Raw genomic sequence first — 72,089 nt, 5'->3', positions numbered from 1 at the left:
CAGCTACTGTTTCTGTATTTTCCAGCTTCCTTTTAATTTCTGAGGGACATACCTGGCTTTGCTCTCTCTCTCCAATTTAACAGGCTAATGGTCACTGGGAAACGTCTGCGCCGGTTGTAACTCGTAGGGAGGGAACTTTGTCATGAAAAATGTGATTTAATTCTCACAATGAACCAGTGGAGGCTTCTGAGGGACAGCACAACCTGCTTTTCCCTTCAGAGTGGTCTCCAAGGGGTGTATTTATTTAACCCTGTTCCGTGGGACAATTCTTGAGAGCACCACCTGAAAAAAGGGGAGGGGGGGGGAAGACAATATTTTAATGCCAGGTCCCCTGTGGTGGAATCTGAGGGGTCTGATAACATCTTGCTGTCCTTAATGTGCTTCTGCAAGTTGCCAGCAGCCCCTGAGGTGATGGATGAACAGAGCACATCAAAGCAGGCAGGTGGAGATGTTTTATTTCCACGGGTTTTTCCTCCCCGAGAAGTACAACCCCACGAGTGACAGATGGGTGGAAGATGTCAGTAAATCATGCAAAGGCCCTGCATTAGCACATTTGTAAAGCTCTGCTTTGTATTTGGACGTTTCCATGAGCGTTTTCTTCCCGTTAATTGTCAGGCTGTGCCCATCTGGAACTAATTGGAAAATCGGAGGGTTAACGGTCACAAAAGATGACTTGGGCCAATTAACTGGGATATTTATATAAGTTCTGTCTCTGTGTGAGTTTCTGTTATGAATATTATTTTCACTTATCTGGCACTGGCAATAATAATAATGTTTTAGCCATTAAATTATGAACATAATTTCCATAACAGATACACACACAATCCAAATTTTTGAAGATTGCTGTTTGTCAAAGGATGCCTTATTCTCTAAAGCACATTCTTTTAAATTTGTGAGGAGAAATACAGATGATTTGAGGAACATCAAAGCTGTTGTAATCTCTGTGTATGGGGATTTACTCTCCTTTAAAGTTCCTGCAGTGGAACTCCCTGACTTTGTGAGAGACTCTTGACTATTTGGATGTTTGTAACAACAAACCCCCGAATCGTTCTCCTTTCATTTGCACTTGAATTTTCAAGTTTCATTTGCAAGATCTAAGATAGCAAATTAATTGGATGTAGGGATTGATTTAAAAGTCAATGTCATGGTGACAGTTGGCTATTTGCAAAACTTTCCCCCTGTGCTCTGTTGCTGAAAGTTTTGAATAAATGAGTTATTATGACAGTTTGGAGGGAACTTTTAAGCCCAGGAAAAAATCCTTCAAGTGGGTGTTGATATTTTCACATCATCTTGTTGGTAAAATGATGCAGAAATCTTTTATCTATTTCTACTGAAAACATAACATTATGTTGAAGGAGAAAAATATCCTGTATATGTGTTGCTTTTCATTCTCTTAAAGTATAAACAAGATGCATTGAACTGGAAGGTTGTTTATCTTCGTGTTTAAACCAAATCTTTGGGATCTGAGGACGTTGTGAAATGTTTTGGGAACTGCAAGAGGAGTATTTTAGTCCAGAGGAGTCAAATTATCCTGGTTTGAGGTAACTCTGATGTGTTTTCTTTGCATTGTTGCCTGCCAAAGTGCATTAACATAATTATTAGAGATTCAGAGGTTCATTTAGGTTGGAAAAGACCCTTAAGATCGAGTCCAACCACAAAGCAAATCCACCACTAAACCACATCCCCAAGTGCCACATCTATTCTAAGTGTGGCCATTAGTAATGTGAATATTTTCATAACTTCTGATACAGAATTGCAACATTTTTGCATTTATAATCAAGTTAGGAATATCCCAGCTTTTTTATTCGTTTGTTGTAATATCAGCTTTTATAAAGGATTTTTAGGCACGATTTTAATGTTACAATGACTTATCAAAATTGACCTCGGTGGGTTGGAAACGTCCATGCACTTAAAATGCACAAAGCAGCCAACAGAGCAAGTCTGACCACCAACAAGGACAAGCTTAAAATACTGTGTAAGACAAAAGGACCATTAATATGATGGATTTTTACTCTCATTCTCATGCAAATATCTGTGTAAAGCACAACCTGGGTCGCTCCTGAAGAACTTCCCTTGACCTTCATGGGAGACAAGATTATGGATGAAGGATTTCAAACCTCCTCCTTTAATTTCTAAATAAATATTCTAAATATTCTAAATATTCTAAATATCTGTATGTGCTTTCTTTTTTTTTGTTGTTGCTTTCCCAGGCTCATTGCAACTTGTAGGAATTGCTTGGTGTAATTCCTTGGTTTTGGTTCTTGATCCTCTAAAGATGAGTCCTGTTGTTCAAAGTCATGAGCATTTGAAAGGCCTGATTGCACATTCTTTTTGACAAGAATTTAGTGCAGCAGCATCATGTCTTTGTGCAGGTGGAGCATAATAGATGCTCCTTGAAGGTATTGTGATGGTGCAAGTAGAAAATCATAAATTACAGGAAGGGAGCTGAGGTGTTTTTGAAAGTTCAAAGCACATCATTTGTCCGTCAGTGTCTCCTCCCGTCTCCAACTTTGTCACCCTGGTGACAAAAACAAGGAAAGCTTGGGATGACTCTTTTGTTGCAGTAATTGTGACTCGTGGCATTTGACACCATGGGTTAGGTAGTGACTTCTACTTCTGTCAGTTAGAAAATAAAAACAGAGCAGAATTTCTTGATTTTCAGTGTGCTGTCGTTTCTCCTCAGGGGAGCGATTCTTCTTTTAATTGCTAAAATATTCAGCTTTAAAGATGTGGGGTTTATTCTTGATCCTTCATTTCACCTGTGCACACTTGTTAGTTGTGCCCATGAATAGCATTTTCAAATTCCTTGGGAAAATCAATGTGGAACTTTTGCTGTTCCTCATATTTACACGCTGTTCTACACAAATGCAGTGGAACTGGTTTTCAAGTGCAAGTGTTGAGCTTGATTGGAAGCATTAAATCAAGTTTTCCTTTAACTTCTCCCTAATCAAACACAGGATTTGGAGAGGAATCAGCATCTATATCCCTATTTCTGTTCCCCTCACTGAGAGAAGAGCAAATATGCAACCTGGAAAGCACCAGGATACTGTAAATTAGGATATAAACAGTGAGTTCAATGTTAACAACCAGCAGGGGTTCTGCCCTTCAGTTTTGCTGTACAGATTATTAAGTACAAAGCAGATTAGATTAGTAAATATTTTAATTTTAATTGTAATCCAGATTTTTGTACCAGTTGCTTCATATTGCAAAGAAAACCACAGGATGGTAAATTTTGAGCCTGCAGAAGAAACAGTCCAGATGAATATCAGAAAGGAAATATATTAGTGTGCATTTCTTTTGTTGTTTTTCGTGGTGTCTGATGCACTTCAGTCAATACCAAGTAGTGTTTTGAATACCATCCAGGATGATGAGTCTTGGTTTTTGACCTCAGCTCTTATTTCCAAAGCTGATCTCATGAGCACAGAATAAATTGTGCAGTGGTCTGGCATTAACAGCCTCATCCTGGGAGTTAAATAAACCAAAAACATTTTATTGGTTATTCAGTTTAGACCTTTTCCATCTGAGTTCCAGCAAGCTGCAAATATGTGCCTTTGCCTGCCCAGCTGTATATTTTAGGATGTTCTCTGGTTGATACAATCCTTGGATCTGTATTTTAATTTAGTGTAATTGAATGGGGCTAATGCAAATTTAAAAATGAATGTAAAAAATCTATTAAAAGGGAGAGAATTTTCCTTGCTGCAGCATTTCAGGGAAAGTTTGGCAGCGATGGGGACACGATCATAGGACCTGAAAGTGTCTCATAGAATCATGGAATGGTCTGGGTTGGAGAGGACATTAAGGATTATCCAGTGCCATGGGCAGGGACACCTTCCACTGTCCCAGGTTGCTCCAAGCCCCATCCAGCCTGGCCTTGGACACTTCCAGGGATCCAGAGGAAGCCACAGCTTCTCTGGGCAATCTGTGCCAGGGTCTCCCCCTGCTCTGAGGGAAGGGAACTACAGAAACCATGGAGGCACATCCCTGATTTTAAGAGTGGTCCAAGTGGAGCTGGTAAATCCACTCTGGCTTAGCAAATCCTGCAGTTAGAAAAAAAACAAACCCAAACAACAAACCCAGAACCCCAGAGATGCAACTTCTGCAACAAGAAGGAGGGAAAAAAGCATTAAATAGCAGGGAATCACTGAATCACAGAATTGTCAAGGTTGGAAAAGACCTTTAAGATCAGGCCCAACCATCATGATCGCCACTAACCCATGTCCCCAAGTGCCACATCCACAGGATTTTGGAACAGTATTTTGGTACCCTGCTGGTTACTAGAGGAACTTTGCATTTCGTTAAGAAACAGTTGATGTAGATAATTCTTATTTTATTTTCAAGACCTTTTTTTTTTTGTTTCTTTGATCTAAAAGAAAGAAGATGCTGAGCCAGGGAGTAGAGTTCTGACATGGCATTTGCTTTGCTCTCCTCCTCTTCCTGCCCCCCTGATGAAGCAGCAGTTGGGAAGAGCAGCAGGGAAGAAGAGGGTGGGTGGTGCAGGAGCAGAAGGAAAGGGGCCCCACACAGAGCTTTTAGCTGTGTGTGCTGCACTGGAGCATTGAAGCTATTTTTAACTCAAAAGTATCACAGTGAAATACATTTAATTCATCCAAAAAAAAAAAAAAAAAGAAAAGGCAACAAACCCTTTTCTCAAGCTCCACATCCCAGGTAGGATTCAGACAAGCTCTGGGGATGGAGGTATTTTGCTGTTGGAAGTGGCAGCTGGGATGCAATGACCTAAAGAAACCTTCTCTCTTCCTGTAAAAACCATTTGCAGCAAAGAAAAAGAGCCAGCTCAGCAGTTTTCCTTTATCTGAATGGTTATATCATCTCCACTAGGAGTAATTTTTTTTTTTTTAATTCCATGCAGCTGCTGTGATATTACAGGGAAATATCCATGGAACAAGCCATTAGCATTTGTGTAAGAGTGGCCATTGACTCAGAAAGAGTTATAAACTGAGCTCTAGGTGGTTTATGTAGGTAATCATGAGGCTGTTTGAGGACAGAAACATGTGCAGAAATGCAAAGAATATTTGGGTTTATGGTTGTGGGAGCAGATAAGTATTGAACAATTATTTTCTTCAGAAGTGGCAAAATCGAAGAGGTCTCACAGGATGGCATTGTTCTGGGTATTTTGAGAGAAATGGGGGGTTTAAAATGGAAAATTGATTTGTCTTTAAAAAGATTTTTGGCTGAGTGGTCAGTTTGTACAGGGAGTGGTACCCTGTGGATATGGTTTATTTTCCTGGTGGAACTCGCAGCTATATTTTGGGAGCCTGTTCTTGCTTTATAGCTGAATTCCACAAACTGCTTGTGGCCTGTGAGGCTGAGGATTTTGATACTTTCTGGGGTTTGTCAGACCTGGTGTTACCATTAATCTCCCTGCTCAAGATCAGCTGTCACCACCACCCTGTGGTGGGCACAGCCCTGCAGGGGAGCAAACCTCAGCCTGATGAGGCAGTGGGATGGATTCCTTCTGTGTGCAGAGCAATCCTCCAACAGATGGCACAGATGAATGGGATTAGTCACTTTAAACAAAAAGCACTAATGAGTAAAGTGGGTTTTTTCCACCACCAGTTGTGGAATTCAGAGTGTTGTCAGCTCAGGAGGAACAAACTGAGGCTGTGACTGTGCTGGAGAGACCAGTGACAGGAAACACGGATTGGAATGATGTTGTGTGTTCTCGCTGCAGGTCAGAGACAGACAGAGGCTCCTGAGCCAACATCATGGAATCACAGAGGGGTTTGGGTTGGGAGGGATCTTAAAGATCATCTCATTCCACTCCCTGCCATGGGCAGGGACACCTTCCACCAGCCCAGGTTGCTCCAAGCCCCGTCCAACCTGGCCTTGGACACTTCCAGGGATGGGGCAGCCACAGCTTCTCTGGGTAACCTGTGCCAGGGCCTCCCCACACTCACAGGGAGAATTTCTTCCCAATATCTAATCTAAGCCTTCCTTCTCTCTGTTTGAAGCCATTCCCCCATGTCCTTGTCATGATGTCACATCATCCCTTGACAAAGATGTTAAGCAGTGCCAGGCTGAAGCAGAGCTGTGCAACAACATCCCCATCCTGTTCCTCTTTCCAGCTGACAGACATTCCAGTCCTTTGGAACATGACCATCCAACAGCCAAGCCCTGTTTGCCCTCCCTGAATCTCCCCAGCACCTTCCCTTTGTGCACTGGGACTCTTTTCCACTCTAATGGTGTTCCAAGAGCATTGCAGAGTTGTTTTAAGGAGAGGATTTGCTTCCCTTGTATTGATTTTTGTTGCTGCTTTTAAGCTTTGGGAGCTAGTTTGGTCCTAGATGGTTTGTATTTTTGGTTCCATGGATGATGTTGGTGTTTTCTCAGTGATGGAGGGTGTTTTCCCAAGCCTAGAGAAATCCAGTTAAAAATAGGAAAAAAAGTATCCAGAATAGGACTTAATCCACCAGTGTCTCATGTCTCAAAGCTCTAAAAGCAGTTGTGCCTTTGCCTCTTGTAGTTTTTCTGTTACAGTGGATAAAAAGTGATTCTTAGTACAAGGCCCAGAGAAGCTGTGGCTGCCCCTGGATCCCTGGAAGTGTCCAAGGCCAGGTTGGGCAGGGCTTGAAGAAACCTGGGCTAGTGGAAGGTGTCTCTGCCCATGGCAGGGGGTGGAATGAGATGATTTTTAAGGTCCTTTCCAACTCAAACCATTCTATGAGATCAAACTTCCAGAACAACGTCCTCCTGCAGGAGTAACATTTCAAACAAAATATTAATTTAGTGAGATTCCCACCAGAAAAAAAACATAAAATGTCATACTCTCTGTGAGTGTCTGGACTTGTGCCCCAAGTTCTGCAGAGTGCCCAGGAGAATTCTGAAGCAAAATGTCCAACTAAGTGTGGTTTTACAATCTTGACCTCCTTGTGAAGTAGAAAAGCCCCAAACTGGACAAGTCTGAGCTCAGCTGTCATTAAAACTGTTAAATTTAGGGTTAAAAAGTGTCAGTTGGGGAGTGACAGAGTATTGGTGTTTATCTGCATTTCCCAAATATCACATCAAGAATTGTACTTCCCACAGCCAGCAGGTACAGGGAGAAACTGCATCCACCTGTTGGATCCTGTCTAATCAACAATAATAATAATAATAATAATAATAATAATAATAATAAACAATAATAATAATAATAATGTCTAATCAATAATAAAAATAACAATAATAATAATAACAACAACAACAACAACAATACTTTGGAATAGGGACTCTGCTGTGTGCAGTCTATGCAGGGCTTTCTGCAGCAGGCCCTAATCAATTGGGAAGATTTATAAACACTGTTAGAATTCAGGTCCATGAATAAGGAACTTCAAGGCCAGCTTGGACAGGGCCTGGAGCAACCTGGTCTAGTGGGAGGTGTCCTTGCCCATGGAGTTGGAATTAAATAATCTTCAAGGTCCTTTCCAACTCAAATTATTCTCTGATTTTTTTATTCTTTTGAATAAAATACCTCAGTGGGAAGTCTAGGCTAAATTCCTGACAGATAATTTCAAAATCATCATGTCCTGATCTTTTTCCTCTTTTTTTTTTTCTATTTTTTTTTTTTTTTAATTCTCAGAATGAAAATCTATAATATCAATGAACCCTCCTCCCCCTTGTCTTTGTGTAACCTGCACACCTCTGCGTGCTCTCAGCTGCCTCTAATTAGGCAGCTACACTAATGAAGATAGTGAGCACGACAGAGGGTTTGGTGCAACTTTTGAAGTGCCAATCAATGAATATACCGACAAATTATGGCATTTTTTCAAGGCTGGAGACAGATGAACTGAGAAGGCGGTTGCACAATGATTTTTCCCTCCTCCTACCCTGGAAAACTAAAGTCCAGACTTTTTTTAATTAGGCTGCAGCTGCCTCTCTCTCATGGGAAGTGACAGGGAGTTTTCTTCCATGTTACCCCACGTGCTTTTTGAGGTGTTTATATATCCATTGTTTTCATAGAATCATAGAATATCCTCAGGGATAAAGCAGTCCAGCTCCTGGCCCAGCACAGACACCCCAGAAATCCCACCATGTCCCTGAAAGTGTCCAAACCCTTCTGGAACTCTGGCAGCCTTGGGGTCATGACCACTGTCCTGGAAAGCCTGTTCCCTTCCCTGGGGAGTGTGTTTTAGAAGATATATTATAATCTTCAAGTTTAATGTCTTCTGGTTACCCCTCATGAGATGGCTTTGCTTTCACAGTCAGGGGTGAGGGCATTTTGCATCAGTAGTAAAGCATTAATCCACTGTGTCCCTCATGCTTTGGTAAACCAGTGTGTTTATACTTGACAAAAATCATGATTTATATATGTCACAGAGGAAACAGGCTTTTGTGTCATGTTGCTTCTCTGTTTAGATCATGAATTACACCAAGCTGACACAGGTTTTGGACAGGATGCTTAGGAAATAAAGCAGAAGATCATTATTGAGGAAATAAGAAATATTATTTCTTGTTTTCTTCAGTGCAGGAGATCCTTTAATTTAAAGCTTTGAGGACAGGCCACAGAGCTGTAAGTGTGGAAGAGTGATTCAGACACAGCAGAAATCATCAAAACACTGGAGGAAAGGTCCCTGTCCATCACTAAAACCTAAGGAGTGACTGTGCTCCACTGGGAATTTACTCCCTTTTCCTTCAAAACTGTTCCTTTGGCCCTGGAAAGGCACTTAGGATTAATCTGCTGGTAATGCTTTCTAAACAAGGGGATTAATTCAACAACTGAAAGAATTAGAATGAAAGGCTTCTTTCTATTGCAGACCCAAATGAAACGAAAGGAAAAGAAAATCCTTGAATATTAGTGATATGTTCTATTTGACTGTGTTTTAAACTCCTTTTAGTCACTTAAGGACTCATTCAGAATATTTGTATAAATAACAACAGTTTTGAAATACAAGCACAGTATTTCCTCACGTAATATTGTATGTAAATATGTTGTTTGGCTCACTCAGCTGGAATATTTACTTAGTTCATATGATCTCTAAATGTGATTTACAATATTGATGCCAATAACCTTTTTGATTTAAGAAGTTTTTTCATTTGTTTCTATTAAGAGGCTTAACCACTGGCAAGGTTAAAGCACAAAATTCTGGCATCAAAGAACATAAAAAACCCCTCTCTTGCTAAAGTGTATTTTAAAGGCCAGAAGGGATTAAAAAAGTTGGTTTTCTTCAGAATTGTGGTAGCCCATTGTCTGAAATAATTTCCCATGAACGTGCTTAGAAAAAAAAATTAACTCAATCTGCATTATACCAAATGATAAATCTGCATTATACCAAATGATAAATATATATATTTATATATGTAATCTTTTCTGACATCAGTGTGGAATTGTAGAGCAGGGAATGGTGGAGTGCTGTGAGCTGGGTTTGACCCTGCAGGTGGAAAGCAGGTGTTGAAGCTCTTCCACCTCTCATTACTTGCTCTTTTAAAGCTTTTCTCACAGCCAAGAGCAGTGGGGTTTGGTTGCAAGCAGGAAGAATGATACCATGCTCTAAATCTGAGCAAGAGAGGCTTCTTAAATCCCTGGCTGAGCTGCAGATCCCTCAGATTTCCTTTGCTCCATGTGCAGTTCTTGTCTGACACTGCACCAAATCCTCTGCTCTCATCCCAGGCAGGGAAGGGAGAGGAACCTGGAGGGCTTTGGAGAGGGAAGGAGTTATTTGCACCATCTGATCTTTGCATTTGGCTGTACCTGGACACGAGGAGTTGCTGGATCCCCCCCAGAGCTGGATTTGTCAGCCCAAACTTGGGTGTTGTTCTGAGCATGGGGGTGACCCTCGTGCCTGGAGCCTTTAAGCACAGATGAAGTTCGAGGTGGGGATTCATTTCAGAGGAAATACTAAGGCTTCCCTTTTTCAATTCCAGTCCCTCACTTGAATTATTACACACGTGGAACCCTCACAAATGTTCAGGCTGCTGTTATTCCTGCTGCAGGATAAAGGTGTTTTCCATATGTACTTTGTCTTCCATGATGTTTTCTAAAAGGCTCTCAGCTGAGATGAATGAATGCTAAAGCTTGTGGTTCTCCTGAAAGTCAGGGAGGCCTTTTGCTCCAGGCCATAGATCAGAGAAAGCCAACAGTGAACCAAAGTTGACAGGTGAGAAGAAATAATTTTAAATTCTCCACGTATGGAAGAATTCTCTGTAGAAGGGAATTCACTGAATTCCATCAGTCAGACTTTGTCTCTTCAAAAGAGTTTGCACAATACTGTTCAAAATCTGCTTCTTCCTGCTTGCCCATCAGCTATGTTAATTTATTATTATTTACCATAATGTAATTCTAACTCCAATTAACTTATAATTAATAAGCACTTGACATTTTCAGAGTACTCTGAAATTAATCCTCTCAACGCGCCTCTAAGTAGTTGTTGCTAAAGATGAGAGAACCAATTTTCCGATTATTCCTATTTATTGAAATGAAATCTATCACAAGAGGAAATAAAAAGGGAATGCAGAGAGTGAAATCCCAGTGTTACTGATCTCAAAACTGCAGAGAAGTCGGACAAGGATCAATTAAAGTGATTTGAGTGTGTTAATAAACCTGCAAGAAGCAGCGCTGCCCTTTGCTGCCCCAGCAGGGAGAGCAGAGCCAGGGTGAGTGTGGGATGGGAGAGGGCAGTAGGACACTCTGGCCAGTGACAGGACTCAAGGAATGGCAGAGAAGTGAGGCAGGGGAGGTTTAGGTTGGATCTCAGGAAAAAGTTCTTTCCCCAGAGGGTGGTCGGGCACTGGAACAGGGGATCGGTCACGGCCCCAAGCCTGTCTGAGTTCAAGGAGTGTCTGGACAATGCCCTCAGGGACGGGGGGGGATTGTTGGGGTGTCTGTGCAGGGCCAGGAGCTGGACTGGATGCTCCTGATGGGCCCCTTCCAACTCAGCCTGTTCTGTGATTCCCAATGGGCTGCTTGTGGGGTGCAGGATGTGAGTGGCTGCAGGACCATCGGTTTGGTGTCTCCAAACCCTTGTTGACCCTCTCTGCCTGGTAGAGGGGATTATTAACTCATCCACAGGCCTGTTGGACCTGGTGAGAGAGATTCCATGTGGCCCTTCCCTCGTGGGGATGGAGCAGAGGCTGTGAAAGTCCAAGCCAAGAGGGCTCTGGTTTTGCTGCAAACCAGAGCAGTGAAAAGGTGGGTCTGAGCCCTCAGTAAGAGCAGCCTCCTGTGAATCCCTGGGCACTCCACAGAATCACAGAATATCCTGAGCTGGAAGGGACCCACAAGGATATTCCATCGTTCTGGAATGCCAAGGATGCATGGCACAAGTACTTTATGAGTGGGATCATCTCTGTCCTGTGCTGACAGACCTGGACCACCCTGATCTCCAGTGTTGGCATCCCAGCCGTGTCACTCTGTGTTGATTTTGGCTAAACATTCTGGTAGATTTTGCGGCCAATATTCTAAGATTTTTTTTTTAATTATTACTGTTTTGGGGGGTCTGAAATCAGAGTAGTCATTACATAATGTGCTTTTGCCTTCACACAGGCACAATTCTTGCTGTTAGCTGAAATAAAGGGGTTTTGTGAGTTAAAATAAAGGGTTAATCCGTTCAGTTCTGGCTCTGTGAAGCTGGCTGTTCTATTTTCTGTTCTCTTTGGCCTGTTCTTGCACTCCTGTGATGAGACTCACACAGGAGATGTGTGCCCTGATGTCTGTTCCCTGCACTGTGACATCCAGCAGGTCAGTCCTGTCACTTGCCATTCAGGGCTGCTGAGAAGAATGTCTTCATCCATAAAAAACAGTGGATAAATTATAGATATCTGTGTTCATTTTTCTTCCCTAGACTCCTCAGTGATGTTTTTTCTGTTCCAGCTACTCATCTTGATGTTTTGCTTTGTCTCCTGAGTGTCTGTGTGTGAGAGCCTGATGTACCAGCACCCACTGGAGTGCAAGTCATTCCCTTCCACAGCCCAAGGACAGATTTTCTTGGTGTCTGAAGCATTCCCAGCTCCTGCAGGACAGGCTGCAGCTCAGTTCCTTTCCTGTAGTGCTGCTACATCTTGGTAAAATCCTACTCCCCTCCCTCCCTCCCATCCTTTGTTATTTATTGCTTCCTGGACTTCATGTGATAAGGTACAAACATGATCTTATGGAGGCACAAGAGTTTTGGGAAGGTGCTGCTGCTGGAACAACTTGAGTTTCATTATTTTTATCTATATTTTGAGTTACATGCATCAGTTTTAGCTTTTACTGCCTCTTCTTATGTAGCTGAGTTCTGGTTTTGGCTTCAAATTGCTGCCCTGCCTCTGTTGAGCTGCATTGTGTGTGAACACTCACCAAACCACTGTGATACGAGTTCCCAACTGCTTTCCCACACATTTAATGGATGTTTTAGTGGATTAGGAATAGTGGATGGGGTCTATACTGGTTCCAGCAGGGTTGATTCATTGCTGGTGTCTTTTGTGTCCCTCTGAGGCAGAAGGTGAGATGGTGTCCAGCTCCTCTTTGGGTGTGTGTCATGCCCAGAGTCCTCTGCTCCTCCTTCCCTTTGTAAATGGTGCCTCCTTCAATCTTTATATTCTCTTGTTTCCCACTATTAAACATCCCAGGAATGCATGTTTATTTTTTTTCATGTCTCTGAGCAAAGAACAAACCACAAAAACCATTGCACATTTTAATTGAAGTGGGGTAATTTTCCCATTTTATTTTTTTTTGGGGCCAGACTACAATCGACAAATCAGTTTTTCACACAGCCTGAACTTGAAAGACCAATTTATCACTGGGACATAATAGGAGGGAAAAAATATTCCCCCTTATAAATCAATTTTAACAGGTCAAAACTGTAATCCTTTCACTTTTTCATCCCCTGTAGATACCCAGTGCAGCTGCTATTTAAAAAACAAACAAGCAACTCACTATTGACTTGAGTCAGGACTAGATAAGACACTATCTATGCATGAGCAAGAAAATTCTTGCAGGAGATGTGGACTAGAAGACAAGTAGATTATCTCCCATGCAGAGTTATTTCTCCCTTGAAATAATAACAGATTAACATGCCAGCTCCTAAATCAATAACACAAGTTTAACTTTCTCCCCAAGTTCACTCCCAAAACCTTTCAAAGGTTCTTTTTTTTTGCTGTTGTGCTGAAATGTTAAAGTTCCACCATTTGGTTTTGGTGGAAATAGGGGTTTTATCCTTATTTTGTAGGACCTGCTTAAATTATTTGTGTCCTTCAGAATAACAGATGCTTAATTTATTAATTTACCTGAATAAACAGCAAAGCCATGGATTTCATGGGGCTTTTGGTGTAATTCTTTCACGTGAAAGACTCCAAAATTATGGGTACATGTCTAAAAAGAAGGTATGTGAGATATTCAATAAAGCTCAAAAATCGCCCCCTTTCCCTTCTCAACTAATATTCAATTATTTTAAGCTTTAAAACAAAATCCCACTAAGAATGTATCTGTCTTCAATTAAAAAAAATAAATCCCAAAGTATGTTAACAAAGTTTAAAATATTCCTCTTATAGGAGTCCTAAAGTAGGAGTTCTTTTATTGTGAATGAGTCTCTCTTTTCTGATTTTTCTTCTGATTATTGAGACTTAAAAAACAACAGCAAGAACAACATCAACAAAAACCCCTAAACTCTCAAAAAAACACAAACAAACAAAAACTTAAAGAAAAATATTTATTTAAAATGTTTCACTTTATATAGGAGGGCTAAATCTGCACATTTTAAAGCTCTAGATGAATAACAAGCTCAAGGTATAAATGGAAGCTGCTAGAAAAGTAAATAAATTAAACAAGCCCAAGTTCTTTAATTGTTGAACCTTCTCTTTTTTCTTTCCTTGATTTGATAAATCACTTTTTATGGCTGGTAAAGATGCAGAAATTTACATCCTGTACCAAAAATAAGCAAGCAGGAGTAAAGGCAGGAATTAAATACCCTTCAGTGGTTTTTTTTCCCCTTTCCTCTTTCCCCTCTTTCCCCTCTTTCCCCTCTTTCCCCTCTTTCCCCTCTTTCCCCTCTTTCCCCTCTTTCCCCTCTTTCCCCTCTTTCCCATTTCCTTTCCCCTTGTCCCTTTTCTTTCCCTTCCCTCTCCTTTCCTTCCTTCCTTCCTCTTTAAAGTTACTTTATCTGATGAAATAATTTACTGCCACATTTGAAATAGAAAAAGAGTTCTCAGCAAAAGGTGTATTAGGAAAAACAAATTCGTGGTTGGACAGCAAGAAATAAAATAATGGGATGGCATCGATTTCCTGAGTAACGTAATCCTGGGATGTGTTGCTCTATTTTGGTCACACTAAAATGTTTCAAAAGAGCAGAGTCTGCAAAAAAAACCCCCATCCCCAGAACCCACAGAGCCCTGGAAGTTTCACCCACACAACATTTCGTGGAAGGGACTCGATCCCTTGGCTCCCTGAGGGAATGGGAGAAGAATTAGCTCAGATTTCTTAGGGCTGTTGCTGCCTTTCCTGAGAAGGTCACATTGGAAACTTCCATAAAAATTTCGAGCTGATCTCTTAACTTTTCCATGTATAATTCATCTTTGGTCTCCTGCATTTCTCTTCTTTTATGCTGGGTCCTAAACCTTTCAACTGATATTATAAAATGGGGGCTGAAATGAGTGTTCTGAGATGTGAACCAACATGAATTTGTTGCTGAGATTTGTAAAGATCAGCATTTAATGGTCCTGCCTTTTACCAGCTTTGATGTGGTCACTTCAAAAGCGAAGCTGTCCTTCTCAGTGGACATTTAAGCTTAGCTTAATGCAATGCAGCAGCATCTTAAAATGACAATGTTTGTCACAGGGGATCAGGTAAAAACTTTAAAAAATAGAATTGTGAGCTCAAGGTATTCACAGCTGCCAGTTTGTGCTCACCTGGAGCCAATGATGTCTCCAATGTACTGGAATGAACCTGCATTTTCCAGATATTGTATGTATAAAACAAGCCAGTGACTCAGAGAAATATTGATATTGCTTACCCAGCTGTTCTTGCTTGATTTCCTACTTTCCAAATTATGTTTTCCCGAAAGTTATGTTTTCCCAAGCTGGAGACACATTAAAATATGCAAATATGTGTGTTAGTGCAAATTTGGATGTGACTGGAGGTGCTTAGTCACAACCAAGGATAAGACTAATTGTCTTTTCTAAAAATAAGGAAAATGCACTGGATGGGGAGACTCCAAGGGCTTGTTAAAACAGTTACAAGCTAAATAAAAAGTTTCATTAAAAGGAGCCCTATTCAGCACTTATTTGATGTGTGCCTGGGTAAATAGATCATTTGTGCTACCGAGATGTTCTGAATTCTGGTTATTTTTGCATTTTCTCATTTCAGACAGAGCTGCAGTGCTGTGTTTTACAGTTTATAGGCTGCACACACTCTATAGGCATATGTAGGTGCTAAATGACAGCTCTTTGAGGATGAGTTGACAGCAAAGCTGAGCAGCAGTTTTCTTGTCTATAGACTCAGGTGCTCCTCAGAGACACAGATATCAAACCATGTCAGTCCCACATTTAGCTGTTTGCTAATAATAAAGTTGTGGTACTCTCCAAAGCAACATTTCATAGTAAGCTCAGCGTTTCCATAAAAGCATCAAACAAAATTAGAGGCAACAAGCTCTTATGGAAGTGGGGAATTTATTCAGCTTAAATCTGAACAAACTAGGGAAGGTGTTTCTCAGAATGTAATAAAGGGGGGGTTTTTTGAGGTGTAGGGATCTCAGTGTTGTCCCTGCAGGAAGGAGCAGGGAGCAGCAATGTCACTTGGCAGGTGGGGCTGGTGGGTCCAGGGAGTGTAACCAAAAGCAAGAGGTCTCATTTTCAAAGGTGCTGCTTGAGCCTGAGAGAAAAATGCTCTGTCCAAAGGGATGGAGAAAGAATTGCCATTAAGTGTATGATTTAAACTGAAATAGTGTAGGTTTAGATGGGATATTGGGAAGGAATCCTTCCCTGTGAGGGTCAGGAGGCCCTGGCACAGGTTTTACCCAGAGAAGCTGTGGCTGCCCCATCCCTGGAAGTGTCCAAGGCCAGGTTGGACAGGGCTTGGAGCAACCTGGGCTAGTGGAAGGTGTCCCTGCCCATGGCAGGGGGGTAGAATTAGATGATCTTTAAGGTCCCTCCCAACCCAAACAATTCTGTGATTCTGTGAGTAAAGAATTTCCTGAGAACTTCCCAGATCAGTTCCTCACATTCCATGACCCGCCATCATTGTGGAAAGTTTCCTTTCTCTGGGAAGGAGCACCAGAACAGGGACCACAGAGCCAGGAAAAATGTCTTGTGTAACAACTTTTTGGTGCCTTATGTTTCAAGTGGTTTCCCGTTCCCACCCCCTGGTGGAGTTGAGCTCCTTTGGGCGTGGGATTGTTGAGGTTTCTCTGGAGCTTGGCTGGAGTTTGCAGCTGCAGAGGAGATGATGAGCTGATTACTCCTCGGAGCTAAATATGCTGAATGTGTTCCATTGCAAAGATTGAGGGAATCTCAGAGAATTCCCTTGCCCCTGCAGGAGCATATTGGTTCCTTAGATCATGGAGAAATAGTTGGCGATTAAAATTTATCCACAAAGGAAATAATTAAAAATATTATATTTAAGCGAATACATTTAACAGGAGTGTATGTGTGAGTTCTGCTCAGCTCACAATTAGTATGTGTTGTGCAAAAAAACCCCTCTGTTATTCTAAATAATAAGTGTGAGATGAGTTGATAGCGAGTGTTTTATGATATTTCAGTGTTACAGAGTGTTTGAGATTTGAATATTGATTTAATTAGTGTACTGTTAGGTGATATACACACATGGATGTAATGAAAACTAACAGTAAGTAGTGAAAACACAAGTGGCTAAAGTACAGTTTAACTAGTAGGTAAAGCTTGAAGTGTAAAATAATGTAATTTTTGTTACAGTGCTATTAAGCAGTTATTAGTGCCAGTAACACAGGCTTAAGTCCTCTAAACCCCTCCTCTCTAATCTTCACAGAAGCTGTAAAAGAGTTTTCCTAAAACAGAATGTTGGTCTGCAAAGTTGTTGTCAAGAGTTTTCCAGGGGCAGGCAGTAAATGTTGCTGTCAGCTAAAGGAGACAAATAATCTTTAGCTGGTGCAATTAAAGATCAGCTTTGTCATAATCATAAACCAGAGTTCCAAGGTCCTGCTGTTGGGCTACTTTGTCTTCATTAATAAATGATGATCCTGAACTGCAATGTTGAATTATTTGCAAGGGTCTTTTATTTCTTCCTGTCTCTGGATCGACGTTCCCACTGTAACAGTGGTGGGAGGGGGGAGTAAAACAATCCCAATTTCAGCTCGTCCATATATTTAAATGTATCAAACTGAGCCCTGATGAGTTTTGGATTTAAAATGTGATGTCACCCCGCTGTAGCATTTGGAGCAGTGACTGAGGAAGGTGCTGGTTTGGAGGTTGGGAGAGCAGCTGGAGCGAGGCAGGGTCAGGTTCTCTCTGCTCACGTCGTGTCTGACTGGCACGGAGAAGTCATTAAAGGAAAGCTTCGAGAACTCCCAAGTTAAAAGTTCATCCCCAAAGTTGTTCATCAGGAGGCAAGAAACGTCTCCTGAACTCTCACCAAATGAGAGTTATGGGGAAGAGAATCATAAACGTGTCACGGAGGGAAGTTATAGTGCCCAATGTTCCCTGTTTAACGTGAATTTTAAGGGATACAGCAGAGAAAAACTTTCCCAAATCGTAGCAGAGTTTCACAGAATGACTTGGGAAAATAAGTTGTTAATTTGACAAAGCTACTGCATAGTTTTGATACTATTACACTGAAAATATAGAAACACATATTTTTAATGGGATATGCATGGATGAAAAGTCAATCTGAGGTTCCTCCCTGAATTATTTAGGATATTGACAGGAGAAAGAAACTGTTTAGTAGTTTCCTCCATGTTCATAATGCAAGGTGAGCAGTAAATACAAGCTCTTAGCTCAACCCCCTGATTTATGACTTCATTAATAAAGTGGATGAAATTTCTTTTATTCATTGCTTATTCAAATGGTTTGGAGAAAATATGTGTTTTAAATCAAATGCAGTGCAATTTCTAATGAAGCCTCCAGAGAAACATGGAGTGAATATTCAAAGAAATATATATACAGAGAGAGAGAGAGAGAGAGAGAGAGAGATTCTGGAATTGTTCAATATCATGATAACAAGGAAAAAAATCATCCCAGCTCTGTCATACCATGCAGGATTTCTAATCTCTAATTTAGTGGATAGAATTGGTGTTCAATTCCTAAAATAAAAGCATAATTTAAAGTAAAATATCAAGTGTTAAATGTATACAGAGTTGTTTTCTGTGGGTGGTACCTGCTGTGTATTCAGCAAGAGAACCCACAGGGTTATAGGAAGTGTCTGTATTAACAAGTCCTGGATATGAGATATCCAGGAGGAATATATGGGATTTGTGAATTGATTTAGTTTGGTTTTTTATTATATATTTATTTATTTAGCTTTGGCACAAGAGGCGCAAGCGGCACCTCTGAGATCCATCTGTTAATTTTGGGTGTTCTCCCTCTAAAAGGTTTTGCGTCTCCTGCACCTGGAGTGGAATTGGATTGGAAAATATCATTCCTTAGCTGCAGAAGGAGGAATTTAAAGTCTGAGGTTGTGGTTATGCCTTCAGATCTGCCCAGAAGGAACTGTGTGTGGGGAGTTGGGATGCAGAATTACCTGGGCTACAATCACGGAATCCTAAAATGGATTAGGTTGGATGGGGCTTGGAGCAACCTTATACATTGGAAAGTGTCCCTGCCCATGGCAGGAGGTTGGAAACAGTCAATCTTTAAGGTCCTTTCCAACATAAACCAGTCTTTGATCCCATAAAACTCCTCTATCCAATATTTTTCATAATGCATCTGTCCTAGGAATAAGAGAGGGAGTCACAAGCAGGTGGAGAATTCCTCTTCCCATGCCCACCCCACTGCAATGGGGAAGGTTCCTCTGGCTCCTGAGCTTTGGAGAGTGGGGAGATTGTACCTGGAAAGCCAGATTCCCTGGAAAGGCAGATTCCTTCTTGTACAAGGGCACATACAAGGGCTGTGGGACATCCGGAAGAGACAGGATGGTGAAGTTGAGCTCTTTTTGGATGGAGTGAAGTCCAGTTCCTGTGCAGCTCCTGGAGAAGAGTGTCTTCCCAGTGACCTATTCCAGATGTTCCTTGTGCTGTCCTCTGCTTCCATGGGAAAATAGTGAAGGGATGTTTATATTTTTGGCATTTTCCTTGGTTTTCCTCTTTTCAGTGAAGCTGAGCACAGGCTGTCCATCCACATGAATGCAATCCCTGGTTTCTGCACATGGAAACCTTGCTGTGCTGAGCTTGGGCAGAAATATTCCCTTGGCTCGAAACGAGCTGGGATTTGGCTCTAATTGTTCACTGTTCTCCCTAAATTGTCATCTGTATCTGAGTTATGTTTGTGGATATAACAACCTGCTTCTATTAATTAACAGAAAGTTAGGATTGAAATTCATGAGGGAAATTAGTGTCCTTTTCAGTTCACAGGAATAACTTCACCTTCTGCTTGATCCCATTTCTGTCCTATTTTAAATATATACAGTTTAATTTTAAAAAATTCTGGCATTGGGTATCTTAACAGGAGCTGAAGTTCTGTTCTGAAACACTCACAATGAAAACAGTATTTTTCAGTGGAGCAGCTAAACTGACTTTTCACCTGGAGAGGGGACTTCAAGCAGGACGAAATTCTGGGTTTTAATTACGTTTTGACTGCTGAAGGTGTGTGTGTTTTTTTTGTTAGGCATTAAAGGCCAAACAAAGTAGCAGCTTCATGGCAGCATCGTCAGCCTGGCTGTGGGTGCCCCTTGTGCTGGAATATAAAATTCAGGAAGGAATAAAATAAAATTGAGGGAGGAATTCACAGTTGTATTGCACTACATCTTTTAATAAAGGAATGGAGAAATATATCTCCTTACTATCTCCGTTTGTGATGTTAATGAGAGAGTGTTTTGGTATTTTGGGATCCTACTGGAACTTTCCTTTATACATTTATGGCTGTTATATTTGGTTGTTTGTGCATTATCAACACTTTGGGTGTAAATCTCAGTGTAGCTTAACCAAGGCACGGAAAATATAGTGTCTCAGAAGTGCTGAAAGTCCATGGACATGGAATTTGGCAGTTTGTTGGAGATGCAACTGGGGTGAGAGACAGTGGAATGGCTGTGAGGATTGGAATTCCCTTCCTAAATCCCTTTTGGCACTACAGTCTGCATTTCTGCCTCAAGTACTATACATAATTTATAATATTATTATATATTGTATATAATATGTTATATATGATCATATATGTAATCATTTAACCTGTCCCACCTCTCCCTTTGGGCTGTGTGAAGGGTGGCTTCATTGATACTAAATATTGCAAGGAAATGACTATTAGTTTGGCTGTCTTAATAGAAAAATAAAAGCCTAAATTATAATCTGGATCGCAGAACCACTGAGGTTTAAAAAGCCCTCTAAGATCATCAAGCCCAACCCTTGACCCAGCACTGCCAAACCCACCACTAAACCATGTCCTCAAGTGCCACATCCACAGGTTTTTTTGTGGAGATCCCCATGGGTTTTTTGTAGAGATCCACGTGTTTTTTATTGAGATTCACATGTTTTTTGTTGAGATGAAGGTCCCAGACGTTATTTGAAATTTGGAATCTGACCCAGCTCTTATTCAGGGAGTCTGAACATTGGGAAGCAGCTCTGGAGACCAGAGATGGAAGTCCCCTTGCCCAGGAAGGAAGTGTGGGGAGGCAGAAGGATCTTTCCATGGCCTGTAATGAAGCCCAGGTTTTTCCTTCAGTGCAGATCACACTCATTTCTTCATTCTGTACAAATTCAGAGTCATATTCATTTTAGATTCCTCAGACTTTAATAACTGAACCAGTAAGAACCGCACTAAGAGAACAAGAGCTTCCAGAAAGACACACTATGATCCATTTAAAAAATCTTTGGTGATTTTTGAAGCATTTTAATTAGTAGACTAGGATAGTTTTATTTTTTTGTTGTTGTTGTAACTGCTAATTCATGCTCTTTAAATTATTTCCTTTTAGATGGCAAAGCTTTTTAAGGATGATTACCTCATTCATCTTAAATCTGTGAGGGCCAGGCACTGAGTGAGAAATTAGAATTGAAGGGTTTTGTGTACAGACTATCACCAAGCTGATCCCAGTCCTCCTGCACACGCCATCAGCAGCCAAATAAATACATTTCCAAACTTTGATTTGTTTGTAAAAATTATTTTGACAGATGGCATGTGCATGGGCAATTTAAAATCTGACTTTTATGGCGTGTTTATGACTCTTTGTAAATAATTGCATAGTTTCTTCTGGAGAAATAACATCTTAAAAGATGATTACATCTGAGGATGCTTTGCTTAGTTCAGTGTCCCACAAATCACAGTGTCTTTCTATTAAAGCAAGTCTGCTTATTGTATTTTATTGTGCAGCAGCATTGCATATAATGATTATTTCCTTTTGTGCTGTGCTGGAGGGGAGTGGTTACTGAAATCTGCTGTGTCCTTGCCACCTGCCAGACTTCATGCACCAGCATTTTTCTTTTCTTTTTTATTTCCCTGCTCGGCTCCCCGCTCTCCCTCTGAAAGGATTGCACAGTTTGGCTTCCCATCTACTCCATTCCTTGAATCAGGAGAAACTGGAGCTCTGTGCATTCAGGAAAGCAGCAAATATCTGTGGGCAAGGAGATGAAAAGAAAGCTCTAAATATCCCCCCAGAGGTGGCTCCTGGCACTGGGCATCAGTCGAAAGAGCACATTGTCCTGGGAACGGCCCTGCGTTGACAGCCCGGATTTATATTAAATATTACTTTCATCTGTTGCTTTTTATCTGCACCAAGATAGATCTGTTGGCTCTGTAGCTCAGATCTCCTTGTCTTTGCTGCCCATTTCTTCTCTCTTGGTCAGACCATAACCATTTGAGTGATGGCAGATATTTCCTGGGACAGTCTCACTTAGCAGTGGCCGTGACCCTGCCAGGGGTTCCCTCTGAAATCAGGGGAGGTTGTGACAAGTTTTTAGCTGTGTAAATATTTGTGCCTCAATTCCACCACTTCCCTCAACCTGTTGCAATTCCCGAGCACCCTTTCCATGAGGAAATTCTCCCTAATATCCAATCTAAACCTCGTCTGGTGACACTTGAGGCCGTTTCGTCTCATCCTGTCAGTTGTTACCTGAGAGAAGAGACAATATAGACACACCTTAAATGATTACTTATATATTTAATGGATTTCCTTAAACTTAATCACATCACATGCCCTAGTAGTGATGTGATAGTGGTCAAAATTGCTGGGAGTGGCTTTCTGGGAAGATGAGAGGAAACACCAGTAAAGTGAGTGAGGACAAATTAGAGAATAAAGCAGCTTCTAATTGCACATCCATATAGTCCAGTAATCCTGGGATTACTGTTTTATGATTTACATCTGATTAAATCCTCTCTTATCACAGAGGCACTCAAAGCATCACTTTAGGTGATGATCTGAGAAGTCCTAAAAGAGACTATTAGTTATTGCCAAGTGATTAATTTGCATCCACTGGTGAGTGACTTTGGAATTTGTCCCTGTGCCTTCTCCTACTGCAATGATGAAAACACACTCTTCTTAATTTTGTTTCTCACAGCAAAACTTTTCTCCCTAAATCTGATGCAAACCTTGACCAGTGATCTGTAGAATGCTCCAATAATCCCTTTGTGACAGTGATATCTCTTGAACTGACCATTCAAAAGCCTTGGGAACTGCAGAGTGCTCCTAATTAACTTGTCTGAGATACTGTTTATTCCATTTGTCTCTTTTCCTTCCTATTTTCCAGTGTCACCATGGCATCTGTTTGTTCTCATCCTTTTCTTCTCCCCCCACTAATTATAGATATGGGAAATGAAAATCTAACCTTGCTGGAAATTCATTAATATTAAAATATTCCCCAGATAAGCCTGTAAATCTCTGCACTGCACAGTTTGTAGGTACCTTGCTCAAGGATTCACCTTTGGAGTGAATGCAGGAGAAATTAGTAACCATTTCTTGCATATTCAAATTTACTTTTCAACTTCCAAACCAGAACAAAAATTTCTGTCCTCCTGCTGAGAATTGACAGGGATGAACTGTTCCAAACTTCAGGTAAAATGAACAAATAACTTTTAGAGAAATTATGCTGTGACCGTGTCCTTTTAACGAAAGCTCAAAGTTATTTGCTACTGTTATTATAGTCATTATTAAATATACATGTAACACTGTACAAATACAGTACAGAGGTCTGTGCTCTAAAAACTAAGAATTAGGCAGAAGGATCCTCACTGCTGGGACTTTTCAAGATGATTTCCTTGGGACTTTTTTGAGTACTACGAGGTGGATTTTCGACCCTCTGCTCCAGACCTGTCAGCTTTTCTTTTGATTAAAAAAAAAAATACAAATTTAATAAGAAAAGATACAAACAAAATAACCCAACTGAAATTACACTCTGAATTATTTAGGATGGCGCAGGAGATGAAAGCTGCTTAGAAGTTTCCAGGTTGGAGATAATGCATCGTGATCGATAAAATGAATCCTGTCCTTCCTAAACCCAAATATATTTGGCATAAATTATTAAAGAGGCATAAAATTGTCTGATTTCATTATTAATGCGAGGTTATGCTGTGGAGCTGAGGAGGTCACCCAGTACAAAGTTAGCACTTGGATTTCGGAGTTTTGAGTTTTTAATTATTTGAAAGGGTTGCAGAAGAGCAGGTTTTGGTCTTCACCTCCCCTTCATTCTTTCTGTCTCAGCAAAATCATCCTTGAAGTGTGAGATTGGAGGGGTCCAGTTCTTAAATTTGAGGGTGCTTGGAGGACTGTGCCTTCATACAGATGATCCCAAAAAACCCTCTTTCTGTTACAAAGCCAAAGGAGAAGAGGGAGATGAAAAATCAGTGTTGACACTGCACTTGCATTGTTGGTGTCTCAGTAGAGTTGTGTCAATACACTGCATTTCCTAAATATTCCAGCTTTTCCACAGCAGCTCTGTTTTAACTCCTTTAGGGTGTCTCAGTTGGCTGGGCCAGCACTTTCTGGATGACAGATTTTCCTCCCTGTACCACTCTGATCTTTCCCTTCCCTCATTTCTTCTTTCCAGAGATTACAAATGCCAGCAGGTCTTGCTGATTATTTGCTGTTCCTGTCATCAGCTAATTCAATTTAAAGCTATTTTTTACAGCAACAACAAATCAAATGCCTGTAGTTATTGATAAATTTTTGGGTATGTTTTCAACCATTTTGTGTTGCAGTAAGTCCATATACTCAGCTGTGATGGGAATCTCAGGATTCTTCACATAACTCTGCCCTCACATTGCCTTGTGAGCACAAACAAATCCTGGTGTGGTGGACTTAGGCAGAGAATGGTAGTTTATTATCCAAAAACATCCCAGGTCCTTTGTTTGTAGGTGCAGCTGGAACTCTGACCTGGGCTCTGTGCATCATTTAAGGGTTTCCATCTTTACATTTTACTCTTCCTTTAGGTTTTTCTCTTGATTTTTTACTTTCTCTGCCAAACTGTTCTAAGTCCATGTTTTGCTGCCTTTAAAAATCTGTTGTTTCACTGCTTGAACTGCCTGGAAGAATCCTCTGGAATGAGGATTCTTTATAACTGAAAATTACTCTTTCCGGGAGAAGAGGTAGAGTTATTTCTATACTTCCCATTTCAAGAATAGCAGGTAGGTTACTTAATTTTTTTAATTCATTTTTTCTAAGTTGCATTATAACCTTCAGTGATGTATTTCCTGCTGCCAGCTGGATTATGGAGGTGTCCCATGGAGCTCAAATCCATTCCCTTCTAAGGCAGAGAATAGAATTTATTCCCTTCTCATGTGCTTCAAAACAGTGAATTCACTTGATTCTCCTTTCTGTGGAAATACTGGTGCATGTCATTCCAAAAGAGACTCTCTCCACATTCCAGGACTTTATAATCAAGGAAGAACTATTAAGAACTGTTTTTCTCACACATAACACGATCCTTTTATAAACTTTTCTTCCTAACTTTCATGTTCTGAAGCTGTGCTTGTTGGGCAATTTGACTCCCCCATTCCCTTTTTTTCTTTGTTGATGTTCAGAGCGTAAATCTTGTGAACTTCCCTCAAAGATCCAATTTCCAGGTTGCTCTCAGTGATACTTTACAGACTAATAAATCTTATTCCAGGATCATTCACAAGTAAACTTCATCCTTTACCAGGAAATAAATAAATACAGTGGAGCCTTCTGCAGATTTAAAAGTGTTTTCCTTTTCTGTGTGCTGTGTGCATTATCCCAAATCATTAAAATAACTAAAAACTCAAAAGATTTCAAGACAACATGGACTGAGGTAGAAGCACATCTTGTAATGCTGTTATTTTTTATTGGCATGTGCAAACTGATGCTTACTGTGTTAAAATAGTATTAAAAGGAAACAAGAAGCATTTATATGTCTGTGTATATACACAGAGTATTTTAGGGGACAGAGAGAACTTATAAAAAGTGGCATCTCCTCTATTAACTTTCTTTATCACTCTCCAGCCCCAGCACTGCTCTCTGTGTCCCTGTTATTTAGGTGCCACTTTGAGTCTCTTCTCTTTTATAGGCTTCCTGTATCCTTGGATCTGCCTTGTTTACTAAGACAGGTGAGCTCAGAATCACCTTTTTACGCTGGTAAAATCCACTTTATTGAAAACCAGTCAAAATGCTGCCATTTATTAAAGTATAATAAGAAGACTCCGTTTTATTATTTTTATTATTTTTAGTTAATAACACAGATTTCAAAGCAATTATTTATCACACCACAGTGATGATTGTTCCAAATATCTGTGTGTTTTTCCAGGGATAATATTATTAATAGAAGTACAAACATTAGCAGAAATGAAGAAGAAAAGCTGCATCTTTCTTTCCAGCTCTCTCCTTTAAAGTAATTCCAGTAATTCAGGAGTCACTGCAGTCTCCAAAGTCAAACAGAAATATAAAAGAAAAAATTAAGCAGCACTTAGTTTTTTTTACCTAATTTATGTTGTGGTTCCTTTTTATAGTTGTGCATCCTCCTTTTTATTTTTGTATGTATTAGTAGAAGTGTGAAGTCATCTCTGAGCAGGGGGATGAAACCAAATTTCAGATGTGATGGGGAAAATTGATTAAATGTTCTCACCACAGAGAATCAGCTCCAAGGTCTCTGGCTGTTCCAAGGCCACAACCCTTGCTGGAAATAGAAAGCAGCAATAAATTGAAAAGAAACCAGTGATTCAACCTTAAAATTCCAGAAAACCTGGGAAGAAATGCACTTCAAGGTTTCAGCAGTACTTTGTGCATGTAAGTTCCTTTTTTTACATGAAAGTTTAAGAAGATTTGCAGTGGCTCTTGTATAAAATATAACCTGTTCAGAATGCAGACACTGTAATCCTGAGCTCTGTCAAAATTCATCCCAGCCCTATCATCTATTAAACCACTGTGTAAACTGTAGAATAAGATTTCCAGGGGCTGTTTTATTCCAGCTTTGCCTGGGAAAGAACATGAGGGAGAGGGACTCTGGCAAAACTTTTAAGTTGCTCACGCCAGGAGGAATGTGCAGGAGAGGAAAGTGCAGCTCTGAGTTCCTTATCCATCATGACCTGCTTTTAATAAATAAAATAGAATGAAATAAAAGAAAGTAGAATAAAATAGAATAGAATAAAATAGAATAGAATAGAATAAAATAGAATAGAATAGAATAGAATAGAATAGAATAGAATAGAATAGAATAGAATAGAATAGAATAGAATAGAATAGAATAGAATAGAATAGAATAAAAAAAATAGAATAGAATAAAATAAAATAAATAAAATAAGCTGGAGGTTCAGTCCCTGGAAAGCTATCTCTGGTAATCCCTCTCTCTACATGCTGACCTCTGTGCATAGTCCTGTACATTTTTGGAATGGGAATGGTGATGGAAATGCTTTCGAGGAGCCCAAATAAAATGGGACAAAGATCTCCATACAGGATAGGCCCAACCTTTGTGCCAGCACACCTTTTAATTTCCGTGGATGCTGCTCCTTTCTGCTCCTGTCTTTCACTTCTTGGGCTGCATAAGTTTAATTATTTGCTTTCAAAAATTCCTCCTGGCGTCAAAATCTCATAGAAGCTGGTGAAAAAAATCCCATTTAGGCTGCATTGGTCTAAGATTGAGAACCCAAGTCTGGCAAATCTGTCCACAAATCTAAACTCCCCTGAAATCTGTGGGATATAATAGCTCTGGCCTGCACCTGCTTCATTTCTGCAGTGACTTTCTGTGGTGACCAGAACTGCCCATCCTTTTCCAGATGAACTTCCAGCAGCATCTGTGGTATTTCCCTATTTCTGTGTTGCTGTTAAAAGTAGTAGTTTTCTTCTTTCTGTACCAGATAATTCCAACATGCTGATCCAGTATCTTTCCTGATATTTTTTTTCTCTCTAACATTTTGCTGTTTGCCAGTACCTCTGGCTTTGCCTAAATCCAAGAATATTTTAATGTATCCATGGAAATTCTTATTTTTCTGCTTCATACACCTTTCTTTCAAGTACAAATAGGACTCATCTGATAGCCCACCTCCTTTTTTCCTTTTGAATAATAAAATGCTTAGATGGACCAGAGGAAATATTCCCTTTTTTTCCCTCCACCAGTAAATCTATGCCTTTCATCAAGTGATGTGCTTTTTATATTTGTGTTCACACAAACATTTTCTCTTTTAGTACTGATTCCTCTCTTAACATTTGGGGCTCTTCTGTAACACAAAATCCAGTTAGAGCTCAGTGCTCACTCGAAGCAGATAATGTGATTTATTCTATTAGCGTGGATGGGCACCGTGTTCCAACACTGCCCCTGAGTCAAGTTACATTCTAGACATCAAAACAGGGCTGATTAGGTAACATGGTGAAAATGTGATTTAGTTATACCTCAGTTGCAATACATTTTTAGCCTGGGCAAAATACCCTCGTTTTGGTGCTCAGGTGGAGGGTTTATTTGTGCAGCAGTGCTGACCCAGAGACTGTGATTTATCTTTAAACACAGCTATCAACTGCTCTTTGCTTCTGGAAAAGCCCTGGAAATGTTCTATTAGCAACCTTTAGGAGTCCTCAGATCCTCAAAGCTCAGTTTAATCAAGATCTGATTAACACTGTTATCGCCTCCATCCCTTTTTTCTGCATGGAGTGGAAATGATTTAGGCTTGGGGAACAGGAATCCTCCACTTGTCTTTTGGAAGAAACGTCTGTAAACCAACCTCTTTCAATAGGAAGGCTGTGGGTTTTGTAGATAATCTAGAAATTACTGCTAATTGAGTAGGATTAGCTTCCAAGTGCACTATCACTAGAAAAGATCAAAGAAATGAAGCAGATCTCTGATTTTATTTCTCTACTTGATAGGTTTTTTATGCTTGCTAAGATCCTCCATTTCCTCATTCTGTCAGACTGCAAAGTCTTATTTAATATGACTTGAATAAATTGCTGCTCAGAGCACTCTCCCAAAACTATTGTTCTTTGTCAGCAGGAAAATACCATCTCACTAACTACCAATCCGTGTTTCTTGAGCTGGGATCATGAAGTGCTTGCAATCTCCTTGGAATATTTCATAAATACACTGTTCCAATTCATAACTCTGATATGTCTTTTTAAAAATGGAAAGAACTCTAATCCATGTAAACTGAAGTGCAGCTTGAGGCATGTCTTACCTAATATCAGGTTTTTTGCATGTGGTTTCCTGTTTTCCTGGATATTCTGTGAAGTATTTCTGGCCTGCACCATGTCTAGCTCCAGAATATGATTCCAGGTCTTTATTTTCAGCTGAGATGTCCAATTAGCTCGTGTTCCTCATTGGATGTGCCTGTCTTTTGATCCCATGTTTTTAGCTTTTTATCCAAGTACCATGATTAGATTGCCTTTTGAATGAAATCCAAGTCTTCTGTGCTGCACTTGACAGTTCCCAATAAACCTACATTTCTTATTCGTGGGTACCACAGCTATAAAATTTGGCTCAGGATAATTTTCCATAGGAGTAAACAACATGAAAATCCAGAAATCAAAAAGCCTCTTATAGGCAAAGGTTGTAGCCCCTTGTGCTCTATTTTTTTTTTATTTTTTCTATTTTAAAGGCACTTGCAGAACTCGGCTTCCCTCTTACATTGTTCTACATCCCAGTTTCATTTAAGTACAGAAAATACCTTTCCATTCATTTAGCCATGAAGCTCTTGGTGTTACAAATGGATTTTTCTATAAACATCCCCCCGTGGAGCCAGGTCTGGATCACATCAGAACAGTTCTCCAAAGGAGCCTCTGGAATGCTGCCCAACCTCTTGTTTCTCCTTTGCCATCAGAAGCTCTTCTGCCTATTAAGTGCCTCAGTAAGTCCTTCTAAATCCTCAAATCTTACATATCTTTATAGCCTTTGCAACTCCAGCTGCCTCTGGTGTGTGTTTTATTCTGATCCCCTCTTCAGACTCGAAGTGTGTCACTGTAACATCCACCCTCTGTCCAGATTGTCCATCATCCCACTCCTTTTGATGGCTGTTTCCATCTTCAGCTTTTTCCCTGAGTGTGCCATATTTCTCCTTGGAAAATTTCAGTAGCCTTTGCCAACTCCTCTTCTGCCTGAACCACAAAGCTCTTTTTGATTTATGAGCCTTTTTATTCCTTTGCTTCCTTCTCTGTTCTTTGTAACCTGTGTAACCAATTTACCTTTCCAGAGAGAAACTACAATCCAAGACTAAGTGTGTGGCTGTGGAAGTGTCTTTTTTTTCCCCATGGCAAAATGGGATAGAACATCCAGACAGAACTGCTTTGCTTTGAGATAGAGAGTTAATCCCAGTTATTTAAACTTTTCTTCAAAACTTAACGGGCAGAGTGATCAGGATGTGAAAATAAGGGAGAGTTTTCAGTTCATATTTTATTTCCTGACTTCCTGGTGTCAAATCAAATAGTGTCACTGTGGTAAATGTAGGCAGGGAACATGGAAACAGAAAGCCCAAGGCCAGTGGAAGGGATGAGGGCTGCAGGACAGACTTCACTTGGCTCCCACCAGATCACAGAATCATGGAATGGTTTGGGTTGGAAGAGACCTTAAAGCTCATCTCATTCCAACCCCCTGCCATGGGCAGCACCTTCCACTAGCCCAGGTTGCTCCAAGCCCCGTCCAACCTGGCCTTGGACACTTCCAGGGCTGGGGCAGCCACAGCTTCTCTGGGCAACCTGTGCCAGGGCCTCACCATTCTCCCAGGGAAGGATTTCTTCCCTATATCCAATCTTCTGTCTGTCAATGTGAAGCCATTCCCTGTGTCCTGTCACTCCATGTCTTTGTAAATAGTCTCTCTCCATCTTTCTTGTCAGCTCCTTCAGGTTAACTAGGTCACCCTGAAGCCTTCTCTTTTCCAGGCTGAACAATCCCAGTTCTCTCAGCTTTTCCTCATGGGAGAGGTTCTCCATCCCTCTGATCAAGTTGGTGACCCTCCTCTGGACTTGCTCTGACAGAATTTGGTGGGTTTATTTTCCCCAGACTGAGAAAAGCACTAAAGAGTTAATAAACCATCAAAAGACCTTTGGCCTGGCAAAGGAGGTAGAGGTGGATGGATGAGTAGTCCATGGAGAGAGAGAGGGAGGAGCTGCTTGAGGAATGTGCTGCTTCTCTCAACACAGCAAAATCTTTGAACAGAACTAATCAAGTCTGTCTTGAAAGGAAAAATTCATGTCTAAAAAAAACCCAAGAAGCCTTCTTTCTTGTGTTTTACCCTTTGTGTTATTCAGTGGGCAGCCAGGAGAACAGGACTGGGGGTGAACATGGTGCTGGTTGATGGCTGGACTTCATAATCCATAAGGTTTTTCCAACATTAAGAACTCTGTGATTCTGTGACAGTTGGTGGTGCCAGGATAAGGAGCTGCAGCCAAGGGCTGTGATTTAGGGTTAGTAAAGCCATGTTTTCACTGTATCACCAGCTGAGAACATGGGCCACCTGTGGAATGAGAGCTCCAAATAACAGTGACAGGAGTGGGCTTGCTTATCACTTACAGCTCTGTTTAAAGTGCTGAACTGAACAACTTCAAGTGTGATAGTAAACCAGAAAAAGAATGATGTGGAATTATGATACAGTGATTTATTTGTGATTTTTTTCCTTTTAGAAAGTCGAAAAGCAACATCTGCCTTTCCAAACTAAGGTGCCACAGTTGTCAACTCCTATTAAGACAATTAATACCTTCTCGTGTGTGAATTTGTCTATTAACATTTCTTCCTCCTTATTCTTAACTATGCAAATTAAACAAACAGAAGGAAATTGCATCATGTGATTCAGTGGAAGCTCTTGCCAGCTGCTCCCACTTTATTGAGCAATATTTCATCAGGCTGGTGGGGCATTTGTGGTGATGCACTGCATTGATGCATCGTTAGGGGAACCGTGGTCTTTGATATGTTAGTCGATAACAGTCCTGAGGAGGAAAAGATTTTTGAAAAGTCCAACTCCAGAAATCTAAGTTAGCCATAAATGCACTGTAAATGGGAGGTATTGACAGCTCATGTTCTCATGTTGCCTTTCTGTGTGTGAAAATCTGTGTCACTGGGGGCAACCTCAGGATCTGAGTTTCCTCCCTGCAGGCCTCAGTGTAAATAGATATATACACACACACACATATATATATAATATATATATATAAAATATACATATATATATGTATATATATATATATTATATATATATAAAGTGTATATATATATATATAAGGAAACAGCAGTAGAAGGAGAAGAAGGCATCAGTCTTTCCTGACCTAGGAAAAAGGGCAGAGAGGTCCCCCCAAACCAAGGAGGTTGTTTTGGCAGCAAAAACCGTGGTGGACTGAAAGATCCTTGCAGGCTTTAGAGCTGAAATCTGTCTCAGGCTGTGCAATGGTCCTTTTAGTTTTCTACCGAAGTGGTTTTTGAAGAGAAACACTCTTAACACACTGTCATCATCTGTCCCTTTCTCTCTAATTAGTGTTCTGTCCTGATTACAGTTTCAGGCTGTGGCACAGCATTGTTACTTATCAAGGCAATTGCTGTAGATGTATCTATTAGAAGCACGTTGATAAATGAGGTTTAATTTTAAGCAGCCCTTCCCTCACATCCAGTGGGTGGGAATGGGAACTGTGGGTGAACAATTGCAAGTGTTGAAAAGTCCACAAAACCTGTGGTTTTTTATCATTCCGGGCACCCTCCTTTGTGCTTTTTGCAATTCCCAAGGTTAGACAAAAATACTTTTTTACCATCTAAAGATAAGGATTTAACCTTCAGTATGTAAATTATCGAATAAGCATTGTGACCTTATTAAAACAAAGTGCTTTTCCTCCATTCTTGGCTCTTTAAAGAAACACCATTTAAAAAAAGACAATAAAATGATTGTTCCTCTATGGTTGAGCAGGGAAGTAAATAACTTAGGACATGACTAATCTCATCTTAGGCTAAAACCTCTTCTAGTGAGCTGTTTTTCAAATAAGTTTCTTAATTAGGAAAGATGTTTATATATTTTTTTTTCCTCTAAATTGGGTAATAGCTGGTGAGTAAATGGGGACACATGAAATAGCAAAGAGAAATATTTGTCAAGTGCCAAAAGGTTAAATTAACATTTATTTGGGACTTTTTAAGCCAGAGTTTTTACAGTGATTTGGTGACTATACAAGGAGGTTTATGAAGCCATTCTTGTTGTTAAGCAGCTTGTGGTGCAGAGCTCCTTTTGGGAACTGGTTCTTTTCCAGCACCAATGGCAAAGTTCATCTTTTGGGGATCATGATCTCAGTTTGAAGGGCATGAAAATGAGCCTCTGCTCTATATTTTGACCCTCATAATCTTTAATAACAGAAAAAAAATAGTTCTACCTATATCTGCGTATTTATCTTCCAGTGATAAGAGCTTGGGGTTGTAAAGAACAGAGTTTTAGGCTGTGATTTAATTCAAACCAGGTTTCATGTGCCAGTTCTTCACCAGATGGACCTGAACCTCTACCCAGGATCCATAACAACCTTCTCAGACACAGAAAAGGGGGATCTCCAGAGCTAAACTGCGTTGGCCCATCTGCCTTTAAAATCAAATTGAAGTGGGAAATGGTTCAAAATTATGCAGCTTTTCTGTTTCAGAGGATAATACTGTAACCAGAAAGGTGGTATCTAGAATAAATTGGGTCTGAAAACACAAAAGTTTTCAGTGTCAGACAGGTCTGTATTTTCAGTGAAATTATTTATTTGAGAAGAAACGGGAAGGGAAGAATAAATTGAAGGTTGAACCTTAGAAGCTGCCAGAAATTTTTATTTGTGGTTTGACCACAACAAATGTCAGGATGCTGTACCTTAAACCAGTTTTGTGTGTGCTTTGTGCAGCTGTCACGGTCGTTTCCATTGCATGGGAATGAAGAAAAACAGGGCTGAGCCCTCTGGAGCAACAAGGGCAAGAAAAATATGATTCTGCATAGTCTGAAACAGATCTGACATGATGAAAACATGCAGAAACACTTTGCAGATTTTCTGAGTGTTATAATACAGCTCACAGAAGAGATGTTTAGTCTGGAAATCCAAATATTTTAAGTCAGGTGGAGCTTCCCCTTTGCAGTTGGTCTCTGTGTTCTAGGAACCCACTCCAGCCCATGGCAATGGGAACTTATTCCAAATAAATCTCCCTTTCTCCTTGACTAGATATTAGATTTTCCTAGAATTCCCTGAAAGTTTTGCCCACTGGACACGAGACTCCATAACAAACCTCAAACAATTCCTCAAATTGGAAAAAAAGACTGAAATCTCAGAGAAAAAGCTGAGACAGAAAATGAAATAAACCTCATCAAGTCATCTGAGCGTCTTACTTAAGTTATCTGAGAATTTCTGACCCTCCTGATTGCCTTAATTATTGTAATTCCCAAATTGAAACTTTTATTTTACAGAAAAAGTCCAAGGAATTTGTCAGAGCTGTCAGTCTGGCAGAAAGTTTTGGCTTGATCACATCAGCATTTTCTGACTACAATGATTTGCAGAAACAAAAAAATTCCTGACTCTGGATTTATTAATGTTTTCCCTCAGTATCAAGCCACCAGGAAGAAAATTATGCTTCAGAGAGATGTGCTGGAGACAGGGTAGTTCTCCAGCTATCCTTGAGGACACTGGAGTTCTGCACTAGCTCAGGGCTTTCCAAAAAAAAACCCCTTGTACAGCTACAAACACAGTGGGTCACGTTGTTCTCTCACCTGAACCACTGCGGGGTTTTATCCAATAACAATTTAATTAATCTTGGTAAAACTTAATTTTTCATCTATTAATTCCTGACCCGATAGCTTCAATAATTCTCCAACTAAATTAAAACTCTTTTAATCTCCTTTTCTCTCTTTTTTTTTATTTACCGTTAAGCAGACGAGATGCAAAAAAAAAAATAAAATAATAATAAAAAAAAATTCATCAGGTTAAGGGAGAAAACTGTGTCCCTGCTCAATGCTTATCTTGCTGTTTAATTTTGAAATTCTCTTTAGTGTCTTGGCTCTCCAGAGCAGATGGGCTGTAGGCTTGCTGTAAATCAACCTCCAAGTAGCTGTCTCTGGTAATGCCTGGGGCTGTAAAATGTAGGTGCTGCCGGAGCTGGATGGAGCCCACAGGGCATCTTGCCCATTTTTGCTGTTGTTTCTTTATTTTTCCACATCGCCGTGGCTCCAACGTGACTTCACTTGCTTTTCCTGAGAGCTAAAAAGGCCATCCTGCAGGATTTGCTGGATATTTCCCTGGGTACATTCCTGTCCCCGTTTCTGTTGCACAGTTCTTACCTCCTGCCTTTACCTGAAGCTCTTGATCCCACCTCGTTCCCACCAAAGAGTTGCTCTCATTCCCACTCCAGGTAGCTAACAGATGCCATCCCAAATAAATCAGAATTTTCTGCTGTTTCCCAGTGCTAGAAGATGACAGCACAGGACACACAAATCTGAAGATCTGAAAATTAACTTAGTTAATTTTAATGTTACTAATTTCATTATTTTTATTATTTGTGTGTTTGTAATGTCCCTTTTTTGTAATCCCACTTTTGGTGCGGCAGTAAAAGACTTTTTATAACCTGAGGGCTAAAAAATAGGCTGGGAAAGGAAGATGTGAGCTGCAGATGGATGACTTGAATAACTGGGGACAGAACAGGCTGTGAGTCGTACAAAGTTATCCATCTCCTCGTTTTGCCAGGAGCTCATCATTCCATGAGCTGTTCCAATGAAAAAACCATCTATAAAAACTTTTGATCCAACTGGGTGAGAACTTGGTGTTTCCAGCAGCAGAACTCAATCCTGAGCTCGGGTTTTTAACTTCCTCACTTTGCTTTTGTTTCTCCCGTGCCTTTGGGTCAGCTTTGAACTCGATGGTAAAGATTTTAATTCGCTATTTTTGGGTTTCTGAAGTTGCACAATAACGTTCCTTCATCGTGTCAACAGAGTCACCAGTTCTGCAAGTAGGTCTCTGTTTGGTATTTTTAGGAAAGGCTCCATATGTGCAATAGAGCTGCTAGAACAGCTCAGGAATTAAAGAGGGAGCTCGAGTTCAGAACTGAAATTATCACCTTTGAAATTCAGCTGAATTAAGGAAAAAGTTTCCTTTATTTGTCATTTCTTCTGCTCACCTTGCAGGGGTTTCACCAGTAGACCAGGAGCATCCTAAAAGGCTGTAATTTTTTACCAAAACTGGCAAAAATACAAAGCAACAAATAAGATTTGGGTTTGTGACTAGATAACTGAGAACCAGAAATAAAATTGAATAATTTGGGTGAAAAAGTCCCAGCTTTGGGGTGGATGTAAGAGAGAAAGTTGTCTAGATTTCCAGCAAGCATGAATCAATCCTTTGCTGGCCATGTAGGAATTTGGGGAGAAAAGAAAAGAAAATGTGCTCAGCCACTATGAAAATGGATTTTAGCCTCTGTAGTTTAGCTATTTTTTCATTTTCCTTGTTCAGCCGTATTTAAGAAAAGAGTTTTTGGATTTTTAAACTTTTTTAACTTTCTTTGGGGGAAAAAAATGTGCTATTTCTTACTAACAAAAAGCCTCATTCTGCCATTCCCTTCTTTTTCCAGAGGTTTACCTGTTTTTACTTGCTCATGCATTGAGCCAATCTGCAGGGAGAATTAATATATTAGATATACCAAGCCAGCTCATTTTTCTTCTGTCACTTTTGCCATGATTAATGATAGCAAAAGTGTGTTTAACTCTCTTCCAAATGACACTTCTGCTATTGCTCAGTGCTTGGATATTTTTTGAGTCTGTTATCATTAACTAAAAATAAATTCAAGTTAAACCGCAAAGGCAGATAAAACTATTTCCTTTGTTATTTCCTTCTCTTTCTCGTTTATTCTTGCTTTGTCCTTTTGAAATTACTGTATCTATACATTCAAATATTTTGGACATTTCCAGCAGCTGTAAAGATTATGCAATTAAGCAGCATTTAAGCTTATTGTATTTTATAAATATAGGATGATATATTGATATCTTCTTGACATGGACAGTTTCAAGCTCATAATTGTCCGTGGACTAAAAGCTCTGGGCCCTGAGGTGGCAGGGAAAGAAAAAAAATCTGTCTCCCATCTGATAAACTAGCTTTAAAGGGAATCAATACCTAAATCTTATCACCTGCTTTTATAACAATAGGCTGCACTAGAACACAGCACAAAAAATAGCCAGGAAACCATTAGGGGCAGGAAATAGTTCTAAACTGGTTTCCCATCAACCAGCAAAAAGGGGGCAGAAGGGATGCAGGATAGAAAGGGATTGTTGGTAGAACTGAAAACAAAATATTTTGAGGTTAGGAGGCATTTTTAGGAATTTTAAGGCCTTCTTTGCAAAAGAGCCTCTCTGTGTGCACAGGACCTCTTGGGGTTGTTTATAAACTTTGGCTCCTCTTCAGCTGTTACTGTTGTATTATATATATTATATAATGATTCTTCATGTGAGGAGAGGCTGAGGGAGCTGGGAGGGCTCAGCCTGGAGAAAAGGAGGCTCAGGGGGGACCTTCTCATTCCCTAAAACCCCCTGACAGGAGGGGGGGGTCGGAGGGGGGGTCGGGCTCTGCTCCCAGGGAACAAGGGACAGGAGGAGAGGGAACGGCCTCAGGCTGTGCCAGGGGAGGGTCAGGTTGGACATCAGGAGGAATTTCCTCATGGAAAGGGTTGTTAAACATTGGAAGGGGCTGCCCAGGGAGGTTTGGAGTCCCCACCCCTGGAGGTGTCCAAGGAAGGCCTGGCCGTGGCACTCAGTGCTCTGGGCTGGGGGACAAGGTGGGGATGGGGCACAGGGTGGACTGGATGATCTCAGAGCTCTTTTCCAACCTCAGTGATCCTGTGGTTCTATGTCTGTCTTGATCTTCCACTCCTTTTCTCTCTCATGAAGGCAAAATGATTTTAAATTGTATTCCTACCTGTAGGTGGGGGTGGAAATTCCCAGCGCTGCTCACAAGGAGAGGGAGCTTTTCCACTGTTTATTTAAACAGCACTGCCAAGCCTTGAAGGAAGTGTTTGGTAGGTGAACACTTCCAGTGCTCCTCTTAGGAAAAGCATAGTAGATTGATGGATACTATCTTTAGCGAATATTTGCAACACATTGTAAGTCTCTCCAGCTTTTGAGTCACTGCAAAGCAAAACTAACGATTATCAAAGCTTATTATTTCATAAGCAACCTGCCCATCAGCCAGTTAGAAAGAGGGGAAAAAATATGCATTATTAATGCAGATTGGTAATGCTGTGTGAAAACTGTTCAGCCACTGTGAAAACTGCTCATCCACCAACAGGCAAAGAGAAAATCTGAATTATTAATGTGTATTATTAATTCTACCCCAAATCCCTTAAAGGGAAATGAAAGGTTTCAGCATTTCTTTTGAAGAGATTTTAGAGTGGTGAAACCAGGGTGTGCATGGCAGCTGTCTGCAGCATATTAAAAGGACATAAATAATGAATGAGTTATGGAGAATCGTCCCACAAGAAAAGCAAAATATGCATTGTTAATGTATATTATTTGTTATTAAATGAAATCCCGAGGAAGAGAATTTCAGGAACTGGAGAGCGACCGCCTTTCTCAGACTTGCTGAATAATCAATGGGCAAAATGAAATCACATCTCAGGAATGTGCTTTGTCTGCCTCACCAGCTGGGCTTGGAGAATTCCAAAGTCCTGGTTTTGGGAATTGGTTGGGCTCGGTGGAAGCTCCTGTTTGTGTGGCAGTTATGGAATGTCAGGAATGGAATATGGTGCCTTCAGTTGTCCCCACACCAGGTGATGACCACGGGCTCAGGGGTGGACGATGCTGAAAGGGGAAAGAACGGGGAGAAAAATTGTTAATTCACTTTAGATCACTTTTCAGATTGACACAAAACCCAGCTGTTTGTTCTGTTAAGGGTGGAAAGCTCTATATTTTTTTCCTTTTTATGACAAGATGTAGGAAAATAGGAAATATGGATGTAGATGAATGGTAAAGCCACGTACCAGTTGGATTTCATCCTTGTGCTTTTGCTCCAAAAAGCTTTCCTGTTCTCCCTGAAGTTTAGGGATGTGCCTTTGGCTTTAGTTGGAAAGCAGAAATGAGCATTTCCAAATGCCCTATTTGTGTCATCATAGAAGGTGTGGAGTCCACAGCCCAAGAGCTTCAGCAGAGCCATTTAAGCTCTAATCTGTGTCAAATAGGCTGGGTCAAGAAAATAAATGAGATGCATTTTATGTTACAGAATCTCTTAGTTTCAGGTTGCTGAGCCAATTTCTTAGGACATGATACATATTTAAGCCTCTTTTAAAGGATTTTTGAGCACATTATCAGATTTACTCTGTAGATCAAGTCTAACTCATTTTGATAGTCTAACAAGCTTTTATTGAATATTTAGGCTGCTGTGTCAACAGGAGTTTGGTGTGTGTAAAGCCCAGGTAACAACTGCATGGACTGATCCTTGTGGTTACTTGTGCTGAGATGAAACACATTCCCACACCTGGAGCATCTGCTCTGCTCCAGGCACACCCCTCTGAGCATCACTTCTGCCTGCAAAGTGGTTCTATTGATCTGGTAAAAGGATTATTTTGAGGGTGAACATGTTCTTAGCCAACCTTGTGAACTTTTTTACCCATCCCAGAGGAGATGATCTATCTTTGAGTCCGTGGTACTTCCGTGGTTGTCATCACTGGCTTTCCATACCTTTATCCTCTCAGCCTGGGGAGACACAGAAGACACAGAGGCTTTTGGAAAGTTGTGGAGGAAATTTATGTTGGGGAAGTGCAAAACCAGTCTCAAGGTGTAAGATAAGAGCTGCAGTCACTGCCCTGTCTTTCCCATCAGGAATACCTGTGGAGGGAGGGACAGCAGGTGAGGGAGGATCCAGTGGTGGATTAATGCAGAGGGATGTGAGAGGGCGATTAGGGCAGGGTCAGCAGCACCTTCTTTCTGTCACATACTCAGGAGCTGAAGAACCACCAGACTTCCTCTGAAGATGTATTCAGTCATCAGACCTTTTTGTTTTCATCTTAAATTTGTTTTGCACGTTTATTTTGGTTACATTCAAAAAAACCAAAAAATGGTAATGATGATTATTATTATTACATACAGAAAGAAACTCCTTTACCCAGCAGAATGTCAAAGCTTTAAAAGACACAGCGCGGTTTATACACCCTTATTTTTGCAGACCTGAACAACTGCAGAACAGATGGTTCAGCTGGTAATGGAGGTAAAAGGCTCTGCAGATTAAAAAAATTTTGGCTATTTTTATTCCGTTTCTGCCTTGGCATTTTGCCTCTGTTTTGCATCTTTGCATATCACAGAAAATGAGACATTTCTGAGCGTTCTCAACTTTTTAAAACTCCTGGTTTATTCAGTGTAGGAGATCAGACCACCTCAGAAGTGAGAGCTGACCCAAAGAAGCAAAGAGACAGAGTTAAAAGTGATGGACTGTCTTCAGAATTTCTGATGAAATGAATATTTTGGCTTAGGAATCTTTCTTCTTCCATTGAAGTCATTTGCCTTAAACAGGCTGTGAGTTTGCTTGAAAATACTTGTCTCAACACATATTAACCAGTGTAATATGGACATAGTTGCCTTTTAAACCAGTTAGTTGATTTTTGTCATCAAATTAGGATTTAGGGAGTTAAAAAAACCCCCATAGATTATTACTGTGCTGTCACAGCTCCTGGTTGATGTCAACTTAGAGAGCATTTGATTCCATTTGTTGTGCCCTTTGGAAAACTGTCTTGCTCCTTGCAGGCTTCTCAGGTGGTTTGTCATAAGGTACCTGTAAATAGTCAAAAATCAAGATATGTGGAATCTCACCAAAATCAGTGAGGCTGTTTGTGCATTTAAAGTGAAAGGCTCACTTGGATGTTTTGCTGAATCAGTGTCTTGCTCTGAAAAGTGAAGAGGATGATCCTGCAGACCCTGAGTGCAGAGTTGAAATATGAGTTAAAAATCACATCCACAAAGGAAGGGCCTCTCTGTGGCATCATCTGCTCAGAAGATTGAACTCATCTGTGACATCCATCAAATGTTTGCTCAGTGTGTTGCCTTGACTGTGAGATTTGCTCAGTGTAGCCATGCTATGAATGCCAGAGCCGGGGATGGGTTTGGCAGCAATAACTGATCCCACCAAAGCGGCCGCTCTGAACTTCTGTCGAGATTCAGTTTAAAAATAACTCCCAACTCCCTTCTCCTGGAGGGAAGTCTTGAGCTGCCAGTCTCCATCTCTGGCTGGAGAGCAAACAGGAAGGGTCTCCAGAGCTTAGAGCCAAGGAGCTGCTGGCTGGAGTTCAGAGGGATCCGTGGTTGGGGCAATATGGGCCAGAGCTTCTCAAAACCCCCCCGTTTCTCTTCTTGTGCCTGCAGAGAAGTTCTGGCTTGACCTCTGTGACCCTGCCCAAACCTTGCACTTTACTCACATCTTTTCCCCTTTTGCCACTTGTTTCTTTTCTGTGGGTACCATTTTTTAATAATCGATGTGATGTCCACGGGGACAGTATTTAAGAAATCGTAATACTTAACGACCTTCTTACCTTAATTGAGTGTTTATCTCAGCTATTAAAACATTCTTGAGAGGTCTTTTATAGAAAAACCTGGAGGTGCTCATTAAAATTAATGTGTGTGGTTTGTTTGTTTAGCTGCCAGAAAAAGAAAAAACAAGTGTTTCAAGTCTCCCTGTTAATGTGCAAAGGTGAGAACTGGGATGAAACTGTGAGGGGTGTGAAGAAATTGGGAGCAGACAGAGGCTGTTTTTCTAATGTTTCAAACCTGCTCTTATGGTGCAGCACAGGTTGATTTACTGGCTAAAATGAGGAGTCTTTTTATTAAAGATACTTTGTAAAATTAAGGGGGGAAAAAAAGATAATTAAGGTAAATCGTCAATATTGACCCTGAAAGGTTAGGAAGGTTTTTGAGTCATAAAAAGCAGGCAACAGGGAGCTGTTCAGTTGGTTCTGGAGCCTGAGGTCACCAAAGATTTGAAACAGCATTAAATTACAGTACTGCCATGGCAGGCACTGGAAAGCCAAGAAAAAATAGATTCCGTGGGTAGGGATGAAATATTTTAGACAAGCTGATTACCTCATGCAGAAAATGAGTTAGCACTTAATACTTGAGCAGCCCTATAAATTGTTTCTTCCTTTAAGAGTCATTTGCAGTTATTTTTTAATTCTGAATTAAGGTATTTTGCCTTATGGGGGCGGGGTAGTGCCAGTGTCAGAAATCAGACTTGTAGGAGCTGAAAGAACGTGGAATTGTTGAGTTCACAGAGCCCACACTTGTGTCTGGTGGTGAGCAAGGTGGAAATGCAGGCCTGCAATCCTAAAATACAAGATTTTGCCCAGGAGCCACAAAAGGGTAAAATATGAGAACTGTGGTCATGGTTTGCTTCTCTCCCTGCACCACTTCGTGTGCACTTGGGAAGTGGACTCAAGTGATAGATATGAGGAAAAATTCCCTCATGGAAAGGGTTGTAAAACTTTGGAAGACCTCCTCAGGTGGAGTCTCCATCCCTGGCAGTGTTCAAAAAACACATGGATGTGGCACTTGGGGACGTGGTTTAGTGGTGAACGTGGTGCTGGTGCTGCATGGACGGGTTGGACTTGATGATCTGAAAGGTTTTTTCAACCCTAGTGATTGTGAGATTCTGTCTGAGATTGCAGTTATTTGGTGAGGAAAAACTCAAACCCAGTCAATTAGACTCTGAAGTGAGGAAAGATTCCCACAGCACAAGGACTGGACTGTGACATTATGTTCCAGTGCTTTAGTTGTGCTGGTCATCAGCTCATGTGTGACATCTGCATTTTGGAAGATGACAGGGCTAAAAAACCCACTATATATATAAAATATATATATATAGCTGTGGCTACCCCATCCCTGGAAATGTCCAAGGCCAGGTTGGAGCAACCTGGGCTAGTGGAAGGTGTCTGCCCATGGCAGGGGGTGAGATTGGATGATCTTAAAGGTCCCTTTCAACCCAAACCATTCATAGATTCTATGAATCTATGAAAAGTCATGGTCAAGATCTCTAATAAAGCACAAAAAATGCATCTATTATTAGCCTGGATCAGTGCTGGGCAAAATTGTATCACTTTTTCCTGCTAAAATTTTGTCATGATATCGGAATATCCAGGTGATTGCAGTTTGTTAAAGCCCAAAACATGGATGAGAACAGTATCTTAGGGAACTGAACAGGAAAAAAAAGGGATATTAAAAGCTCTCTTACACTGATTTCAAATGTACTGGTTTGTCTGACTTTTCCTAGTTAGTCTGTTCCTTTCTGAAGGAGGAATGTAATTATTCCTGGCACTGATAGTGCTGACAGCAAAGCTGATTCCGGGATGATAGTGGAAGATAAAGGGACTTTGGTATTCATTTGAATAATTGGTTTGACAAATGCAAAATAGGCAACCAACAATTTAAAAAAAAAAATGCAAATTGTAAGTAGTGAGTTTGGGGATTCCCATTAGTCAGAATGCAGAAGAAAGAGTAAAAGGCTTAAAAGGTTAATTATTTTTTAACCAAAAAAATAGTAAATGGCCTGAATGAAAAATAGGATGAATAGAAAAATTACTGAAGTATTAATGTAGCAAAATGATCTTACAGTGAGTAGTTTGAGCTCTCTTTTAAACTGAGAGTACCATGGTTTGTTTTTTTTTTTTGATTCCTATAATAAAGGAAGCTTTGCTGTTTCAGGGTGAATATATTGAATTGTTTGCAAGAATTTGAGAATTCAAGTAGCCGGTAAAAGTGTATCAAAAGAAGTAAAATGGAGAAACTTCACAAGTTGCTGTGTCATTTGTACAGGACAGCTGTGAGATTTCAAGGCTTGGAGTCATCTGTGGGTCATAAATTTGTGGGATGAATCCCATGAATTTCCCATCAGGACCCAAAGAAAAGGTGCTAGGAGAGAATGACAAGTGTTCAGAAGGCATTTTCCAGCAAATTCACCTGTGTAATCTGTGCTCACGGTCAGTTTTACAGTCATTCACAATAAATAATAAATAAGCTTTATCCTCATTTTAAATAGTTCTGTTGGAGCTGCTGGAGTGGGAATGAGGATGGTGGGGGTTGTTGGTGTCAGTGCTTCCATTAGCCATTTAAAATAGTTCTGCTGGAGCTGCTGGAGTGGGATGAGGATGCTGAGGGTTGTTGGTGCCTGTGCTTCCATTAACCAGGCAGGTGCAGGCTCTCCTGGTTCATGGTGTGAGTGACAGGTCCAGAGCCTTTGGGCTTCATTTAGGGATGTTTTGTGGACTAAGACTTCACCTCCAGTTCACTGACATCATTCCACTGAGATCCCCAGAACCTGGAGCAGGGAGTGTAGTTAAACCAGGAAGAACAGACGAGTTCCTTCCTTTGACTTGAACTCTTGACTTCTGCAACTCGAGAGTCGTCGTTGACCTTCTCACTCTGTTTTTTGGTCCCCTGCTCCGAGATCTTAACTGTAAGGGAGTGTGAGGCAATTATTAGAACAATGATAAAAATGCTTCCTCTCCTGTAGGTCTGCAGTGTTGTTTGAGGTGGCTGCAAGTCCGTGCTCTGAATTGTAGAACAGCGGAGGGACCGAAGGGGTGGGTGAGCTGCATAGCAAACAGCAAGGTTTGCTTTGCTCAACTTCTGGCAGCAGAACTAACACATTAGTGGTTGTTCACTTGCTCTTAATAAACTGCACCTAGAAAAATAGGGATGAGGAGGGAGAATTGTCATTAGAAGCAGAGCTTTTTTTGTCTTCTGCTTCCCAGTCCCTCATTTCACTCTCTGTTCCTCCTTCCCTTCTGTGCTGCAGTAAATATTGATTTGTGGGCAGGAGCAACAGGGGCTTTGCCTGTGCACATGCTGATCTCATCAGAGGTGAATAGGAAAGGGCAACACTTAATGACATTTTCTTGAGACCAGAAATCACTCTGATATTTAAAAAAACCAGCATTATGCTGAAAAACGAAAATAGCTGTCAGTGGGAATCAGCATTAGGGTTGTGCTGCTGGAGACCTCCCAAAGGTGGAATTCTCAGAGAAGCTACTGGAGTATTGCATAAGATGTTTAGAACTACTAAGAACAGTTTTGTTTTAGTTTTAAAACATAAATGTAAGTAATAGAGTTGCATATTGGAGCAGAAGGGAAAGGGGTAGGAATGTAATTGGCTGTGTAAATTTATGGATTACAAGTATGATTCTGAGGTCCTGCCTGCTGGAGAGCTCCAAGGTAGTGTTCTTAGAGTCAGCTCAGTGGCCTGACACCCATCTTGGAGAGGGTAGAAATGACATTATTTTGAGTTTCTTGTAGGGCTATTGCATTGTTTTACACTCCACAGCCCCCCTGGGTTTTTATCTTATTAAAGTTCATGGCTTATGAATAAAATAGACCATTCCAAGCATGAGCTGCCCAGAGTGCCTGTGCAGAGTGTGCTGTGCAGGGAATTGCTCATCTGTCATCAGCTGGAGAATGATCCAGATCAGCCCCTGACACTTGAGAGTTATGACAGCACAAGCTGGATAAATGGAAGATTCTTGCTTACAGCAGAGACATATTTCATCTGTTTAAATGTCACAGCAGTGCTGTCTGTACTGCTGGGTGGGGGAGGTCGTGTTCTCAGCTACTTCTCGTCTGACCTCACAAAATGCAAGTGTGAAGTCAATCTCACAGCTCAAATGCTCAACATGATTCAAAGAGCCAAACACGAGGAACAGCAGTCACAAACCCTTCACGGTGAAGGACAGCACCTGCTCTTTGATTTATTTCCAAACCCAATTAAATCCTCCCCTGTGAGGGTGGGGAGGCCCTGGCACAGGTTGCCCAGAGAAGCTGTGGCTGCCTCTGGATCCCTGGAAGTGTCCAAGGCCAGGTTGGATGGGGTAGGAGCATCCTTGGCCTAGTGGAAGGTGTCCCTGCCCATGGCAGGGGGTGGAACAAGATGATCCTTAAGGTCCCTCCCCACCCAAACCATCCTCTGATTCCATGATTACGTGCCTTAGAAATTTCAGTTTGATATTTAATTCAGTTTCCTTTATCAGTAATGGCAGACTGAGGACACTTTGTCAAGAGGAGCAGGTCAGTGAGCTGCACATTTCGTTTTAGTGTCGACCCAAAATGCACAGTGCGACGAAGAAAGATGTGTTTGCTTTAACCAAGATTTCAGAGTTACATTCACAGCAGCAATTAGGCCAAGCACTTTATACTTGTACTCCTTTTATTAGAGAGAAAAAAAAAAAGGAGGAAACTTGCTTAAAAAATATAGATAAGTGTATTTCTAACCTTAGGTAGGCTGATGTTCAATTTGGGCAGATGTCCAAGCTCCTTTGCTTCTCCAGCTGCCATCAGGGTTGTTACATTTCATTGGTTTTAGTTGTCCAAAAAAGCAAATACCTGTCTTTGAGCAGATCTCTGCTCTTTGGTTGTGTTTGTAGTGTCTTTTCTTTCTTCAACCAGTCTGAAACTTGGGCTGGTGTCCATCTGTGTGTGTGAACCATCTCAAACATTTCATTAGCATCTGAAAAAACAATCAAAAACCAACTGGGAGAGGTTCCTTACTGCCTAGATGAGGAGATCCTGCACTCAAAGAGAATAGTCAGAGTGTTCTGGACTTAAAAGGCAGGTGCTGATGTAGCAGAAGGATCTGCAGTCCCATAACCTTGAGAAATTAGTGAAGAAGGAAAGATAATGCCACTGTTAAGGAAAAATTCATTAGGAAACACTTTTGTTTCTGATGCATCGTTGGATACAATTAAATTTTTGGCAAGAGCAATGGTATTGAATGTTTTGTCCAGAAGGTTATTATAGCTGGAATTGAGAGGCTGGACAGCCAAACAACGACTGTCATCAAAGCAAAAGGGAGAAAAATTGCCTTTTTGGCAAAGTGCAAGGAAGTGCTGAGCTCCCAGTGGGAATCCAGGCTGGATTCCTGTCAAAGGTGGTGTTCCTGATCCTGTCCTGTGTGAGGGTGACAGAACCTGCTTCCATAGGTAGGATACAGCCTGATGTGTAGATACGAAGTGTAGATGTGGTTAGATATACGATATATTATTCCTTTATCATGTAAAACATTTAATGCAATCATCCTGCATTCCAAACAAAATCCCAAAAAACAACCACCCCCCCCCAAACCCAAACAAAAAAATCCCAAGAACAAAAACAAAGAAACAAAAAACCAAAACAAAGAAAAACCACCAGGAACAGAAACAAACAAAAACGCCCAAATCAACCAAACCAAACAAAACCCAAACCAAAATCAAAACAAACCAGAACCTCCATTCCCCTTCCAAAAAAACCAACCCAAAACAAACCAGCCAGGAAAAAAAGGAAAGGAACACATTATTTCTGAAAGCAGGTAAATCCCACCCTTTTTTTAAAATACAGACTCTTCATTTCTTACCTGACTTCTGCAACAGCCACTTTAGATAACATAGACTATTAATTATTATCTAATTATGCAGAGTTGCTTTTGGAGACCTTTTTTTTTTTTTGCTGTTACATCCCACAATAGTGTCTTTTAAAGAAAACTCATTAAAATGACACCTACTTTGAATAGAGGGTGTGGTTCTAAGGCTTCACACCCTCTTTGAACAGCCTGAAGAGTTGTTTGTTGCCCAGCAGAAGAGCTGGATCTCTGCAAGGATGGTTTAGTGCCCCTGCTCCTTCTGCAGCTGGGTGTAAATAAGTGGATTATGGAGCACAGTCCTGCTTTTTGTTATATGTTAAACATTTTAAAAGGTTGCTTGGCTGGCCAGGGTGTGGGTTTGTTGCCCTTGTGAGAAGAAAGTGTTTCTTGTCTTAGATTCCCGTGGAGTAACAAGCTGTTTCCAGACCAAAGAATAACTAATCCACCCTAGTTTTTATTTAAATAAGGGGTAAAACAAAGACTTTTACTGTTCTGTAAATTAGAAAGTAAGAGAAATTAATACATCCTTCAGCTGAAACACTTCTTTGTTCAGAAGCTTCAGGACTTCTGATGGATTTGATGTGAGTGCATCCAACCCCTCTGCAGAGCTTTGGTGAAGAGCTCAGTTTAATAAAGCAAATCACCAGGGCCCTGCACAGGGGCCCCATAAACATGTATTCCTTGTCCTTTAGCTGTGCTCACGCACCAACATCCTGCTTTCCTGTCAGGGTAATAGAAGGAAGGTATCAAAGTGTTCCTCAGAGGATTTCCCCTGGCTGCCAGGCTGATTAACAGAGTGGAACTCTTTGTGTCGTGGCTTTCCTGATTAGATTTATCAAGGAAGATCAGCAAAGGGTTTCCAGTTGTTCTATTTTTTGGCTTTTTAATTCCTTCCAAATGAGACATTCTGGTTTGGATGATCTGTCTCCTTGTCTCCTTCCACATAGAGGGATGTGCATTCTCTCACCTCTCTGCTAATCCATTGTTTATTTTCACTGATCTTGCTAAATATGATTCCTAACAGCCTAAAAACAAATAGTTACCTGAAAGCAACTTCAGAAATATCAGCATTTTCTTAAGAACACGGAAAGATTAAGGGGGACAGAATTCCAGCAGGAAAAGGGATGACCAGCCAGGAGAGTTTCTCTGAAAGAGTTGGGCAACCATGTCATGAGTCACAAACTTGCTTTCAGTTTACTCCCAAACTTTTTTTGGGGAGAAGAGAATGAATTAACTGTCCTTTAATTTAATTGATGCTCTACCTCAGTCATTTACAACCTAGTGAGGAACTTATCCCAACAAACCACAAGTCTAAAAAATTTTCCTTGTAGTTAATTCTCTTCTAAAAGGAGATATGGCATCCATACAATCTTATCACCAGCCAAATATACATATATATATATATATATATATTTATATAAACATACCTGTTTCTTGGAAAGGTCATCTCTGTTGAAATGTTAATTAGATGTTGATGCTGTTAAATATTAATAGGCTGAAGTTCAGATAAAAAAATTCTTTCTCTCACTATCAGTGTAACTGTATGTTTTTTAATGTCACCTGTGTACCAGAGTTTATTGTGGATAAAGAAAATCTGCTTTTAGTTTTCTTCTTCTCAAGTTACTGCTCACTGGAAAAGCAGGCTCCTAAGTTAGTGCTCACTGGAGTAATAAATTTAAATTCTCGTAAGCATGAATTTAAACCCGGCAGTGCTGCTGAAGAAACTCTTAATAAATTAAACACATTAATTTCACTTCACCAGATTATTAAAACACTTAAATATTATTAGCTGGATAGCCTGAGAGCAGTGGGCTTCTGCATGGGAATGTGTGCAGTGTAAGGCTTCCAAGAAGTCCCAGCAGATGGAGGATGCTTAGTGACTCTTTCAACTTATTCCTCATTCCTTTCTGAATTCTCTGTGTAGCAGCCTGGATTTTCCTTGAAATTAATTGTTTTAATTACGGCAAATGGCTTGAATGGCTTCTGTGTGAAGGAAGAATTAAAACTCTGGGAGGGTTTAGTGCAGAGAGGGGACATAAAGAGGGCACAGGATGGAGATATCCCAATAATGAATTGCATACACAGAAAGTAAATCTGGCACTTGCTCTGATCCTTTCTTACAATACAAGAACCAGGGGACTTGTAAGGAAACCAAAAGGCAGTAAAATTAAAACCATGTATTTACACAAATGCAGAATTAACCTGTGGAAATAATTCCCACGGGAGTTTAGTGAAGCCAGGAGCTTAGTGAGGTTCAGGAAGAGATTAGAGGTTTCTATGGATAATGGGAACATCTGGAGTTGTGTTGGACGGTGTGAGAAGTGTAAAGGGAACATGGGACAGCAGCTCCTGCTGAAGGCAGTGACAGGGAGGGGGAGTGTGGAAACCCTCAGGAAAACAGCTCCAGAATTCCACAGCTGACACAGGGAGGGAGCCAATGACTGAGGTGGGGAGGAACAATTCCATAATTGTGCATTTCACTCAGTTAATGCCACTGTTCCACTTATTTTGGGAGGGGGTTGCACTGGGATGGAGCTGTGGGAACAGGACACACAGTTCCCTGCTCGTTGTGCCCCAACCGAGCCAAGAATGGAGGTTTTAACATCAGGGGAGAACTAATTCAGATTGTTGCTGTCTCACAGAGTTATTATCACAACATTCTTAAAAAAAAACATAAGAAATAAATATAATTCATCTTGGAGAAGCAGATGAATATTGCAGGGCAGCTGAGATGTGGTGTGAGGGGAGCTGGGTGGTGGCAGCACTGCTGGCACTCAGTCACTGCTCGTGCTGCTTTGCCCAGCCAGTGTTTGAGTGTATTGAATTTTTCTGAGGCACTAATATTTGAAATCCTGTAATAACATCATTTCTACAGCCATAAGTTGTCCACAGTTCATCGAGTTCCTAAAATAACCCATGTTCGCTTCCCTTGTCAGGGATCTCTGCCAATATTCCGGAGATCAAGGCAGTTTGATGATTGACCTACGTGACATTATTATTAAGCCTATTTCCCCCCTTGCTAATAATAATAATAATAATATTATCCAAATGGGGTTCTCCAGAGCTCTCTATCCAGCACATGCAGGGAATTGTTCACTCCAAACACAGATGTTGTGGAAATGTAGCAAACATATGGCAGGTTGGAGGTGGATTTCCACTTCTGTTTCGTTCATCAGCCTCTTCAGGATCTCTACCAAAAAGTGCCCGAGGTATTTTGACCCTTCCATCGATGATCTTTGTTAACCCACTTGTGTGAAAAGAATTCTTTTGGCTGAGCATCATTATTTGGAGTGAAAATAGGAATTCCACCTCAGCACTGGTAGGTGTCCCAAAAGGCTTCTCGTTCACGCTCAATTGAGTTCGCAGCAATCCTAAATGTTTCCCAGACCATTTATTTATGACCTATTTCATTCTAGGTGATATTTGAAAGCTCTGAAACGTGGCAGGTATGATCTTAGGTAGGTCAGTAGCTGCCCCACAGCTGGATGTGTACACTGTAATTCTTGTTACTCCTCAGGTAACACAATTCCTGAATAACATCAGTATTTCTAAAGCAAATATTTTGAGTAACAAGTTGCTTCTGTGTTGGAAATGGAAACAAAATCTGACTCACAACTTGAAAATAGCTTAGATTTTCAAAGTTCTTGAGTTTATGGTATTATTATTTATATATTTATGGTTCCAATTGTTAGGGTCGTTAGAACCAGGATTTCCTTGGACCTGAAATCTTTCCCTGAGCTTGGAACATCATGACTGTAGACAAGATAAAGAACACATAGTAAGTGAAAACTCCTCCCAGACTTCTTGTATTTGACCTGTGCAGTCTGTGACATTGGAGTAGACACCGTGAGGGCCCTTTCCACCACAGACCTCCTGTGGGTGCTGTCCTGGCCTCTCCAGCACAGGGACCATCCCCGTTGCAGAAGTTCACTGCTATGGATGGAATAGGTGATTTAAACTCCAAGGAATTCTTTTCCAGCTGCCATACCCCCCCTCCCAGTAACAGCTCATTGTGAGTTATATTTATACCTGGGCTGACACTGTCTGTGGGAGCTGAACAGCTCCTTCAGAGCATTGTCTTCTTCAGACTCACCTTTAACATGCTCTTTGTTTGTGAGCCCCTTTTGTAATTTCATTGAAGGTGAATTATGGAAGAATCCTGATCTAAATGAGCCACTGTCCCACCAGAAAGAGTGTGACAAATATTAAGTATTCTTATGCCCTTTGCAGATCTGAAAGCAAATTCGTTCTTTCCCTTTAATGCTGTTCCTTTGTCCCGATGATTCATTTGGTGAAGCGTTTTGGTGCCAATTTTTTCCCTCTTCCTAAAGCTAACAGGTGTTTCTTGGATTTGCCTCATCTGTTAGGAATCACTGTTGAGTCCAGCTGGAATTTTTCCCTTCAGTAGCTGGGCAGTGCCCTGCACTTGGGTATTGTGCTCCTGGTCCCAGTCCGCCCAGTCCACCCCCAGCATCGGAGCTGGGTTTGGCTGGTCAGGGCTCGACAGCTGGTTCATCAGATCCACATCACTGTCTGTGCAGGGTGGATTTATTGTGTTGGATTTGTTGTACACAGCCCAGGGCACCTGTATCACATTATGGAAATGCAACTGCTCCTGCCCTGAGATGATGTTTGTTGTGAGAAAGTGATTAAAAGCAGGTACTAGTCCAGAATTGTTCCCTTTTCTAAAAAGATCAACACTTGAAAGCAGGAACATCAACAGCTCTCCTTAGGCAGTAGTTGGAATTTTTGTGCAGCGCAGTGAAAGCTGATTTTAATAAGATTATATTGTCCAAACTCTCATCTTTTTAAACTAAAATGTTCTGCCAGATTGAGATGAATGAGTAAATTATTCCAAATACAACACACGTACAAGTTCTCATCAGTCTTTGCTTTGGCAGGCAGTGGATACACACATCCAAAGTCACATGGAGCAAAACTGTCCCCATTTGGTAGGAAATGCCAAATGGTGTTTGACAAATATTAATTTGATTTGACTCGATTGTAGTGCAATATTTTATTTGCAAGATGTTCAGACCTAATTAAAAAATATTTCTGACATATTAAAATCTCGTGGAAAACATGAGAGTCCTTTAATTGTGCTCTGGTAAACCAAGAACTCAGTGGAGTCAGCCACATTTTAATCTGATTCTAGAGAAGTAGATTATTTTTTGTAATATTGAGTGAAGAAAAATTTAAAAAATATTTGAGTGCATTTTCTATTCTGATCTCTTGGATTTGGTGATAATTTTATATATTTAATTTGTCTCTGGGAAATATAGGGAAAATGATTTCTTTTAAAAATGCCATTACTATATTTTAGATTTCAGAACTGTAAAAAGAGGGAACAGTAGATCAGTTTACCCTCATCTTGTGAAACCAATATTGTGATAAAAATACAATTCTGATTTTGCTATTGCTCCTCATTGTAATAATTCACCTCTTACTTAAGAAAGATTTAATATTTGATTATTTAATTAATCAATATTTAACACCTTGGCTTTGGCTTATATACTGTTTATAAGAGTGCACAAGCAAAGTCTTGACCAAATACCTATTTTTCCTTAGAAAAAGAGGTGCATAGAAGAGTTAGCAGTAGTTTTTAGGATTTGAGGCTGGAATGCACAGCAGTCACTGCGGCTTCTCCTGCTGCTTTCAAGCTTCTTTACAAAATAAAATCACTTGCAAGGTTAATTAGAACCAGGAGTGTTTCACTGTGGGTTTAACACTCTTGAAATGTGCTGATTCAGATGAGAACACTGACAGGGTTACTCCTATGGCTGATTATCTGGGCCTTAATTATTAGATAATTCAATTCGGGATAAATAAGACCTTCTTGGTGTAGTGGCTCTCTGCCATTTGTGATTAATATTTCATTAGGCACGGAGCCAGGAAAGCACTTAAGCAGGTGCTCAATTTTAGCCACTTCAGTCAATTATACTCAGAATTAGGCATATGTTCCAAGGCTTTGCTTGGCTGGCCCCCTGTTCCCCAAAGCTGAGCTGACCTTTACCTTTGTCATTTATATGTAAGAACATTTTTTTGTGTTCGTGTCACCAAGGATTAAAAATAAGAAATTTGTTTGTTCCACCCACAAACTGAACGTTGTCACAGTTTCCCTGGAGAAAGCCAACAAAGGATAGATTTCCCAAAATCCTTGTTTTCCTTTGTATCCTTTGGCTCTCCAGGTGGCAATCCCATTAATACACCATGAATTATCAGTCTTTAGGGACATGAGCCTATGAAATGTGTTTGTGTTGACAGAGGGTAAAGTTTTCTACACCTTTTCTTTTCGTAGTAAATATATTTAAAATAACACTGCAGCTTTTCCACAGCTCAGCAGACAAACCTCACCCGTTACCTTCACCTGCTGCTTTTTGCATCACCAGCAGGTTTTTGCACCTCTTTTAACGAATTACTTTTGATTTGCCAGCATTTTGAAAGGCACCAGTTAAAAATCATAGGCTGAAAATGCAAACCTGAAGCCTGTGGTCAGTTTAATTTGTATTTTTCCAGCCTTTGGTGGCAGGATCTGCACAGCAGAACAGGGAAATGGGGAAGGGCTGAGGTGTCTCCTGCTATAACCAGAGAAACCTCCAGTTGTGAGACAAGTTTGTGGACTAAGAAAAGTCTTTCTTAAACTTATTTATGATGACATTCAGTTCAGGATGTATCTGCTGCAGCATTAGTGGTTTTGAATCTTTCCGGTAGGTTTGAAAACAGGGTTTGACAAGGGTTTTCTTTGCTACCTTTCTCATTGCAGATGAATAATTTCCAAAGCCTCTGTTCTCATTACTGATCTAATTTTGACTTCTTTGTGCTTTGAAAATTACAGTGTTGCCACGTGTCAGATTCCCTGATTTTCTCTCTTCCCAGAAGGTTGGATTAAAGGCTTGTCCTCCGTTTGTACTTCCACACCCTGTGGTCTTGTTGTGCATCTGTTGTTACAAAACACACGATGGTGCCTTTCAGGAGATGGTCATTAAACACATGATATCCATTTTAAAAAGGGGTAAGGTCTAGAAAAAGGGCATATTGATTTGTAATCGTATTGCATGGGCAAAAAGTGAAACAAAAAACACGGATCAAGTTGCAAATAGACAATTTGTCCATTAAATGATTTCACCGTGGTCACAGACACAGAGAGTTGATGGTTCAGGATGTATTTGCTTGCAGCATTAGTGGTTTTGAATCTTTCTGGCAGGTTTGGAAACAGGGTGTGACCAGAGTTTCTTTTTTTGTGAGTGGCAAAATCCCCAGAGAAGTTCAGGCTGATCTGAAGGAGTTACTGGGTTTTATCCACTGGAGAAAGAAAAAGGAGTTTATGTGGCATTCCCATAATTTGTAGGATATCTCAGCCTTTGCTTCCCTGTCATGTGCTGAAGACTTTACAGTCTGAAAAGAAAGATCAGGATACTTCCTGGTCAACAAGGAAAACCTTCAGCTTTCATGGCAATAAATACTGGAGAAATATCAATCACGGTTTCCAAAAGTATTAATCTACTGGAAGGTCAAAGCTATGATAGGACTGTGTAACTTTATTAAGTCATTGCTGAAATATATTTATTTGACATCATTAATTAAAAAATGGTGGCTCAAGAGAAGAAAAAGAAAGTAGCAAAATATCTAAGATGGTATCCAGAGGTGGATGGTTTGATCTGGATTAGCTGTTTTATTTTGATTTTTTTTTCCCTTGTCAGTAAACTATAAGAAAAGGATGTGATTTAACTTACTACAGGTTTCTGGGTTATGTATTTGGATTACACCAGGGATCAAATATTCACATATCTTAGAATTCCATGTGTGGGACATTTAATGTCTGAATAGGCAGCAGTAGGGAACAGAAACAGCAGCCTAGGAAGTGTCTGGAATTTTTTGTTGTTACATTATATTGTTGTTCTTTTATTATTTGTATGATGACAACAGGGGGTTAAGAAGTAATTTTAAAGCTCCCACTGAAGATGTGAACTGCTGGTTCCCTCATTTTCACATTGCATGTACCCAGAGAGCAAAAGGCAGTTGAACTGAATCCACATATCTGGAGAGTGGGAAAATCCTCTTAGATTCCAGCTCGCTTTCCGAAGTGCTTCATAAATCCCTTTCCTGATAAAATCAACTCAGAATTTACTGAAAAATGGAAAATTATTAGCAAAAACAGGCACAAAACCCCCCTTTTAGTCAATATTAGGAGGAGGTTTGTGGTGGCCCCTGCAGGGCCCAACTGTCTGTTCCTGCTGGGAACATTGATCCTTTGATATTCCTGTCTCAGGACTTGTCTCTTTGTCTTCCTTTTTCATCTCAGAACAAAGCAATGTGTTCTTCAACTTTGACCAAAGAGATTGGCTGTGGTACAGGAGGAATAATCTTGCCTGTCCAAGGCCCATTAATACTAACAAAAATATGCTCTAAATGAGACATTTATACAAATCAATATACATTAAAATGTATGGTGAGCCAAGGCAAGCCAAGCAGAACTTGTTCCTTAATCTTCATTAAAAATAGAAGATTAAAACTTTATCTCCTCCCTCCTGATGCAGAAAGGTATGGGGAAGGGAATGTGACCCAAAATTTTAATGTAACAGCATTTAAATTTTGTTAGCTATACAAAATAGGATTTTCAAAGTCAAAAAAATGGTTAATGCTTAAAAAAAACCCCACAAAAAACAACAAACAAGCAAAAAAAAAGTGTTCATGGTTTGTATTATGCTATGATGGAAAAGTAATTTTTATAGTGAGATAGAGAGGCTGTCATTGGGAAGAATTAGGATTTTTAACTGTGTCCCCACAGCAGCATTTCTCTTTTTATCTCTGAATGTTCTCACTTCCACACCTCCAACAGGGTCAATACCAAATGTCAGGGAATATTCCATGCAGAAATAGGGGAACTATTTTGATGGGAAGAGGAAAATGAAAGAAATTGAGGAGAAGAATAGGGATGTAGTGATAACTTTCACCTGATCAACTGCCAAAAGTCATTAAAGTGAGGTGTTGGAGGTGTCTGCAGCAGGACAGTGACCAGGAGTGTCAAATTCCCTCCAAACAGTGGATGTCTGGGATGTTCTTGCTTGTGGGATGCGATAACAGAGAAGGACAGCAGGAAGTTTCGTGTGTTCACTGTCAGCAGTTTTCCACACATGGACTGAAACACTCATCCGAGAGCTGAAGGGCTGTGTGGGACTCTTCCAGCTCAGGCTGTTCTGTGATTCTGGGATTTGAGGTTATTGAGAGACCACAAACTTCAGCACCTAAGAAAATGCTGTGGTTGGTGGCTCTCGGGAAGCTGAGCAAGATGATCAGAGGGCTGGAGCAGCTCTGCTGGGAGGAAAGGCTGGGAGAGCTGGGATTGTTCAGCCTGGAGAGGAGAAGCTTTGGGGTGACCTCACTGTGGCCTTCCAGGGCCTGAAGGAGCTACAAAAAAGATGGAGTGAGATCATTTACAAGGGATGGAGTGACAGGACAAGGGGGAATGGCTTCAAACTGACAGAGAGAAGGTTTAGATTGGATATTTGGAGGAAGTTCTTTGCTGTGAGGATGTGAGGCCCTGGCACAGGTTGCCCAGAGAAGCTGTGGCTGCCCCTGGATCCCTGGAAGTGTCCAAGGCCAGGTTGGACGAGGCTTGGAGCAACTTGGGCTAGTGGAAGGTGTCCCTGCCCGTGGCAGGTGTGGAACTGGATGGTCTTTAAGGTCCCTTCCAACCCAGGCCATTCTGTGGTTCTATGCATAAAAGCAGCATGCTGGTTTCAATTCCTACTTCTGTGCCTTTTGGATGACTTGGTTTTTTTCCTTTTATTTTTTGCTTTCCCCTTGACAGCAGTGGGAGTTATTCCTGCCTGCACTGTGTCATTGTGGTCACTCTCATTTCCAGTACCCCTAGTGCAACAACAAACCCAGAAATTAATCCTTCTGGGGGCCCTACGAGGAGCAGAAGAGAACTGCAGGCTTCTCTTTTCTTTATTTACACTAAATTTTTAAGTGTATCTTCTCTTTTAGATGTGATCAGCTGAAGTACTTTACAGTTGTTACTGATCTCACTTTTATCAGAGCATTTGCCCATGGGCATAAACAAAGTGGAGTAGGGCTTTCATTTCAAGCTTCAAGGACCTTTTGTATCTAAAAGCAAACTGACTCCTCTTACCCATTAGTCTATCACATTTGGTCTCTCAGATGCACTTTTTCCTTCTTTTCCATTTCTTAGGACTTGCAACAGTTAGCAGGAGTTGCAGGGTGAGTGTTAAGAATGCTGTGTCAAAGGGGCACGAAATGCTTTGTAGTCCTCAGATAGAGCTGCTTTCCAACTGGTTTATTTTCTATAGAGGCTTAAAGTAAAGAGAAGAGAGGGCAGAGAAAGGATAGTGGCAATGGGGATAAATCCTCAGTAACGCTGAGGATTAGACTGATTACAATCCTCAGGAACTCTGGTTGTGGCTTCCTCAGAAGTTCTAATCCCACTGACAGACCCGGAGGGCGCTGGAGGAGGAGGGTGAGGAGCAGCAAAGTTTCCCTGGGCTTCTCAGGCAGAGAAACAATCCCACTTTGACCAGGAAGTTGAGTGAATTTACAGCTCCTTTGGCCCTTTAGATTTGTCTGCTTGGAGCTTGATCTGTGGGGGTTTGAAGTTGAAACAAAGACATCCAAGGACAGTCAGTCCTTGCTGGTCCTGTCTGGTAGCAAACTGCATCCCCTTATTGCCTGGCATGCCAGATAAGGAATCTGGTGTCCAATGATTAATACTCCATCAGTTATCCTGGTATTAATTCTTTCACAGGTTTCAGGGCAAATCCATCCTTGGATGAGTATCAGGGTATTCCTGATTTTCTTCCTTCCCAGCTCCTCCTTGCCACAAATCAAGAGAGCCAAAGAGCTTAGCATGTATTTTTTTTATTATAATCTCTTATCACACAGCTGGGTGCAGGTTTGGATTTCCTCTATCTGTCCATTTTCTCTCCATGTTTCTTCATTTTAAATTCATCATTGAACATAGGTTTTAGAAACACTAAGCCTAAGGACACTAGAAAAGAAAAAAGATGTTCCAGCCATATTTTGCATACAAATGGACAAAGCCATCAGTACATCCCCTTCTTTTATGTGCTGGATTATTTTTCAGGGTTCTTTTTACTGTCAACAGCTAAGGCATCTGGCTTTTTTTTCCAGGAAAAGGAAGGTTTGGACTGTCACTGTACTTCTTACCCTCTAAAAATCCTGACTAAAAGCTAAGCTAGTCCGGCTTTTAAGAGGAGGCAGAATTGAGCTCAACTTGTAAGGAAAATTGATAGCAAATATCTGCTCTAAGTTTCATACAACTGTGGTGCAGTGCCCAAAATATTCCTCCTTTAAATGTGCAGGTAATCCTTAGAACACTGCAGTAATCTGAGGGCTGAGCAAAAATCACCTTTTCCCTTCTTTTGTGTTTGGGCCAGATGGATTAGACTCTTTGACCCAAATAATCTCTTTCCTCAAACTTATTTAACTGCCCTCTGAATGCTTTGAGAAATCCCAAGGAGTAGTGAATGTTTTCATATTTCCAGTGATTCCCATTGCAGGTGAAAGAGGATAATTGAGGATTTGTACCTCACCTGCTGGGTCAGCACACTCGTGTTTCTACTTCATTTTAGGGTGAAGGTGCTGTGTGTGTGTTTAAGTTTTGCATCACTCCCACCTCAATAGTTCTTTTCTCCCTTTCAGTGCTCTCAGAAACCAACCCTATGATTACCCAGTGCTGAAATACAGCACATTCCTCTTATTTTGATTGTGCTGTCTGTCATTTTGATGGACTTAAGAGATTGACTGTGTGATGAACACAAACCATGGTGTATTTATTCCATGGATGTGGTGACAGGGCTTGTGCTGTCAATCCCAACACTTCTATTCGTGGCTTTCATGTCACATGAGGGCTCCTTCCTCTGCCTCATCCTGCTCCAGGTCCTCCTCCCCATTTCCCTCTCTGGGGCTCTCCATCCCCATTTCCCTCCTGCTTGTGGTGAGGGAGATGAGCAGGAGCTGCACCCGAGGCTGAGCGGGCAGAGAAAGACAAAACATTGCTGAACACTCAGAAAATTCAGCCCCTTCCAGGAATTTTTGGATAATTCAGCTGGGCCCTTCATTTTTCAAAGCCAGCCAAGTGATTATTTCTTCTGTTGGTTTCCCCAGGAGTGGGTAAAGGTCAGGGCATGTAAAAATTACTGAATGCAGTGGAAATCACTCTTGTTTTTTTTTGAAATCCGAGGAGATTCGGACTATCAACATCTTTTAAGGGCAACAGAAGATGAGTTTTGAGCAATTAGGATGTGAGGAGTCTGATATGTTTTTCTTCAGATTCGAGAAGAGCAAAATGTAGGTGAGTTCTTGCTGGGAACTGGAGCAAAAGGCAGCAGGAGAAACATGGATTTCCTCCTGGAAGTTTAGTTCTGAGAGAGGGAAATATGCAAGACAAGCTCTGGGGGTAAAAATAAAACTCAGGTGATTTGCATGAATCTTCAGGGTTTATTTTAAATGCACCTGTTGATTTTTTTTCCCCCAAAAAAGACATGAAATATTTGATTTCTGCAGTGAAACCTGCTAATTCCTGCCTAAAACAGTCAGGCTGGCATGGAGGTGACACTTTGCAGTGTATCCTGGAACTTTTAGTAGGGAAGCACATCCTTCTTTCAGTGCACAGCTGGCTCAAACTGCAGTGCTTCTAAATTGGTGTATGTGAAGTGTATATATATAAATATGTATTTGGGGTTTTTTCCCCCTCAGAAACATCTATCCCCAAGATGGCAGAAATATAATTAGAGAGCCACCATTCCTTTAAAATATTTAAAATAACCAACGTCTGTGAGTGTTAAGGGATGATCACATTTTATTTACCCCAGTATGTTGACTTTTGGACACTGTTAGGATGTTGGTGTTCTCAGCTCAACTACTGCAAGTACTGGGGTAAGAACCAATTTTCACCCAAGATCAAATTTCAGAGCGGTGAGTGATCATTTGATGTCAGGAATTTTTCCTCCAGAATGTTCCTTGTTTCTTGTTTTCCACAAAGGAGGCTCTGCATGAGGCGCTGCACTAAAAAATAGCGGCGTGGGAATGGAAAAAAATGAATAATCATTTATATATGTGGGCAAAGTATGATCCATATGTATGTGGGGGCAAAATAAACTTCCACATTAAGCTGCTCAGGTGAAGTAACAACAATTTGAAGCACTGACACAAACCAATTACCCCAAAACCTGATATGAATTTGTGGAAGAGGGCAGCTAAAAAAAAACCTTGAGATGGAGATATTTCACCTCAATTCCTCCAGAGAGGCTCAAGGGCAGAAAGAACAGGTAACTAAGAGTGTCTTTTGCATATAAATAATTTCCCATTCTGCATAGAATTGAGATAGTAGGAAGGAGGGAATTGAAAACATGGCACTTGTGTAAAGATACTGTGTTTCCTTGAAGTGGGATGTTATACATCATCCTGAGCCCTGTGGTGGAAAAGCCAAACATACATTGCTGGAAGTGTAAGTAGAAAAGGCATTAAGCTGATAAAGAGACTGTGTTAAATGTCAGGGAGGAAACTCATAGCACTTATTGCATATGTAAAAATAAAAAAGTCCTCTCTATTACCCACTAAAAAATAGGAAAAGTTACTATTAATGAGAAAGGCTGTATTGTTACTGGATAATAAAAATAAATCAGGACTGTGAGGCACAAATTTCTTTGTAGGTGCATCAGGATTTGCTGTAAGTGCTAAGTTATGACTCTGTTATGCAGTGCAGTGTGATGGTCCACTTGTAGAGTGTTTCACACCAGTTCTTACATTTACTGTCCATTTTAGTACTTGGTCTAGTTGATTTAAAATGCAGCTTAAGTTGATTTAAAATGCAGCTTAAGTTAATTAACTGCTTCAGCATTAAGATTATCTCTAAGAGCCAAAACGTTACATTTGGGTGTTAATCACAGTGTAGCTACAGCTTTTTAATTTGATTTTTTGTTATTGGAGGTTCAGGACTAGTGGAGTGCCCAGCAGTGCAGAGCATTACCAAATTCTTCATTTAATCCAACCTGTAATTCCCTACAATTCATACTGAAAGCTAAATACATAACAAACCATGAGACTGGACTGGGCTTGTAATTGAAAACCAATCCCAAGACAAACATTGTTATTTACAGTTTAAAATAAAAGCTTGTGTTCAATACCATCATTCTGCTATTTTCCTGCACTATAATTTCTCCTGAAAGATTTGTTGTGCTCTGTGATTTCACGTTTTATTCCCCTGGTTAGATTTTCCTCTGGGTTCTGATTAACCACACTGAGTTTGTTCTGATTTTGTTGGAGTAAATGGGAAGTTATCTCTGAATCCTGTGGTAAGGGGGATAAGCTTGAGACCTGAATTTCTTTCCCAGAGTTTTAAAACTGTCATATTAATGAGGTGGGTGATAATGTTTTAATATTACACCAATCAGCAACAAAATACCCCCCAAAGCTGACTTTGGTGGTGGTGCTGCCAGCAAGGTTCCACCAGATCTGCTACTCTTCCACTCCCAATTAAAAACAAGACCTGCATCCAGTCTCTGGATCTCAAAGTGTTTGTTTGAGCTGGAGCAGATGTTTGGGAATCGATGGTTTCTTTCATGGCCGCGGGGCAGATCCTGCTCCTTCCCTCTGAACTCCTGCAAGGATCTCTGTGGAATTCCTTTCTGTCGAGATGCTTTGATTGCCTCCTGTGATTCCACACAGTTGGAAACCCGGTTTACTGTAATCTTGGCTTAACAGGCTCTTCAGGCTGGTCAGGTTTCCAGCTAAGCAGCTTTTAGAAACCTCAGTTAATGCTTTTTGTTTCCAAGCAAGATTTTGCCGTCCTTGATTGGGAGATAAATGGCTCAGATATTACTTTTTATGAGAGATTTCCCAGGTTTTCCACTCCCCGGATTTCAAAGGTGCTGCATTAGCTCATGTTATTTTATTTGCCTCTGTGTTATCTGCCTGACACAATCTCTCCCTTTCTTTCTGCTTTTGTTTAATTGTGATTTCACATCTCTTATGCCTCTGGGTTACCTGCTGGGATGTTTTTATCTAATCACAGAAGGATCTGATGGTTTTCAGGAGCACTGCTGCTCTTAAGAAATAGCTCAAAACATAACTTGCTTCTTTGTCTGAGTGCATATTTACCACTCCTGGGCCCATTATTTTACTGAATAATAATCCCATCTCACAAAGACTTTAGAGCATGTTAAATTACAAAGTGCCTGTAGTTTGTGGGTGCCTGTTTAATTGTTTGCAGCTTGTTGAGATATAAAATGCCTAAATACATTTTCCTTCTGTGTTTACTCTCTGAAGGCTTACTGGGGTGAAACTATGCCTTTATTTCTTAGCTTAAAAATGAAACTTTATTTTAGACTTGAAAACTTCAAAAGAAGAGAGACTTTTCCCACTGCGTGATATCGGAGGTTTACACATTCCCAACCTCCTGGAAGCTCACTTTCTGCCTCAGACTTGCAATCAGCCTTCAGGAATACTTCTTTTTCTGTTAGTTTATCCCCCAACTTGCAGCTCAGAGGTGGATGGAGTTGTGTAGATACTTTAGGAACCGGCTCAGAGCTCTGTCAGTATTCTGAGACTTCACAAGTCCAATTTGTGCTGCTTGGGCTCCTTTTCCCCTCCCGTTTGCACATCCCCATGACTGAGGCAAAGCCCAGGAACACCCTGAGAGGCTCTTTCAGGAGCTCTGGTTTGGCATCTCTGAGAAAGGTCCTGGATCCTGAGCCTTAAAAATTACAGACCTTAGTAAGCTGGTAAAACAAGGCTTGGCTGATGTGATTTTAGGAAGCTGAGCTAGATCTGTCATAGATTCCTCTCTAATTTTACAACAAGTACAATTCTGTGGGCTAATTAGCCATCAGTATCTAAATGTTGTTTTAGAGGGAAGGATAGAGCTGGTCCAGCAGCATCCACAGTGTACACCCCCTATATGCCAGCAACAAACTGACAGTATTAATGTCAATTCCCAAGAAATTTTGTGGAATAACCTTTACACTTTTGGGTTTAAAAGGAGACTGCACGTCTTTACATTTTCGTCACTCAGTGGGGGAATGGGTTGGAGGGAGCAGCACTTGCTGCTGTCTACCAGTATTTGGTGTGGCTCCTACAAGCCAATCTGTGCTTTAGTAAGGAGTATTTTTAGAATGGAATTTTGACTCTGCATAGTCTGTAATAAAGAGAAACAATTCCTGGTGAGGGATTCTCTGTGTCTGTGCCCATGTCTGAGCGTTCACATTCAGCGTCATCCGAAGTTCAGGAAATAATCCTTCCTTTTGACAGGCAGAATTGGAACCACAGAGGAGCATTGACTGGGACAAACACAGCAGTTGTTCAAAAACTCTCTCTCAATTATCACTGCAGTTTTGTTTGCGTGAATTCTGCCTGCCTGCAAAATAGGATTTGCAAAAACTCTGAGCCAGATTTTGATTCAATAGAAATCAGAGTGGAGGTAACCATGGTAGAATCACAGCTTTTTATTCCAGCAGAAAGTGTTGAAAGAGTTTCACAGCCAAGCCAAACCATTTGTTTGTTGTTTTGTAGTCAACGTTTTACAGCCTTCTTTTAGCACAAGCTGTTCATTTAAAAGAAGGGGGAAACTGGTCAGGGCATGAGCTCCAGTGGTTTTCTGCTTCCCTTGAATAGGAAAGTAGCTTTCTCTCCCCTTAAAAGCCTTCAGATAGTCTGACAAAAGTTACAAAATACCTTAGATTTGAGGTGAAGGACTAGAGAAATCTGTGCTACTATACTGGGAATTAATGTTGGCATTGCTCTTCCTCTTGTTGTACCCTCCCAAAATAATAAGATAATAAGATGTTTCCTGAAAGGAGAGTCCACTGAGCTGCACGGAGTTTGAGTTTGAATGAGTTTGGGTCTGCTGAGTTTGAATGCTGTGGGGACCCACCAGAGATAAATTTACAATTTATTTGTAAATTCACTTCCCAGTCCTGTTGACTCTGAGGAAAAAGCCTGAAGTTCAACTCCTAGAAAATGTGTACCCCTGGATCCCATTTGGAATGTGAGGAGCAGTCAGTGAAAGGCAGTTCAGGTGCCAGCACTGTTAAATGAAGTAGGAGCAGGTGGGATCACATTTCTTCATTTCTTTATAGCTTTGGTCAAACAATCCATTAGGATTTGTGCCTCACAGGCTCCACAGGAGCGAGCTGGGGATGTCCTGGGCAGAGAGATGTTGGTGGGAACTTTCTGGCCTGGCTCTTGAGTTAAAAAGAGCATCTGGGAACTCCTTTGCAGTGGCCACATGTTGCATAAATGCCTGGGCTGAGATAAATGTTTGAGATACTTGGGGATTACTGGGTGTGAGGAACAGGGCCAACCATAGGCAAGGAACAGCTCTGGTCAGCACAGGGATTTCTGGAATAATACATCCCAAATGGAGCTTGGCCGGGCTGCTGTTGCCTTTTTGGCTTTTGTGAGGGAGGAAATTTTAATCCCTTAAATCATGGTGGGGAGGTTGGAACTAGATGATATTTTAGGTCCCTTCCAAACCAAACCATTCTGTGATTCTATGAAATTCAGCAGCTCATTTTTAAGATGCTTCTCAGACTCCATCAGTCATTCCTGTTCAGTAGTGTGTGCATCACTCTTCACTCTCGTTTTTCACACATTTTTTTCTGGGACAAAACTGTAATTAAATAGGACTGGGGAGAGGGGTTCAGCCATGGTTTACTCAGTGCTGTTCTACAAAACAAAGCTGAGTTATTTTTTAAACTTCCATCTCTCATATTCCTGTGCTGATGCCCTTTTGGTGCCTGAAAATGTAAGATGTCCTACTTCTCGTGGTACCTGTTGACTTTTTCTTTATCTTTGACTTATCCTGAAAATCTTCAGCATTTCTTTGTGTGGTTTTCCTGCTCAGCAATTTTCTAACATTCCATAGAGAAAGTCCCCAAAAGTCTTGACACTTGTGGAGGAGATTCTGGTTTAGAGCCCTGAGCTGCAGGGTGGGTAAAAGCTTCCAAAAAATCAGACAATCAATGCTTTCAGTTATTAAATCTGAATTCCTGGGATGTGTCTCGAATCCCAATATAATCAACTTGCACGTGTGACTATTATTATTTTGTAACAGTAATTAAGGACAGGCATAGCAGAAGTGTTTCAGATTGGAAGTTGCCAAAGAAAATTGAATTTTGGTGCTCTTACCACACTACTAAAGCTCCATGATTTTAGGTGTTGACTTTCAGTTTTCATCTACCAGCTTGTTTCATACTAAAAACCTCCTTTTTGGGGCTAATTACACCCTTGTTTATGTATTTTTAAACAAAAGCACGACTGGAATAACTTTCACCTGCTTCTTCTGGTCTGTTGAAGGGCAGTGGAGTTGAGAATGATAATGGCACATAAAGGCAGCAACAGGGAGAGGGAGGGATTGATGGACAGCACTAAGTGTGGCAGAGGAGCCCATGGAATAAACAGGAATTATCAAAGTCCTCTCTGAATTCTTCTGAGTCTGCATTGCTCCCTCATGTGCTAATCAGACTTAAAATTTGGGGCATCATTCCTTTGTAGCACCTTTGGTCTTCACTGACTGAACAGTATCAGACTGATAACTAGAAAAGTGATTTTTTAGGGGGGAAATCATGGGGTTGAAGGAAAATATGTGTAGAATTTTGCTTGTTATTCTTCTTTGCTCATCAACAAAGCACCAAACTTTCAGGAAATTATATCTACAGCAATAATAAGCTTAAAAAAAGGGATAATAAAAAGTATCAGGTGTTGGCAGTGTGTTGTGAAAGCAGCTGGCTGGTCCTAAATCTAATTCCTGGGGTTTTATGGTGTGGCAGTAAAGAGGAGAGCAGACAGCACTTACCCACCGAGCTGGAATTAAATCCAGATTTGTTTCAGCAGGGCATTAATGGGGTTCCTGCAAGAGAGAATCTCTGCCTTTGGGTCTGTTACTGGGTGGCATATCATCTGGACGGGGAGTTTTTTGAGCTGTGACAATATGTTACAACTCAGATTTTCCCAAATTAAATTCATTATGCCCATTAACTGGTTTTCATGTGAGATGTACTATCAATTATCTTTTTTTTGTGTGTGTGTGTGAAGCCTTTTACAGTAACTAAAGGGGCTTTCTTTGCCTTTATTCCTCATGTCTGTGTGGTTCACGTGCCTGTGCTATAATTCCTCATTACTAAATGAAAAAGTCCAGGTAGCTTTGCTGAGTTTCCCCTCTGGAAAATACATTTTGAAAGGTCAGTTCCTCACTCTGTAAAGATATTAAAGACAGAATTTTGAACCAGTAGTATCTATTCACCAAAAAAAAAAAGGGAGGGGAGAGCTAGCAGCGTTGTGTCACATTATGAGCTTGCTGCTTCCTTAAAAAGGTGTTTTAAATTCCTTAGTTATGGCTTTCCATAGAGTAAAACCCATTTACAGCTGTTCAGAATGTTTTCTAAAAGTGCAAAGGATTTAAGGAGAATAATCAAAGCAGAAATATTCTGTACTGGCCCTGCCCAGCCCCAGAGGACCCCAAAGCACAGGTTTCTGGGTTCCCTGACTGACCACGTTGTACTGGGTATTTTATGACCTTCTGCATCATTTTCTGTTGTTGAATTGCTTAATTTCAATATATTTTCTATATATTTTGGCACTTTCTTTATAGAAACTTTATAGTTTAGCAGGTGGATTCTTTACAACGGTGGTTGTGTGGCATGAGGAGCAAAAAAGAAAGGTTTGATCATAGAACTCAGTGAAATTCTTTGTGCATTTCTGAGCTATTCACTCATATTTGGGGTAAATTGAAGCCAACTTTGTCCTTCAGCAGCTGATCATGTCCATTTTTAGCTTTGGCCTTCTTTAAGGTAGAATTATTTGAATTGCTACACCAATATATTCCCAATCCAGTTCATGACATGAGCATCTCTAATCGTTGCTGTATTTTTGTCCTCGCTCTTCCCAGTTTTTAAACCTCTGAAAATAGCTCAGGAAAAATTCCCAGGAGCCAGGAGGGAACACTAAAATGGTGTATATACTGTAAAATACATAGGTCCTGCAATAACAGGAGGTAAGATGGGTGTAACACTCATAAATAATAACAGAGGGATCAGTTGGTCATTTTTAGCTGGGATCCCATTTCAGTCAGTCACCTTAATTTGGTACCTGGAATCCAAGGAAAACTGGGGATGGAAAAAAAGAAGTGGAAGCTTAATCACAGTATTATTTTAGGAAACAGGATTAGCAGGGATGCAGAGATGTGTATCCTCACAGGGATAACTGAAAAGCATTTATTTCATCCCATCAGGGAGACTGATCATGGCAAAATCTTTAAAAAATTTAAAGTACAGACCAAATGTACATTAATCTATTACTTTATGCAGATGGTCAAAAAAATCTTAGTTTTATTTCTTAATTTTTTGGTCGGTGCCTAATTTGGGTTATCTGAATATGCTTTAAATGAACAGAATAGTGAAATCCATTTTTTCTGATCACTGTTTCAGATTTCTGCCATGGAAGGAGACCATTTCTTGATCCTGAACCAGAAGGTCCCTTGGAAAAAGTAAGTGGATTTATAATCAAAGACAACAGTTAAATTCAGATGTTATGAAAATATTAATGACATTTTAATGTATTAATATCTAGTAAGAAAGTAGTTACAGAAGATAAAATAGCCTGTTACTTTCCTTTCCTCTGCTGCAGATATACCACAAGTGTGTAAATAAGTTTATTTTAACAGTAATGCACTGTTTATCTTTTTTTCAGAAAGGGTTGTTTTAAGAATTTCTACCTGATTAATAAGGTTGTGATCTCTCACCATTTCAAAATCTACATATATTTCTAAGAGAACTCTGCCATTCTTAGAAATAAGACATTTATAAATGCCCATATTTGGGATGATTTAGCAGAAATGCTTGCCTGGTGTGCTTTCTTATGCCCTGAACATCTGGCCTGATGTTCAGGTCCATCGGTTCTTTAATTCCAGTGTGTGTTTGTGACACTTAGAGAGGAGGAAACTTCATCTGGATTTTAGTGCCAGTCATTTCAACCCCCTGGCCTTGGATGGGGGATGATTAGTGATAGAAGAAAAAAATAATCTTGTGTTAATAAAAATTGGGGTGGTTTTTAGGGACTGTTGTGTCACTGGAATGTGGGATGTGACATCACTGTCACCCTTGATTGTCCCCATAATTGGTGAAACCACCACGGACACGTCACTGCTGTTTGTGATGGCTTTGAGCTGAGACCTCCCAGTGCATTCCCAGTATTTGGTTTCTCTGGATAAGGGGGAGTCCTGTGGGAATTTCTTGCCCCCAGGACACGCCGTGTCTGTGCAGAAGCAGCAAAGTGAAGTTTCTGTTTGGAAATCTGATAAATGGGTGAGCAGATGGCGGTTCGTACGTGTGATGAACTGATTTGAAGTGATTAAGACAAGTGTAAAATTGGATTTTGAGCATCTTAAAAAGTGCATGGCTCACTTACTTTAGATTTCATGCAAAATAACAGTAAGTTCTGTGACAATTTGGAAATTTGGCTGAAGGAAAGCTGTTAATAATCCTGGTGCTGTCTCACTTCTTGAGGGATGGAAGTGGTACAGCCTCCTGTGGTGGCAAAAGCAAGGACTTACCAAAGGGTATTAGAACTTTTACCCAGCTGGAAACAGGAGTTAAAAAGGAACTTCCCTACTATTTATTGTTTAAAATTTTACTTTTAGTGTTATGTGAAAAAACAAATCGTTTAAAGTGTTAGTTCTGGGTTTATGTGAAAAAATAGTGCACAGAACGAGGATTCAGTCTGCTCTATAATTCATAATTTTAAAGGTTAATTATTGTATATAAATATGACAATTTCATACCTATGTGATTACAGGGGAAGTAATGGGTGGATTTGCAGTATTTAATCCAGTTTATTTGTTGGTTTTAGCATTACTTTTCTAACTCTCTGGACTTCTGAATTCATTTTGAGTGGCCTGTTGAGAGCTTCAGCTGTTCACACCCATCACAACTTGCCTAAAGGACTGCTGTTTAATTAGGATTGAATTAAATGACACAAACCAGCCTCAACTCCTAAATATCACCATTTTTAATCCTTCAAGCCACTCTCATCAGGCTTAGAAAGGACTAGATGCACCTGCAGCTCATTCACCTGTACCGGCACTTAAAATTCTGCCTCACGAGTGGCAGCGATTGCATATTCACCTCAGATCTGCTCCTGTATATTCATGATGGCTCCTCTCTGAACAAACAGTTCCAGCAGGATATTATCAAGGGGAATGCTGAAATAATATTGCACAGTCAACACAGATCTTAACTTGACCTTTTTTTCCCCAGCCTAGAAATATAAATGTAGCCGGTCTGCGGCTTGGAAAGTAAATTAGGCAAAGCAGGGAAACCTGCTGTTGGTACAAGTTTTCTGCTAATAATTTTCTAGTCTAAACAATCTCCTGTGATCCAGAACTCCCACTCCCATCTGCAGGCCAGCCTGTGTGCCACACAGCTTCCCAGTTTAGGAACGGGACAGCCCGTGCCTGAGGCTCTGAGAATCTCAGCGGAGCTGCTCGGGGGACCTGGGCTCGGAGCTGAAGGGCTGCTGATGGAATCTGACCCCCCAAACTCTCTCAGAATTCCCAGAATTCAGTCACTAGGGACTGGATCTTCATTTTAATTGTGCAGTTAGAACCCACCATTCTAGTCTTTATAATACAAAGTGTAGAAATTCGGGGTTTTTTTCGGTTTTTGGTGGTAATCACATTACAGTTATCTGAATTAAAACATGGAAATGCTGATTGGAAGGGACCTCTGAGTCAACCTCTGCTGCCTGAACACTCCTTAAACCAGCACAAGGTCAGGTCAGACCTCGTCTGGTTGAATCTTGAAAACCTCCAAGGATGGGGATGAGTTGCCAGGCAGCATTTCTACACTAACAAGGCAAAAAAACCCATAAAAACCTCCAAACAAACTAAAAAGTGCTGCACAAATGTCTAAGTCATATTTTCACTTTCTATTTAAACTGCTATCTGTGGCCTTTGAAGGAACGTAGTGAAAGGGAAACTGGCAGGTTTTACATAAATAAATACATTAAATCTTGTCTCTAAAATTCTGAAGAAACAAACAGATGATGAAATTGGTGTAGCCTGAAGTGCCAGGAGATGAAATAATGGTAAAATACACATATTTGAGAAAAAGATCTAATTTCATTGTGCTGCCATCCCAGCAAAGGCAAAATAGAATTAAACTAATGATCATTTGGAACATGTTATTGTACATTTTGCTTATACAAATGGTGTTGACTGTGTTACACAACATTTACCTTATTCACAAATGGGAATTTTTAATAGAATGTTTTTATTTGGAGAAGATATTTGCATATGCACTCATAATTTTTTTTTTTCTTCTGGAAGATAAATTATTCTCTTTAATACACAGGAGAAATAAGCTGCCTTCCCACCAGCTTCCATAGAAATGTAGTTCAAAACTCCTTGTGATGTAGAGGGAGATTTGCAGCTCCACAAAAAATAAGAGGCTGTGATTTTTTTTTTCCTTTCTTTAAAGCAGTTCTCTTTTTTTTTTCTTTGCTTTTCTTACCTGTAACTTTATTTATTGAAAGTGCACTGATTTGGTTTCAAGGAGAAAATGTAGTAAACAGATGGAAAAAAAATATTGGTATCTTTTGCCACCACTAAGCATCTTGCAGCCAGGAAATATTTATACTTGTAAATAAGATAACATTTAAAAAATTCTCTTTTGAAAGCCAGGAAATGATTCTTAAATATGGGGAAAAAAATACCTTTGTAATGAGATGTATCTGTGCATGTTGCATGGGATATTAGACACTAATTTATACAGCCCAAAGTGTGTTCACCTATTTTCAGTTTATGAGCACAGATATACTGGGAACAAAGCTCTACCTTCTGAGAAGATAAGTGCTTTTTAGAGATCTCTGGGGTCTCTGGGGTTTTAATTAGGGATTTTTATAGCTTTTGTATACGAGCTTCTAAGACCTTTTTACTTCAAAATAAAATTCAGATTTTTTTTGTGTCCTCCCTTGATCAATTTTAAGGCCAACAATAAAGGTGCAAGGAACCCGTTTCTAAATACTAATGAGTGTCTTTCTAAAAGGAGAAGGAACCTTCAGCAGTGTGTACGAGTAGTAGCTTTAAAGGGATATTTTATAAATATATAAATAGTTCTAGAGCATTTGTAATTAAAGGAATCATTTAATTATGCTCCCAGATTTAGGCATTGACTGGTGAACGCTGCGTTTTGGGACAAGTTGTTCCATGCAGGTCTTAGGATGGGAGTGATGTGCATTTATATCTATATATCCTGCTAAAATCTGGCCTGGTTTTTGTGCTGTTGATTGAATTGTTTTGAGTTCTTCTTGCTGAGGTGGTGGTGGGTTTAAAAAAAATGAATCTGCATAAGAACCTTGGCATTGAAGCCCTTTAAGTACAAATGAAGACACAACTTGCTCCCTGAATGGTTCCAGCAGCCTCCTGAGCCTCATCCATCGTGGAGCAGCCCAGTCCCAGAGTGGAACATGGAGATGTAAATGTGTAAATATATAGACTGTGGTTTATGGGAAGGGTTCGTGCTCTCCTGCCCTTCCCACCCAGGGCACACTGGGATGTGCCTCTGGCTTGGGAATGCTCATCTGCACTGGCAGCCCGGAGAGACAAGTGTGCCCTGGGCTCATCCCACAGCAAGGGTGGAGGTGAGGGGGAAATTCTGCCCCTCTGCCCCCTCAGGTGAGACCCCCCCCTGCAGAGCTGCCTCCAGCCCTGGGCTCCAGTACTAGAAGGACGTGGAGCTGCTGGAGAGAGTCCAGAGGAGGCCCTGGAGATGCTCCGAGGGCTGGAGCCCCTCTGCTCTGGAGCCAGGCTGGGAGAGCTGGGGGGGTTCACCTGGAGAAGAGAAGGTGAGACCTGAGAGCCCCTTCCAGAGCCTAAAGGGGCTCTATGAGTGCTGGAGAGGGACTTGGGACAAGGGATAGAGAGAAAGGACAAGAAGGAATGGCTTCCCACTGCCAGAGGGCAGGGATGGTTGGGGTATTGGGAAGAAATGCTTCCCTGTGAGGGTGGGGAGGCCCTGGCACAGGTTGCCCAGAGAAGCTGTGGCTGCCCCTGGATCCCTGGAAATGTCCAAGGCCAGGTACTGGATGGCGCTTGGAGCAACCTGGGCTAGTGGAAGATGTCCCTGCAGGGGGTGGAATGAGATGGGCTTTAAGGTCCCTTCCAGCTCAAACCATTCCATGATTCCATGGTCTCTCCATGAGAGCCTTCACCCACCTGAGCCCCTGGCAGCACATGTCCCATGACACCTGCAGGCTCTGCCTCCAGTGCTCCCCCCCGGAGCCCCTCAGTGTCACACAG

The sequence above is a fragment of the Lepidothrix coronata genome, unplaced genomic scaffold (genome assembly GCF_001604755.1).
Source record: "Lepidothrix coronata isolate B3197 unplaced genomic scaffold, Lepidothrix_coronata-1.0 Scaffold218, whole genome shotgun sequence".
NCBI lineage: Eukaryota > Metazoa > Chordata > Aves > Passeriformes > Pipridae > Lepidothrix > Lepidothrix coronata.
The sequence above is the reverse complement of the archived record's forward strand: the minus strand, read 5'-3'. Positions refer to the sequence as shown.